Source organism: Perca flavescens, chromosome 16 (genome assembly GCF_004354835.1).
Source record: "Perca flavescens isolate YP-PL-M2 chromosome 16, PFLA_1.0, whole genome shotgun sequence".
Taxonomy (NCBI): domain Eukaryota; kingdom Metazoa; phylum Chordata; class Actinopteri; order Perciformes; family Percidae; genus Perca; species Perca flavescens.
In genome coordinates, this window is record NC_041346.1 from 14,625,634 (window position 1) to 14,696,465 (window position 70,832).

Genomic DNA, 70,832 nt, shown 5'->3' on the forward strand with positions numbered 1-70,832 from the left:
CTGTGTTTACCTATGTAGCCGGCGGGTGGCCATTTTTGTTATGATTCGGAAACAGGTGCAGCTTTGAAAGGATTTTTGAATCATTCAGTGGATGGAATATTTCTTTTCATCCAGACAACCCGAAAACCCAAATGTATGCTGATACATGAAAAGCACACATTGGGGCTTTGGCCAGCTAAAGCTCTATAAAGCTGAGGGGAGCTGCAGATTCAGGTGATAATTCTCTGTAGGTTCATCACTACGAGTGCCCCCTTTAAGGCCGGCTACACACCAGCTGCGTGGCGTGAGCGTGGCGTTTCTGTTGCGTGTCAGTTGCGTGGGGCTGCTGGCGTTTTCTATGTCTTTGCACACCAGAAATGTGTCTGATGCGCCGCTGCTGCTGCTAGCCTTGTCTATATGCCCTCAAGCAGTAGTATACTTCATGTTAAACATAAATATATACTGATTTGATTGCAGCAAAGACAACATTGGCAGTATTGACGGCACAATAGGCTACAGAATATTTTGTTTGAAAATCGATAATTATTTTTTTTTTAAATACATATCTGCATTTATGTCAAAATCTAGAGACTTTTAAATATCATAATGTCATTTATTAAATGTATTTGTGTCAAAATGACATATAAACATCTTTTCCTATTCTATTTTGCCTGGAAACGCTTCCAGGCAAGCGTTTTTGGCACCTGAAACGTGTGTGTCACGCAGGCAGCGTGCAAAATAAAAACGGACACACTCACGCCACGCAGCCAGTGTGTAGCCGGCCTAACATTGTCATTTAATAAATTGTCATTATAAAAAAAAATATTTTGTCTGTGTGCAAACAATGGAATTTGAGGTCATGGAATAAATTATGCCCAGGCATTCATTTGTTGTGACCACCTTGAATAAATTTAACCTATAAATCCTGACACAAGAGACATGATTTGTACAAATTAGAAAAACAGACAGCCTGTTTTATACAAGCTTTATTTAAAATGTAATTTCCAAGTTTTGCAGTGTAGGAAGCACATTTTCATCAATAGGTCCTCATCGGACAGATGCTATGATGACATGGGTCTTATTTTCTCATTCTCAAATGGCCAGACACCTCCTCTACTACGGTCACAATTAGTATGTACATAGTGTGTTTGTATACAAGCAATATAAAACTTGGCAAATGGAAGGTTATTTGCTACTTCAATATGTAAAGAAAAGTTTTCCAATGAGTAAAAAAATAGAGCAAACACTGCACGCGTAGTGATAAGATTCCTCATGTTGTTTGTGTCATCTCTCTAATACACTTTTGACAGTGCAATTTAGCAGTCAAGTAACACTAAGGAACACTGGGTACTTTAGCTGAGGCATATAAGTAATACACCAAATTATGATCAGGTTTTGAGAAGATGAATACAATCTTCATTCAGTTATTTTGTTCGCAAACACTCAACATTCAAACATGAATATCAAGGAAATATTTGGGGTTAGTACATCAAATGTCACCTTTGCTTCTTTATTAAGAAGAAATTGGCATTAGGTCTGAAAATGGCAGAAACTAGCTAGCTTCTGAAGCCAGTTTCTCTGGTATATTACTGTGATAAACTTTCCCTGGTTACTCATTATTTGCCAGAAATGTTAAGTATATACACAGACACAAGAGCAACAAAATACTGTACAGTGGCTGACTTGATGGGGGATAAAAGGGGACAACATATGCTTTCTCTTAGAGAGATATTAAATAAAAGAAAATGTTTCCCCAATATCCCTGATAAAACAGGTCAACCACAATGCGGATGTGTTCCATTATATACAGATTTCTTAGCAAACCAGTGACTCGCGGGGATGGACGGTTAAAAAGACTTGTGTGTAATATAACTTACAGCTGAATGTTAATGGCAAGTGGTTTACAAAACACAGATTTGGACAGAAACAAGTACAGAGCTGGACAAAGCATCACGTCTCTCTGCAAATTAATTCATACTGCAAATGGGATTTCCCCGCTCATTTCTAGAAACTAATTTAATTTATTTGATGCCCAAATGTAGAATCCTTGTTTATTCAAGTTATCCAAACGTCTGAGCACACTTAATTTGAATGCAATTCCATGCCCAACAGCTATATAGTGCCTTTTCCCATGAACGTGGCCGGCGTCTTTTTCGCTATCGCTAAAACACTGGAAAATATGATAATTTGCAGGGTCAAAGTAAATTCACAATACAATGAATTAAAAGTGTAAAAATGCGCTTTTTTTTGTTAATGAGAAAACGTTCCGTTTCAAACAGGACGTGTTTTCTAAGAAACTCCTCTTCCTGAAAAGACTTGAGGTAAATGGAACCTTACAGTGTTTTCTCTATTTTACACTGGTCTCAGATGACACTGGTAATAACCTTTGTGTCATTTTCATTAAATGGAGACAGACACTACACTATTTCAAACTATCTCCTCCTTTTGTTGCATAAGACAAGTATTTAACAGTATCTTAATGTTGTATGGAAACTTCACATCCATTGTAACAGTATGAGTGGTGATATTATAATACTACTGATATTTAAAAATAAAAATGTAATAACACTGCTGTACAAGCGGCAAAAGAATAAATAAGCCATTAAGATAAAAATGCACAGCATGAATTAACCCAAGGTTACACAATATAACATTTAAAAGTAAAATAGGTTAAAATACAAAGAAGAAAAGCCCTCATTAAGTCTACTTCATTTGAATAGAAGTTTTCTGTCGAGAAATGTATCATGTAGATGAGATTAAAGCTCATCTCTGGCATTGTTTTTTTTCCTCTATTTTCTCAAATAACGCAATATAATTGTCTCTAAATGTGGCATGCCTTGCTGCCTTAAGTCTTTAAAAGACTAGCCAGTCTTGTTTTATCGTATTTTAAACAAAGGCACTACATTTGAGGACTGAACAATCTCTCATTTGAAAAATGTATGCAATTATGCCTTTAATAAGCATATATCCTTAGGTCCAGGTGTTTATTTTCTTTCTCACTTGGTTTATCAACATACTTTTAAGACGCTCTGGAAATAAAATTTAAATAAGACATTTATTTTAAAAAGCGACACACAATGCACAGTATGACTTATAGCAACACCAAGTTAAGTTTCCCTATGACGGATAATATAAAATGTGTCTTGTATAACTTGTAAGCAGTCTTAACTTTTTTCCGTTAATGCCAAAAATGTTTTTCACATAACTGTTCGGTTAAGTTGCATTAACGAAAGAAATGCAGTTACTACAGTACGAACTGCCTGACATGGATTGAATAAGGGTTTCATCTGTGATTAACAGGATCCTTTTAGATTGTTACAATGGTTTCCCTGTTAAAGTTTTTTAAATAGTTAGCCTTTTCGAGCCTACAAAAAGTACTTTACATTAGCCTGCGTGAGCTGATGTACAGTTACATCCTTATTTAAAAAAATAAAAAAATAAATAGAATTCCGGCAATTATTCTATCAAGTTAGTATTCATGTTTTATGGTAAAATGTATTTAACTGTATTAAATTCCATCTAAAGAAACATTGAAAGTAGGCTTAATAGGGGCTTGTATTCAGTATAAAAGCATATCTGTAACAATGTTATTCATTTTAAAACACTTATTTTTGCCATCCTACTGCAAACTGTCCCAAAGCTTACAGGGCATCACAGTAATGCCCCATAAGCGCTCCTTGTTGTACTCACTAATACTTGAGGTAAAACCACTTCTAAGAAGCCATCTAGCAACATGTTGAGGGGAGGCTGGCACACTTTTTTTTTTGTTGTTAGTCAGACTGATTTGCAGGTCGCACCTCTCAAATATTTCTCTCACGCTAATGCAGACTCTCCTCCAACCATGTCAATAAAAACAGATATGTGGAAATATGTCACTGAGGTACCCTGAAGCAGACAGCCAACGTCAAGTTACACACTGCAGAAAAGGCCTATTGGGAGATCAACTGCTGGATTGACATACTATGCTGCGATATTCTGCCCCTGTCCTTGGTGTTTGTAACAGTTGAATTGTAACAGACTTGATGCGGTGTGGCATGTCCATAAAGAGTGGGGTGGGGGGGAGAGGATAGTATAGGAATGGAGAATGTAACAACGAGCAGGAGAATATGAAAAGCAAGGAACTGGAAAGGTGGGAAGGAGTTAAATTGCTGGCCTCCCCAGGCTTGTCTGGAGGTTACAATGCATGACACTGCAAACGGTTGTTAGTGCTCATGCTGCTGCTGGTGCGCTGGTTATTCGCAAGTCGTGTCAATGCAAAGTCATGCAAAACAGTAGGCAGGCAGGTAGTTCATGCATCGTGTGCCTCAGCCTAGCCCAGCCTGGGGCCAGCGCAGGCCAAAGACAGGCAGGGCCGAGCCACACAAGGTTTGGCCAGTTCATTGGTGTGCCAGTCATGCAGTGACATTGCTGTTGAGGGAGGAGAAAGAGAGATAACGGTCAGACGGCGGGGCCTGTTAGAATTAACATTCTGAGCATGATCTAAAACATAAACACAGCAAACGAACAGGGTTAATTCCCAGACTTCTAAAGGTCTGTCATGTTAATAACAAATCATTCAGGATGTGCCTTAAAAACAATGACAATGTAAACAGAGTGGAACCACAAATGGGTTGCAGAAAGGACAGGAACAGCTGCAACAAGCATACCTATTCAAGACTCCTATTTAAAGTGGCATGGGCAATTCTGCGTCGTGCTTATCAAAACACCTTCTCACAAACCTTGAAAAACCTTTTGACGATGATAGCAATCAATTGATTCTAAAATGATATGGAAAATAAGTCTGCTTCAATGAGCTACACTGAATAAACGCCTTCTCTTTGTTGTTATAATTGCATAAAGGGCGATCTACAAACCAAACAGTCCCAGGATCTAAAACTCAGGAACTATTTCGTGACTACGTCTTTCTGTGTAGTGTGATGCCTGCAGTGTTGCCAGTATAATATTGACCAAATACCGTGGAATCTAACACTATGACACATACGGTGTTGTCCAAGACAACCTGGTAAATGCTGGTAAAGCTAAAACCATGTGAAAGATTGCTCGACGGTGGCTCCTTTTAAGAAACATAATGAAAACCAGTCTACACAGTTATGTCGCACATTGATCTTTGCCACAATCTCCCTAGCTGGGGAATGCAGTTTCTTAAACAACTTCAACAGCTGAATCAGTTACTTTAAAAAAATTCCCAGGGGAAATTACCATTCACGATTAATGCTGCACTATTACCAGCCGACAGTTACCTATTTTTTTTTCCTTCTCCAAATCATGTCGCCCTGTTAGAGATCATACAGACCATTTAGCAAGCAAATGGAACATTTACATGTGATGACTATACATCTTCCTATGCCTCAATGTATTTGTTGCTCAATATTGCATCTAAATTCATAAATCAAAGACATAATCACACGGCAGAAGGGCAACGTATCACCACTTAAAAATATACATTTGACATGTAAATTACAATGGCTGTCGCCTGCTGAAAGCTACATCATAAGAGTTAAAACAGATAACGCAGGACAGAAAATCTGTCAACTCCACTCGAGAAACAAGATGGACCTCAATTGCTATGACAGGTAGACATGTGCATAAGTACTGCATGAACAGGCAGAGCGGCTCCCCTAAACAAAAACTGACAGTAACTTGTCAAGAAGATGCCTTTCTTCTCTGCCTTGGGGACCAAATGTACCTGCCTGACAAACGTTTGCCACAGAGTACAGGTTGAGGAAGGAAGAGAAGGTGTTTGGGGTGATTAGTCAGGCCCTATCAAATATGCTGGCGGTGTTAAAAGGGTAGGAGCCTGGCATCACAGCGGTCAGGGTAAAATATGCTTAGTCTTAGATTTTGGACAGCCTTGCCTGGCATCTCTACCTCATGGATCTGATCAAGAAGGGGAAAAAAACAACAGAAAATCAATAGGTAGAATGCAGGAAAAGAAGAACGTCCATTAGAAATGAATGGAAATGGTGTGCCTCAAAAAAAGGCACATCTACTGTATGTAAGTTCAGGGGATTTGTTAAGGTAGGTTGTCGCAGTATTTTTCTGCCCTGCTGCCATCTACCTTGCGGTAGCTGGCTGGACGTGGCCCGGATGTGAGCGGCGTGTGCTGGTGGCTTGTCTTTGCCGGGCCAGGAAGGACTGACCAGAACCGGTGTTGGCAAGTCTGTCTTCAGCCGCCTTCTTCTGCAGAGACATGCCCTGCGTGAGAGTACCAGAGGAACTAAGTAAGTCACCAGAGACGCTACCATTAGTGCACTAATCTTGATGCATGAGAAAGCCAATTAGCTCAAACACAATATTAGCACCAATTTAAAAACCCATGAACATTAACGCAAGCTACTGATGAAATGTGTAACAGAGCAAACATTGCTAAGCTTTTAGAAAAGCATGTGCTGCCCTCTAGTGGTCAAAATGCCTTCCTGCATGATTTCAAATTGACTTCTTCCATGCAGTACTGGGTGTGACATTTTTTTTTGCAGGATGGTAGGGGAAGGGAACTCATCCCTGAATAGCTAATACTCGTTGCTGGCTCTGGTTGGGTTGGTTAGGTTTAGGCAAGAGGAGTGGGATTGGTTATGGTTAGGGTAAGAATGACAGGGCGAGTCTTCCCCTACCATCCTGCAAAAGAAAAATGTGCGTACTGAGCCTACACTTAAAACGGTATTACAAAAACATCAAAAGTATTCAAATTGACACATAAAAACATGGAATGTCATGTGTAACAAAAAAGTGTAATGTTATGTCTATCAAAGGACGAACTGACCCCAATTAATGTTTAGGTAAGTATGTTTACCAGTGTCTTAGGTTATCGTTTAATGTTTTACCGCTGGCGACGGCTCAAAACTATTTTTTGGGTCAGCTATGTATTAATTTAGGGCTGCAACTGAATGATTATATACATTATCATGTAATCGTTGGGTGAATTAAACAGCAGAGAACAGTGAGAAATGCACATTACAGCATCCTAGAGCACGTCTTTGTCCGACAAAGAGTTCAAAACCCTCAAGATACTCAATGTAATTGATTAAAGGACTAATCGTTGCAGTTCTATGTTTACAAGTAACAAGAAGTCGTTAGCGTGTTCCGCAATTAAAAAAAAAAAGTGGTCAAAAACGGTAACAGTTTTAGGCTGTAAAGGTCCTTCTTACCATATTGTACCAGGCTGACACAATCAGTTTCTCCTCGTAATCTCTCTGGCTTTTTGTCTTGTCCATCTCTTTCTGTTTGGAGGAAACATAGACGCAAAAAGAAATGAAGCAATGCGAGTGATTTCTAAGATGCAACACACTGTTGTACAAGTACTGCCATTGTGTTTTCACACACTTAAAACAGGCTTCCTTTTTCAGTCGCTGGTTATCTATCTATCCATCCATCCATCCATCCATCCATCCATCCATCCATCTATCTAAGGTAGTCTTGCATTGTCAGACCTTCCTCCGCAGCGTTGCGGAGGAGGGTCTGGCTAGTCCACACAGCATTCAGGGGTGGGAGAAAAATGAGCTGCGGTTAATTGGCATTTCTTTAAACCAATCACAATCGTCTTGGGAGGTGCTAAGCGCCGGATACAATGACGGTGCCGCTGCAAAATAGCTTCGGGAAGGAACTTGTTTTTGTGTATGTTCAAAAGTCGTTTTAGTCATGCAACAGAAAACTCAGAGGAGTTCACAAAGAAAGCGGAAAATGTGAAAATGAGGGACCGGAACAATCCCGGAAATGAAACGTCGTCAATATGGACTATCTAATGGGTGACTGTTTAACCCAATTGATCTAGAAGCTCCTGAGTCGACACCTTTCCTTACCAGACCATCCAACTCTTTTTTTTAAAAGATTCATTTTTGGGCATTTCCAGCCTTTATTTTGATAGGACAGCAGAAGACATGAAAGGGGAGGGGGGGGGGGGGAGAGAGAGAGAGAGAGAGAGAGAGAGAGAGAGAGAGAGAGAGAGAGAGAGAGAGGAATGACATGCAGCAAAGGGGGCACCTAACCATCCAACTCTTGTAATATTTGATTACCTCCAATGAGTGCAACATCCTGTCCTTCTCCTGCAGCTGGTTCTTCAGGGCCTGGACCTCTGGACCTGAACCCTGGTTCTGTTTGGGGTCCAGGGTCCGGATCACCTGGAGAGGACACATTCAACCACATCACATACATTTTCTTGTTGACCCACACCTACAACAATGCACTGTGCAAACGAGAATTCACATGTTAGTTAGTAACAAGAATATACTCACACTCTTGGCTTTTTCCAGGTATTTCTTATATCTCTCCTCCATCTGTTTCATGTCTTCATCTTTCTTCTTCAAGGCCTCTTCCAGCTCTTCCACTCGTTGGGCTGAGAGGCAACAACATACATGTTATGTGGCGTTTTGTTTTTGGCATAGTTTATTTCTCCTTGGCAACGTGTTGAAAAATACAGTTGTATGTCTCAGTGTTGAATCTGTGCCACACCATCTCATAAGAAATCATTTCAAATTTGAAAAATGAAAAGAACATATGGTAAGAAAGGATGGAGGACAAGAGGCTGCAATGGCACTTCACACATTCAGAATTCAAACTCACAGCTGCTGTTGTATTTTGGCTCCATTTCATCGATGAAGGCATTCTTCTTCAGTAACTCATTGTTCAACTCTCGTAGTTTCTCCCTGATGAAGAGTACAAAGTCAAATCTGTTTGTAAGGCCTAGTTTTGTTTAATATTTCATAAAACAAACATCCCAGAACTGAATGAAGAGGACATTTTAAATCTATTTAAATCAAGTTTTGTCATCCTTCCGTTTGTAAGATGGTAACTTACATGTGCTCCTCATATTTCTTCTTCAGAATGGAAGACTGAAAAAAAAAGACAAATAAAGGATGAGTTTTATGACATTATATGCCGATAATGATTGAAAAATGTTATTAAAGTGGTATTCTACTACAGTAAGAGATCTGGAATTACTGTAAATGAGGCAACCAATTAGAGAAGTGATGCAGACCTCAAACCAAACCTTATAACATGTAAACAGGAGTCCCCAGGTTGGATAATCACAAATAATATTTATAATTAGACTAGTGCTCTGGTGCATTTTTTTTAATGATTTTTTATTCTGTATCCATTGCCACTATCCATGTGGTGTGCAGCAAAATCATGTGAGAGCAGAAATCTGCAGAGTAGCTCTAAACTAGAAATCAAACAGCATCTAGGAAAGAGGAACGCTGGGTTTCTACAGAGAGGAAAAATCTACATGTACAGGATGCCAAAGGACTGATTAAAGAAGGTCTCTATTTCTAACAGGAAAAGGAGATCTGCAGAAATTCGACAACTAGCTAGGAAAGAAGTAACTGTTACTATGTGCAACAACTCAGTGTAACAAATGCATGTTTTAATTTGTTGTAATTCTTTTCCCAAAGAAACTAGATTGTATTTTGGAGTTCTTGTTGCATTGCTCTAATATGTATGTATATAACACATGAGCACATGTATTACATTCTGAGTTGTTACACATTTGTTTCAGTAAGTAAAAAAAAAACACCTTGAAAGAACAAAGTCTAAAAGAAGGAACTTGTCAGGAATCGCAAAGTTATACTTACTATAGTCTGACAGTGGGAGCATTATTTGAAAAGAAAATGCACAAGTATTTCACTGATTGGCAAGAATCACAGACCTGCCAAATGTGGATGGTCTTACATCCAATGTGACAATCTGTCAAAGTGTCTTTCCCATCTTTGCACCTGACATTTGGCACACCAGCTCCTTACCTGAGTGAAATTGTACTGATCATTTTACTTAAATAAAAGGCCTTCCTAAGCAATTCCCTTCACAACTGGGATAATGAATTAAGGATATTTGTTTTCCATTCTCTGCTTATTAGATGCTTGTTCTGCATCTATAAAACAGTAAGTGTTGTGTTCATTTTTAGTGAAAAGACAGATGATTAAAGCAATACTGACAACACTGCTAATAGGATGCAAAATCTACACATGCAGGAATAGAACCGGAAAACCCATGAAATGATTAGTTTTTAGTATTTAAATCTGGGTTAATTATGCAGTAAAGGAAGCTGGCGTTTGACATGCATGCAAGATCTCTCTCACACATAAAACTTCTTGGGAGGTGCTCCAAACCATCCTAAATACCAGTTGTCCCCTAAAAGTAACTGGTTTGAAGGAGACAGGGAACAGAGAAGAAAGCAATGAAAATGTCCGTCTTTTTTCCTCGCCGCATCACAGATGAAACACAAGTTAATAAATATGTTAATATGAACTAGAACAGATTTATGTTGCTGATTTTATGAACCAACATTTAATTAATTTACTGCTGCTATCAGGGCTAACTATGGCTACAACATACAAACTCTGTAAAAGCGCGCACACACAGAAAAATAAGATCATGGATGCTGGTGTTAGAAATGGTTATTGTTATGAAGAGTTTGTTACAACAACAGGAAATCAAAAGTGATTTCAGCTGTTTCCTATCCACTGAGACACACACAAAAACAAATGTGACTGTGAATAAAACTGTTAACTCATTTTGCCTTTCATTTTCACAAATTACTTTTTAATAGGGCTGGGCAATATATCAATATTATATCGATATCGTGATATGAGACTAGATATTGTCTTAGATTTTGGATATGGTAATATTGTGATATGACATAAGTGTTGTCTTTTACTGGTTTTAAATAGCCTGGGTAAACCCTGACGGACTTCTGGCAAATTTGAGATTTGCTCTTCAAGTCAGTCTGCCGAAGAGCCCATTCAAACCCATTTCCAATGTCCCCAAAATCGAGGCACCAATCACAACCGTTGAGGTGGGCTTTACACCAATCACAACCGTTGAGGCGGGCTTTACGCGACGACGATAGCGCAGCGACGGAGAGCAGCTTTTTGTTTACATTCAACATGACGGCTACCGAAGTGCAGCGTCACCTGAATCGTTGCTCTGATTGGTTGAAGGACTATCCAATGCGCCCAGCGGCATTTGAGCGGCGTCCATTGGTGACGCCCCTTTGGAAATGAACGGTCAGTGAACCTTTCCCAGACCTACTCTCAGTTACAACTGAGAAGGGTCTGGTGTCAACCAGGCTAGGTTTTAAAGGCTGCATTACAGTAAAGTGATGTACTTTTCTGAACATACCAGACTGTTCTAGCTGTTCTATTATTTACCTTTTCCCCACTTAGACATTATGTCCACATTACTGATGATTATTTATCTAAAATCTAAGTGTGAAGATATTTTGTTAAAGCACAACCCTAGAATATCGCCGCAATATCGATATCGAGGTATTTGGTCAAAAATATCGTGATATCTGATTTTCTCCCTATTGCCCAGCCCTAGTTTTTAAAGTAAAATACCAAGACCTTGAGCCTTCAGGAGGAGCGGTGTACTGCTGTTTAAGTGTGCTATGGTGGGAATTTGACTCTGTGGTTGTTGCCAACTTTTCAACTGCTATCGGAGTTATTCACCAAGAACGCAAAACAACCATGTCATTACTTACATCGTCCGCTTTGGAACCCTGTTCTTGAAGATTTTTCTGTAGCTCCTCTACCTGACTCTGTTCCTCCATCAGGCGCTGATTGATTAACCTAGATAAACAGCACAAAAGACCAGTTTGACAAGATAGTTTTAACACATCAATGAACAAACATCAGAGAGGCAGGCTTTGGGCTATAAGGTCATTGACTGAAATTCCAGTTAAGACAAAGAAAATCTTTGTGGGGGAATGGGAGATTGATCCACGTTCCAACACAGGGAAACACAATCAGCCCACAGTGAAAGTGTGGCTCTCAAAACTACATTAACAGACCAAAAGATTTTCTCTTTGCTCTATTTTCATTTAATTTGAATAAGATATTGAGCATGAAGGAGAAAAGTGTAATAGTGTTTTTCTTAGTGAAATGCGATAAAGAACTCAACCTGCTAATCCTGCTAGGCTGCATGTTTCTGTGCTCTTTGCTGACCTGTTCTCTGTCTCCAGTTCATTCTTTCTTCGGCTGGCATCCTCCAGTAGACTCTGCAACAGTGCAATCTTCTCATTGTCTGATCCCTCCTGGGCCAGCTTCAACATCTTGTTCTCATGCTGAAGACGAATCAAATGTTCTCTGCAACAAACACAAATGGGACAAAAGCAGGTGTGAATACCAACACACAACACTATGAACTGATCACAAATAGTTGAAACAACCAATAGTGGCCCTGTACTCAAAACAAATCTATAAAAATATTTACCTCAATGTTGTCATTCTAAAATTAAATCGGATATCATCATGGCTAAAGACAAACAGAGACCACCAGTGAGAATACATTATTGCATGTGTTGTTCTCTGTGTTTTTATTATATCTGTCCCAGGTAACTATTTGGCACAAACTGCGCTGAATCAGTCAATATAACGTGAGACATTGCAATTTTGTTAGCACAGGGGACACACACACGCACCTTGTACGAACATATGCAACACATCTGCTGGCTGAGTCTAGTAAATACTAAATCATTTGCTGCAACAAGACTATTGTAATGCTGCTGTAATAATGCAAGTGTTGGACCGTCAAAGTGATCGACACGGTCTTCTCCAGAGCTAAACATATGTTTGAGACTCCCACTGAGAAGCCACTATCTTGCACTGTTCCCCCGATAGACTGCTTCCTGATGATGAACTTTGTACTCAGGACAGAGAAATGTCAGGTGCAAAGACAAGGCAGAGATACTTGAGATCCTTTCCCCCTTCAATTCATCAACCGTACTAAACAGATAAGATTGGCTCAGTTTTTTGATAGCGTTGAACTCAGCCTTGTCTCTTCTGTCAAGTTTTTTAGGGTGTGGCTGCCGACTCCTTTCCAACTAAAGAGCTGACTAAATGTTTCAAGATGAACTTACAGCTGCTGACTGGCAACGGTTAGCCCAGGGAAGGCAAAGGAAGACTTGAAAAGAGGTTCCAATACAGCTTAATGGGAAAATATTACAGCAATATGACCAGATTTCTTCTGGTGGAGTTATGATTCCTACTCTGCAGTATATTAAGTGAATAACTACATTTCCAGCTCCTGTTTAGCTGTTTTATAGTTTAAAGGGAAAATTCAATCAATCCCAGATGCTGCTTATAAAAGCAACAAGTTGAATCTGTCAAAACGGCACAGTCTAATGTTCCACACTCACTGAACTAACAACCGACAGACATAAAGGAGCATGAATCATTATCAATTCTGTATTTCACACACAATTCTTCTTTTCAGATATCTCACATAAAACATCGCTATTGCAACATTTTACACATTTGAAAGCTTGCAGGATAGGACATTCTCTCAGGGCACAATAGCTTTTCGTTACTCTTCCTCTAGGTGGTAATGATTAGCCTGGACTGGGTTAACCTAAGTACTTTTTCCCCCCATTAGTTGCTTTTAGAGAATTTCAATGTAAACCCATATTTATTTTGGTTCACAAGTTCAGAAGAAATTCAGGCACAGTATGATGCCAGCAGAAAACCCAGCCCTCTTGAAAAGCAGCAGTCTGGCTGATGTAACTCACACACAGCTATTACATAACTCGCTACAGAGACGGCTCTTTCTAGGCCAAACTCATATGCCTGAAAACAGCAGAGAGAGCAAGAGGAACACGCTGTAAACCATCAGGCTACCAAGTGAACAACAGCACTACAGACAATACTGTACTGTACTGTACTGTACTGTACTGTACGCACAGACAGACAGACAGACAGACACACACATTAATTTACCTTACTAACCTAGTGCTGGATATATAAACACATTAGATGTTTTGATATTTGTACAGCTCTAAATGACTACCTTCTTTTTTTTTGTGTAAAGATTATTACTTTTCCGTCTTTAATTGCTAGGACAGCTAGGTGAGAAAGGGGGGAGAGAGAGGGGGAAGACATGCAGGAAATCGTCACAGGTCGGATTCGAACCCTGGAGCTCTGTGTCGAGGCATAAGCCTAAAAGTATATGTGCACCCGCTCTGCCCACTGAGCCATCCCCAGCCCACACCTTCTCTTTATTTTTTTTTAAACACCAAAAGTGAAACGAAAGCACAGGGATCAAAATTCATACCGAATCTCTGGGGTGGTGATCTCAGCAGCTAGCGAATCAGAGCCATCGTTGCTGACCATCGGGAACAAACCTGAAACACACCGATAACACAGGTTAAACCCAACTATTTAGGCTCGACCAAGTAGATTATACTTTGCTTTAAAAAAGGCCATTAGGTCAGTTCAGCCACTCTTGACCGTTACTAATTTCACCTGATGTAAGCTGTCCCTCCTGGGCTTGGACACAGTGTAGCTCCTCAATAGTTTCCTTCAGAGAGTCTCTCTCCGTTCGCATACGCTACAGAGGGAGAGAAAGAGAGAGAGTGTCAACGAGTTATACAGTAAAAAGTCTGACAGAGAGAAATAGTGCAGGGTCTGCAATGAAGATTCCCAATGTGCCAACAGAATTCATCTGTCAAACAAGTAGGGGCAGCTCCCACTCCAGTAACTGGAGTGGGCCTTAATTTACAAAGTTAGGCCCACTCCTCTGTATGTATGGTGTTATATTTGTATTAAACGTGTATTTATCTTCTTGCAGAGTAAAACAAATACTGTTGGGTAATAATTTTATTAATAATTTTTTGTACCACACAAATTGTACATACATCTTTTTCTTTTTGTAGAGAGTCCACTTTCTCTTTGACGCGTTTGTACTCAAACTCCATCTTGTCGGCCTTTTTCGACTCCTCTGACAGTCTGTTCTGAAGTTCGACCACCTGTGCAGAGAAAGGGCAGTTATTGGGAACACATTATCTCTCAAAATATTTATGCAGGGGCCATATAAATAGTGATAACTGCATGCTTCCGTCAACATGGCCTTGGGTTGGGTACCTGTCTCTTGTATGTCTCCAGCTGGCCCTTGGTAGCATTCGCCTTTCGTAACTCTTCTTCCAAACTGACGGTACTCTGCATTAACACTGTGTTCTTCTCCTCCATAAGCTTATTCTGCAAAATAGTGACAGAAATGTAAATTTAATTTGTGCCATCTAACTACAAATTAACAAACACACACACACACAGGGAAGTCGGTAAAAGCTATCTATACATACTAAATGTTTCTCGCTAACCAATGCACACTGTGTAATGTATTGTAAGGGACATTTAGTAGAACTTATCACAGTAAATGCATTAAGTTATTGCTGCCGACGGTTGTCTGTGTACCTGTCTCCTGAGAAGTCCCATGTCCTCTAGTTTCTTCTTGTAGTGCTCCACTGTGCCCTCCAGCTTTGACACTTTGTCTGATGAATGCCTGGGGAGGGAAACAACAAGCACTTTGTGATGTTACATTTGGAAAGGAAAGGAGATGGGGGAATCTTTACCAAGGCTCTGTTTGTGTAGCAACACACCTGTAACAACAGAAGTCTGAAATAACAGGATGGTGGTTCAAGCAATACATTATTTGTCTTGTATCATCTCCTGTTTTTTTTCTGACTCATTGAATTCCCATCAGGCCTTGTCATGTTAAGTGTTAAGCTGAGTTTGCTTTAATCAGGTAATCTCAGTGTGTTGCGAGCAAACAGTTTGCATCCTCGTCTTACCGGAGGACATCCATCTCGTCCTTGAGAGACTGGGCTTCATCAGCCAGCGATGCAAGCTCTTCATTCTGCGACTTCACGTCTAAGAGTTCTTTTTCAAGCTCTTCGCAACGGATCCGATAATCATCTTTTGATGCCTCCAACCTAAAAAGAATAATTAGTATTAACAGCATCAGTCAATCCAACGCTCACATTTTTTTATATGACATGAACATTTGTCTGCTTCTAGCATCTCCACACCTAAAAGTTTCTTCTTGCAGTTGCTCCAGTTGTGTCTGCAGCTGGAGGTGTCTGCGTCCAGCAGGGCTGTTTATGTCCTCTATGGAGTCAGACTGGTTAAGTCTCTCCATCAGGATCTGGTTTTCTGCCAGCAAACTGCTCTTCTCCTCTTGCAGGGCTGCCACCTGTGGGAGGGAAGGGAGGGAAAAGGAGGGCAAAGAACGGAAATGCAAAAGGAAAAAAAAAGGAGGAGCAGAAAGGAATGGTTCAGCAGTGAGATACCCGGAATTGGATGAGTAGAGAGAAGACAAGGATTTGGATAACAAGAAAGGTGAAAAATAGAGGAAAGAGGAAAAAAAAGAATGGCATGGAGGATGGAAGGATAAAAGGGAGCACGAGAGGTGTAGAGAATAGAGGGAAAGAATGTTCAAGATGGAGAGAAGAGATGCAGAAAAGGCAAATTAGTTTTCAAATTGTGTCGCTCAAGCTACTTTCATGTATACTTTCCATTTTGTTTTTTACAGCATTTAATCCATTAGGTTATGATTATATCACTGCAGCATTGATTCTGGTAATAAAGCAAGCACACACCAAACACAACCAAACCAACAAACTCCAACATAGCAAAGAGAGCTACATATGGTTTGATGTTGCCTTCTCAACGTGATAGACAGGGTATCAAACTCCACACAAAGCAAAGCAGGAGCAGATTTGTTTGTTTTTTAATGGGCCAATATTGATTTTAATTAATTACCAAGTCTGCTGCACCTCAGGAAACATAAGAACTGATCTTAATACAGTGGGGGAAATAAGTATTTGACCCCTTGCTGATTTTGCAGGTTTGCCCACTTACAAAGAATGCAAAAATCTACAATTTTAATCATATGTACATTCTAACAGTGAAAGACAGAATCCCAAAGAAAATTCCAGAAAATCACATCATATGAATTTATTAAAATTGATAACCATCTGATGAGGAAAAACAAGTATTTGACCCCCTGGACAAACAGCATGTTCATATTTTGTAGAAAAGCCATTATTGGCCAGCACAGATGTCAAACGGTTTTTATAGTTGGTGACAAGGTTTGTGCACATTTCGGCAGGGATGTTGGCCCCTCCTCCCTGCAGACAGCCTCCAAATCATTCAGGTTCGAGGTTGTCGCCTGGCAACTCGAATTTTAAGCTCCCTCCAAAGATTTTCAATCGGATTCAGGTCTGGAGACTGGCTAGGCCACTCCAGAACCTTGATGTGCTTCTTCTTCAGCCACTCTTTTGTTGCTTTGGCGGTGTGCTTAGGGTCGTTGTCGTGCTGAAACACCCATCCTCGACCCATCTTCAGCTCTCTCACTGAGGGAAGGAGATGTCGGTCCAGAATTCCAAGATACATGGCCCCGTCCATCCTCCCCTCAATACGATGGAGTTGTCCCGTCCCCCTTGGCTGAAAAGCACCCCCAAAGCATGATGTTGCCACCACCATGCTTGACGGTGGGGATGGTGTTCTTTGGGTTGTACTCGGTGTTCTTTGCCCTCCAAACACGACGAGTTGAGTTGAGGCCAAAAAGTTCTATTTTGGTCTCATCTGACCACATCACCTTCTTCCAGGCCTCTTCTGAGTCGTCCAGGTGGTGAATGGCGAACTTCATGCGGGCCTGTACATGTTTCTTCTTGAGCAGGGGGACCTTGCGTGCGCTGCAGGATTTCAATCCATGACGGCGTAGTGTGTTACCAACCGTTTCTTTTGTAACTGTGGTCCCAGCTGCCTTCAGTTGATTCATCAGTTCCCCCTTGTGGTTTTGGGATGATTCCTCACCGTTCGCATGATCAGGGACACCCCACGAGGCAAGATCTTGTATGGAGGCCCAGACCGAGGGAGGTTGGCGGTTGTGTGGTGCTTCTTCCATTTCCTGATAACTGCACCGACAGTTGATCTTTTCTCTCCAAGTTGCTTTCCGATTCTCTTGTAGCCCATCCCAGCCTTGTGCAGATCAACAATCTTGTCCCTGATGTCCGTGAGAAAGCTCTTTGGTCTTGCCCATGGTGGTGATGTTGGATGCTGGTTGTTTGGGTGTTCACAGGTGTCTTTTATACAGGTAACGAGGTGAGGCAGGTATATTTGATGTAGATAATTGGTTCGGATTGGGGCTGTGTCTTAAAGAAAGACTAACTGGCTTGTAGGAGCCAGAATACTTGCCGTTTGTCCAGGGGGTCAAATACTTGTTTTTCCTCATCAGATGGTTATCAATTTTAATAAATTCATATGATGTGATTTTCTGGAATTTTCGTTGGGATTCTGTCTTTCACTGTTAGAATGTACATATGATTAAAATTGTAGATTTTTGCATTCTTTGTAAGTGGGCAAACCTGCAAAATCAGCAAGGGGTCAAATACTTATTTCCCCCACTGTATATGTTTTAAGAGAAAATAGAGACAAATCTGTAAAAATCAATAAGCAGGCTTATTTTCAAATTTCTAATTACCTGGCATGTAAAGCCATTACCACATTCCATCATTTCTCAACCCTGACTGTTTTTAAATTTAAAATTAAAGCTATAGTGCGTAGTTTCTGTCGCCCCCATGAGAAATTTGAAGTAATGACAACAACATCGTCGGCGCGTCCACACTATATGAGCCTTATGTGATCGCACACGCCCTCCCGCCCACCCATTCCCCCACTCAGTTGTTAGTAGCCAAGGAGGAGACGGAGGATTCAAAATAGAAGATGAATTCTTCAGAAGAGGTCATTATCTTCACTCGAGTTTCTGCGCGGGAAAGTCACCGGACGACCCAATCTTCTGAACATATATACATACATACTGAGAAATACAGAGAGAGTTGTGTGGAGCGGATAGTCTTAATTAGCTTTGTAGCAACTCATTTAGCAATGGCTTGAATGTAACGGACGTTCATTAATATCAAAAAGGTACGCACTAAAGCTTTAAGTCAATGACCCTACAGCAAAATACTGTGACTTTAAAATAAATGCCAATAGGTATTTCAGACTTTTCTTCTAGCTATGTCTGCTTTTTTTTTTATAAATTTAAGACTTCTATTTGTAAAATGTATGCCATTTAAATGTCAATAACACTGTAATGTGGAAGCATTCTGGGAGAACTTGCACTGGTGTGAAAATTTCCTCATTGCAACAAGCACATGTCTCATCACAGCTGTGACCAGAACAGAACGGAAATAGAAAGGTAGTCAGGAAAGGGTTCCCTAAAAACATACTTTAATCACAAATCTCACATATGAGTAATATACAGTATGTGTAAATTTTTTGTTGTTGTTGTTGCATATATTCAACAGTTTTGCCAAGAAATTACTTATTCCTGGTTTCCCCTTACTGTCTACTATTGCTGTGGGGAAGCAATGAAACATACCAAGGTAAAAAGACATAGGATAATTAGTGAAGGGGTGACAACTGACACACCCACACAAAACTGCAGTTGTGGCTGGTGTGCCCCAAGAGAGGACCACGTTTATACGTGTGCACAAACGTGTACACACACATGCACACATAATTAGGAGAAGGGGGATCTGGATTCCGAAGGCGGGGATGCTGGTGCAAGCAGACTAAAAAAAATCCAGGACTATTAGACACGCCACACACCATGAATGGGAAAAAAGAGACGGAAAGAAAAGAAAGTTTGGATTTACCCTCTCTTCTAGCTCATTAAAGTCTAACCTCAGTCTATCACGCTCCTCTTGGACATGGAGGGCCTTTAAAGCAAGGCACACAGTGTGGAAATAGTCAGGAAATAAGAGGAAACCCATTTAACACAACAGGAGAGAAGGTCACCCTTTAAATTACAGCTCCATTTTTCTGCAATAACTGTGTCATCATTAGCAGAAAGAAAATGTAAATAAAATATGTCCATTATGATAGATTTTACAAAAGCTTTTCAGTGTTAAGGTAAAAAAGAAATCCACAATCTGGGATATAAACATAGGAAAAGTCCATCCGTAACAACAGAATCAGCTTTAATTGATACTATGTAATTATAGTGTAATTATGCAAAAAAAATGGGAGCTGGTTTTAAAATGTAACCAAAAATAGCAATAAGAAGTATGACACAATCAGTAAGATAGTAAAAGAGTTACACAATACAGCAGCAAAGGTAAGATTAAAATCTAATTAGTTGGACATAAGTGTTCTTGTATCTTTCTAGTTATTACACACATATAATTGTTAAAGGCTAATGAGTAATGCCTGACAATCAACAGTTTAAATTATACATTTGTGTCCTAAAAAATACTGATAATTGATGAATATGTTAAGCACTTGGGAAATTTTATGATGAAAATATTTCAGCACCATGAATACAAAGACCAAATGGTCCGGTCATAATAACTGGCCGCAAATAATAAAGTTATCCACTTTAATGTCAGTTATTCACATCCTGACCTTTTTTAATAATGTGCCACTGTGATAACTAACTGAACTCTAAAACCTCGCCAGGCCCACTGCTGGTGTTGTCTTTCAGACTAGTCATTCAGACACAAGACAGGAGTTCCTGCACACTGTGCCGTGATGTACAAAACCAGCGGTCAAACAGCCTTAAACATGGCGGATAACAACGGCATAAAACCAACCTGCATGTCAAGCTCGCGGCACCTTTGGGCGATCTCTTCCTTGGTAGACAAAGCATCATTCAGCTCCTCTGCTGTCTTCTTCAGCTGAGAAGAGAAAGCCACAAATAAAAACCCTGCAGATTTACTTTGATTTCCACGAAATGTACTGTCCACTTGGATGAGACTAAAGAAACACACTTTTAAATCTCACGGACACGTTGGATCAAGGGCTAAACAAATACATCCACCCCAAAAAAAAACAGTGGGAGATGGTTTTGAGGCAGTTTATACACAGTAATGATTGCACAATAGCACAGCGCTTCTGCTGAAGCTAGCTTTTCCACACATCCAGCTGTTTTACAGGCCTGTGGCCAGAACAAGGAGGAGGGTGAAACACTGGTTGAAGGTGAGATCTGGGTCGAGTTTTATAGGGAGTACTGTGTGTGTAATGACAATGGTGTTGAGGTGTCAGTGGACAGTCCAGATACCGGAGGGTGTCTGTGTGTGATATCAAAGAGTTTGAGTTTCGTGTGAATGTTCAATTTTCTATCTTACATGTAAAGTCTATTACAGGACAGTTACATTTAAACTTGTTCATACTTCCTGACAGTATGAGTATGTGTCTTCTGAAATTTGAGACCCTACCGATGACACTGGTCGTTCTATAAAGTCTCCATACCTGTCTGTCTAGATCCACATACGAGTCATTTCCTCCCATCACCGGAGTCTCTTTACTCATCAGCTGCAGAAACACACAAAAACAAGTTAATGGTTCATGTGAAGTGTACACAGCGCCGACACTTGTTACACCTTGGTTCAGTGATGATGCCAACCGAACAAGCGGGACAGTCGTGTCAATCCTGCACCTGCCCGAACTCACAGGATTACCAGCTGATCCTGCGGATGTGCCATCCCAATCCCACCCACAACCCTGTTTCTGTTAACACTCTATCTGACCAATCCCATCCAATTCTCATAGTTTATCAACAATTACCTGTAATCAATTTGATAACCGGTCAAAATAGCATGATAGTTCACCTCTTGGATGGCTGTCATGACAACATGCTGCACTGACTCCTCCATCATCATTATGGTCTGGATGTATTCTAGAGAGCACAGAGAAATAGACAAAATGATGTGGGAAATTCGAGCCTCTGAGTCAGCTGTAAATGCAATGCGATAACACAGACCATTGTTTTCCAATGTAAAATTGCATATGCATGCACACGCACACGCACACACACGCAATAATATGTACCTTGTTTCTGTTCACAGTTGACAGCACAGCCCAGTATAAGTTGAAGCATCCTCCCAAGTTCTGCTGCGTCAGAGTGCTCTCCAATAAGGTTAACATCTGGTAGTGTGAAGTCGTTAATGTGCTGGCCTAGGATCTAGACAGGCACAAAAGATGCTTTAATAATCACAGTATATCGTTATATGAAAAGTGGATTATCATAACCTGTGCTGTGCTACAGCGGTTGAGGGTCACAACTTGTCCCTGTTAGCAACACATATTTTTATGTAAAGTGGATGCTAGGTACTGATCAAATCAAAATGAATACAGTAGATTTTTCTTACCTCCTGGTTATAGTCTAGGATGCCTTTTAGAACTTTCTTTAGATTGCTGATCTGAAACAAGAGAGAATTTTGTGTCCCTAGAATATTAGAAATACCAATACAACTGAAACAGGCAGAGTTTAAGTACTACAGGTGAAAGGCAACAAAGGTTAAGACTCAGATATATCTATATTTTGAAATGTGACAAAGATGTAGTGGGATAACCTAAGTCATCAGGACCATACAGTACCAACAGATAATCACCATTTCTAGATATATTACTCATTTACAATTGGAAAGGTCTGCTATGTCACCTGCTAATAAAACAAAGACTAATTGATGCTTACCTTTAACCTCCAGTTGTCTCCAACCTCTGGCTTGACTCTACTAATCCAAGAGTCATTGAAATACACTATATCTCTAGAAAATTTGCACAGACACAAGAATGGGGATTAAAAGAGTAACATTTCTTTTACGTGGGAGCATCAAGAAGGGGCATCTTCAGAATCTACAGGTGTAGGAAACTGAATGAGAAAAAGGCAGACAGTGATGGAGTCCTATTGACGGTTTTAATATGTTTACTTATTAGTGAGAGTTATGTTTACAGTACGACCTGACATATTCCTTTACAACCAACAATGTAAAATAACATAGAAAGAAAAAGTTTTTTTTATAAAAATGTAACTAATACAACAAATAATGCATTTTCTGACACGCCACGCTTCAGGATGAAAACTCACATTTTCTGTAGAGCTTGGGCCATGACGATGCCACTTGTCAAGTCTTCTACTGTCTTGCATGGAGCCTCCACTCCAAATGTCTGGATCTAAACAACAGACAGACACACACGTTGAGTGCTGGGGGCATGATAAAACTAGTGCAATTACATCAAGTTGCAAGTCTATTAACATTTATGAGAGTTTATTCATTCATTCATAACATGCATGAATCGAAAAAAAAAAAAAAAAAAAAAAAAAAAAAAAGGAACAGGAAGAAGTCATTTCACATGACAAGCTACAAAAATGGCATGTTATCTTTCCCTAGGTGCTCCCTGAAGGCCAGGGTAAATACAGTCACAAGTATGCAGCTCACACGCTTGTAATCATTGCTCAGTTTCACTTTTGTTCAGATCTTATTTTCTTTCCCCCACATTGTTCTTTTTCCATCCTTCATATTCTTCCTATAGTTCTTCCTCCAGGCTGAATGTTTGTTGCCGAGACTGAACTGAATATTTTAGTCTACATGCCAACAGTCCACATGCCAAAGAAGGGGAAATTGAGAGCAGGAACGTTGGAATTCTGACAGGAAGAAAATGACGAGGTTTAAATTCTGCCTGCACGTGATTCCGTCGGTCTCACTTTTCATTACGTGGAGCCCTCAAGCCCTTAGTCACAGATTTACAAAGAGCAGAAGGCAACAAAGAAGAGATTCAGCACCTTGGCCAAATACTTTAGACCACCTATCACCCAGGGACACCGGTTAGATCCCTGATGAAGCGTTTGTCCTGGATCCATTTGAAGTAGCTGAGTTAAATGAACTGAGCAGAGTGCTAAAAGTCAGACTCAAGCTGGACTTTAATATATTCACATACAGTATATATCAGCGTGTCATTGTTTTTAACACAAAACTCATTCAAAGTTCTCATGACTGGAAATATTTTACTGTGAAAAGCAGCGAGCTGCCTGCTGGGTAGGCAATAATATGCCATTTTGCTTGGTGTCGTCTCCACTGCTATGAAACTAATAGCTGTAGAACAAATCTTAAAATAAACATTATGCAAGAACAACACTAGTTCCGATTACTGTCGACATAATGTGAATATCCGTTTTAAAAAGATTTAAGGAGAGGTGAATTCATGTTCATTTTTTTATTCTTTACAACCGTTTCCATAGATCTGGGACATGAGTAACACCGAAAACTATCTAAGAGCCCTATATTTTCATTGATGAGCAGAGACAGAGGTCAGTAAACAAGAAAACATTCTACACTGTACAAAGTAGAGGACACACTAAACTTGGCATGAGGGCAACATGACTCAAAATAGCATCCACACACTGCTGTTTTACTTAAGATTCACATTGGACATGTGTACAAGGGACAAGTGAAGCATGTACTACACAATCAAGATTACACCTATTCCTGTGATGCTACATTATCTTGTAGAGTGGGTAACAGGTTGACTTCCTGTGTTTAGATACTATAGGAACACAAACCTGTCAAGTGATATGGTACTGTATTTTAATACATGGATGGAGGAGTGATCAAACTGTTGCGTCAAAAATGTTTATTCAGCATTATATTGGCGTTTCAGACATGTTAGCCGCGCTCTGGACCCTCTGGACACAGAATTATGCATTACAAAGTGTGTGGGGGGGGGGGGACACTTCAACAAGACAAATAACTTTTCTCTGGAGTGGCACAGGGCTAAAATTAGTTGAAATGAGACAAGCCTCATGGTACAGATGGTTGCATAAAGGCCTACACACATATTGTTCTAACACTATGTATTGGCTCTCCACCACTGCAACATTTGGTCTGCATCATTTCCCTTTGCATGAAAGAAATTGAAGAAAATAAAATAAAGCCCTTCACAAGACAAACACAAACAGATTTCAGCAAACATGGCAGCACGACAACAGGTCCAGAGCTATCTACAGACTTAGAAAGCCTATCTGAGAACGAAATGAATCGATGGCCCTTGAGTCATGTAATAGGTCAGGTTGGAATATTATTGACAAACACCAGTTGAGGTATTAGATCAATCACCTTCAATCTACCGGCTACTTGAGGTCCGGCAAATCCAAATCCGTTGCATTTTGTAGACTGACTGACCAAGAGTATTGCATCCCCTTTTAGCAGGGCTCTGTATCTTTTTTTAACACCCTAAACGATTGTTACCAAGCAGCAATAGGTTCTCGTGGCCACATGAACTCCACATGCTCGACTGCATGTTAAGTCAACAAACCTGTGGTATACATACCACTGGATTACAAAGCCTTTAAACAGAATGTATGTCCATGTGATGTCTCTTGAAAAGCCACAGAAGAGCAGTGCTGGTGAGTGGCTTTATGCTGTCTATGACATTGTGCTGGCACCGGCTATCTGTGAAAGAAGCCCCCTTTAATTACTGATGCCACATACATTTAATACACTCACTGCCTTGAATGTTGATCAGTAATCAGATATTTAAAAAGACAACAGATTGTCCAAACACCCAACTAGGGAAGATTTTGCAGAAGTCAACATTGTTATAGAAATAAGAATCTGTACAGTGTATAAGAATCAATAGCCTAAATACCCTAAATGTTCAAACGCCATGGCTAGTAAGGGTTAGGGTTGCTGGCTGAAACAAGCTGCCTAATGCTTATGAGGATTTCGTACAGTGCTTAGACTGAAACTCAATGTCTTCTGGAAAAGGTTTAGTCCTTGTGCTAAACCTCTGAGCTGTTGTTCCTGGGCTAAATGTCATTGGCCTGTGTCCCACAGTGTAAAAGGATTAATAGGACCTATTCAAACGTTGTTGATTTTGGTTGTAACATCAGATCTCTTTACACAGTGCGTTACATACAGTTAAAAAAAAAAACGATTATATTCGGGTTAAGGCAATACCCCGATTTCTCAAACGCCATGTAAACATCTTATCCCGGTTAAAATTGGAGTTCTAATAACCCGGTAAACAGAGGTAGAGAACTCCTTCAGTAACCGGGGTATCCCTCCATGAAGCTATAGCTACACCTTAACCTATGATCGGTTTAAGTGTCTGTGTCTGTGCATGCTTCAACTGCAAAAAGGAGGCCAACAATCACTTCTGCATCTATTGGACTAATATTGTCTGTATTCTCATTATTCTTGCACAAAGCAGCTTTTACAGCTACCCCGTTTTGTGTCTCGTAGCTAGTCGGCTTCAACGTCTGCATTAAAGAACCAGTAGCTGTGCATTTTGGTAACTGACACAGCACTGGTTAGTGGTTAAACAGCATATATCCTTTCCCAGTACTGGATATCTACCACAGCATATCGTGATCTTAGAATTATAAGGTTCTATCTCCACTTTTGGCCGAAATTGAGTTTTTGACATAATCTGATCCCTTAGGTGTTTATTAATGACTGTGTGGTGTTATTTTTGTAAAAAAATATTTTCTTAGTTAGTTATTAATAAAATAAAAAGGTTCCATCTCACAAAATAGCTGGGATGTAAAAACTTTGATGCTCAATATCTCAGAACTACCCTAAACGGAGATAGAACCTTATAATTCTAAGCTCACGATATATTGTGCTATTCTGCACAGTATCCTATGACCTGTGGTGCTCAATTTATGGGTGTGAGCAGCAAGTTATGATTGAAAACCAATTAATTTGGAAACAAAGAATCATGTGATCGAGGGATTTTGAGGTTCTAGTTCAGCAAGACTTGCTCATGTTCCAAGGTCTTGCCAGATTACATTAAATCTGCTTTGATCACATCATCCATAGCAATCCGCTAAAAGGGCATAGAAGAGCGCGTAATGCAGTTTAACTGAAAGAAATTCAGAATGGAATGCCGGGTTTAACAATGGGAGTTGTCCACTATGATATCTTCATTGAAAATGAGAATGTCCGAGAGTGTGTCACACCTAAAGAATTTGTTAAATGGCTCCTAGAGACAGACAAAAAATGTGCATTTCCCATGATACCCTCAGCTTTCTGAGTCACATGCACAATAACTGATGTAATGACAACATTATTGTGGCAGCACACAAAGGGCCACAAAATAGAAAATAAACACTACAAATTCAACATGAACTGAATTTATTTGCTACAAGAGCATAGGGCTGGGCGATATATCGATATTATATCGATATTGTGATATGAGACTAGATATCGTCTTAGATTTTGGATATCGTAATATTGTGATATGACATAAGTGTCTTTTCCTGGTTTTAAAGGCTACATTACAGTAAAGTGATGTCCTTTTCTGAACTTGGCCTCTTTTATTTTATAGGCTATTTTTATTTAAGATATTTTTTTTATTTAAATGTGCACCTTATGGAGCTTTGATTTAAAAAAAAGGTACTCCTGTTGTTATACAGTATTTATGTTTACATTATATTGTTATTTGAACAGCTGAGCATTTAATCATGAACAAGGTGAAGGTTTATTATTTATTCATTTGATTTTGCAACTGTACCCTGAAATAGCCGGTTTCTATGAAACTACTTGTGACATGTCATATTTGGCTTTGACTTTGACTGAACTGCTCTCACTTTGCGGAAAAAAATATCGGCATATATCGTATATCGATATTCAGCCAAAATATATCGGGATATGACTTTTGGTCCATATCGCCCAGCCCTACAAGAGCACAGACCTTAAGCAATAAAAACATAATCATATCCTTGAAAATATTGTCTTAAGTACACTGTGGACACACACAACTCAGATAGGGTAGACTGAGGTCAAAAAGGAAACCCACACCTATTAGTTTGTGGAAACAGTTGGAAAAGGAAAACATGTGCCTATGACTACCGATCAGAGTGAAGCAGATTACTTGTCCCTCCAAAATATTATGTCCATAATAGTTTGTATCAAACAGCATATCGGTCAGCTCTTTGGTTTGATTAAATGTGTTTTTCCAAAAGGAATAGCACAACCAATGCCTCACATGCCAACCTTGTACAACTTTGACAGTACCAGTGAACATTCATTTGGTGCCTAATGTAGTACTAGAAAAATAAATAGCACACAATGCAAACAATGCACCTAGTTGCTTTGGTGATGTGCAACCCAGTGCATCATTTCAGTGCAAAGCAAGAGTGAGCCATAAATGTCAGATATGATTCTTCTCAAGCGGTGATGGGATATACTTGAAGGTATTCCGTTATTTTTTTGTCAAACCTCTATACGACAGAGCTATAGAGCACATTTGTAGGACAATACAGATACAGGTGTTGAAATGTGTCATTTCACTATGTGTATGACAACTGAAATTTTAAGTATCTCATGCAGCTAGGGCCATATCAATAGCTATGCCTATATGAAATAAATAATTGTTCATGTGGTGCAAAGGGAAAAAAAGGATATTTTTGTCCAGTGACTACAATGTCACAAAAAATAATTGTATCACTTGCATCTAGTTATCTTATTAGACAAACTGGTTTATATAACAGGCAAGAGGCATCAGATGAAAAAATGGCTAACAGCACAAACAATCTAAAGTCACATTAAAGATTAACAGGCATCTGGCTGACATCTGGGTATATTTTCTACACTGTGACCATGGGATATTATTTGGGGGAGTATTACATTATGTATGTGGCAGCCATTACTTTGGCAATCTGACCAAACGGAGTACAATAAAAAAAAATGACTTAGTACTGTGGCTTCTTATATTTCTGTTATTCATTTATTTATCATTCAATATAACAAATAACCCACTACTTAGTAGGACCTTCATGTTTTTCAGTATTCCTTCATTCAAAACTAATGGACCTCTTACTGCACTGACCTAAAGCAGAAACAGTTGCCTAGATATATCCACTTCTAATTTGTAAGAGTTACAGTCTCATCATGTGCTTCAGTAACAATCTGCCACACTTAGTGCTGTGATTTCGCAGATAACAGGTATGTAAGGAATGTTTTCCAGCCACATCATTACTTGGAACATGAAAAAGGGCCATTCTGAGTCGCCATACATGAGCCAGGCTATGACAACAAGAGGAGGTGACAGTGATGCACGTAAATGTCACATTAAACACACAAGCACTGAAAGGCCTACGTCTCAATTTCACAAAAGGTAGTATGATTATGTGACATCTAAGGAAGCACATGACTATGCAGGAGTGTAGCTTGCTTGAACTAAGCCCCACTAAAACCACCATTATGTTTGTAACACTGATGTGTATCAGTAGTGTATAGTGAAAACATGGAGGTACCTATGTACAGTTTCCATCACATGGCATGTCTGTCAATACATGCACAATTCGGTTGACACATCTGAGTAACGCTTGTGATGAAAACGCATCATACATATGAAGTCAGTTACTCATATCTATGAAGTCAGTTACCTTAATTGTTGCCCTGTCTTTGTTTAAAATCTACATTGCAGTTAAGAGATTCTGGACTTTTCTGGATGTATTACTCTCCAGATGTGTGGCATCAACAGCGAATGTCTATCTGCTTGGACATCATATTCACATTAGCATTATCCCCAGACATCAATCATCTCTACTTTATGTTGTATCAAAACACTCAACAATGTAAACCTGCTACAATCGGTAGTATGTGATCCTGCAATCTGATGCCTTTCCCCCCCACTTGATAGCTTTAGATATCCGTTTTTTTTACTTTGACTAGAAAGATTTAGGGTTATGGTAACGTTATAAGCTCGCCTGTATTTGCCATTTTGGATCAAGAGGAATGGGGAGGAGCGGACATAATGATACATTGGTCAACAATGAGAGGAAACCAGCCTCGAAGCAGACACCGAGCTGTAACGTTAACGTGTTATGCTCATTCCAGAGGAAGACACCCTTCGCTAAAAAAGCGTAGAACCATAACAAGGCCACCGTCTCTGCCGTCTGATCCCCCCCTCTACAACCAATACAAACACTGTTAAAACATAAGACATAGCATTACGAAAGTTGAGCTAGCTAAATACCCCCCCGCACATATCTGGAACCAAAATTATAGTCTTGACTGGGTAGACGGTTTGCTGGTGGGTGGCTAGCTAGCAACACATCAGCAGCTAAAGCAGCAAACAGCTGGCCTGCATACGTAACCAACGTGAGCCCGTGTCATTTTCCTCTCGCCTGCTAACGTTACCCCCGCTAGCTCATCGAGCTAGCAGTAGCCTAGTCTGCTACCTAGCATCGCCGGCGCCGGAGAACTGTCTGTCAGTGAAAACAACCCCACAAACTTCACATTTGATCACCTACCCATGTCAAGAGGCTTTCACAGAGTTCCATTCGATCCAAGGAACCTGATGTAGTCATCGTTACCTAACGTAAACCGACTTTGTGAGGTAAACAGAGCCTGGAGTTAACAGTCGGCTTCATGTACTCCCGAGATCTCTTGCTCTCTGGGTGTCTCACAGTCGGGTTCGCCGCTTCGCCAGTCCGGCGTCTGCCAGAGGAGGTCTGGGTGGGCGGAGTCTGCAGTGCATATAAAGGAATACCCCCCTATTACAGAAAGAAATCATGAGACATTTTGCTGAGGGACATGAATGACACATAAAAGGTGTGGAGAACATTTTTAAACTAGGTGAGTATAACTAATTTGCTTGCAGGGCTGGATTAACCTGCTAGAAGGGCACAGAGCAAAAAATGAGCCTCCATAAAACAGAGCCTCAACTTTGGGTAAAAATGCTAAAATAACCTTGGGCCCATTTTAGTTACCATTTCAGTTGTATTGTGCTTGGCTGGTGCATACAAACAAACACATTTGTAATTTATAAAATAATTGTTGCCCTCATCAGCCCTTTAGACCTAATCCAGTTTTGTTTGCTTGTGGCACGAGCAGAGGAAGAAAAGGCATTACCATGGGCTATGTGGCCACAAATAGATATATGTTAGGAGTCATCTGTTACAGATTTCTGACTAAACTAATAATTTAGGGCAGTTGTTCCCAGGGGAGCAACATAATTGGTGGGCTCATGGATTACCAGCATAGGAAAGCAGAAAACATATCTAGGATACACAAAATGACACTCCTCTAATCTGTGCTTTTTCCTTGTTAATTACTGGATCATTTTATTTCTTCAGTTCTCTTAACAAAATTTAGTTACAGTGCTCATATTATGCTCATGTTCAGGTTCATAATTGTATTTAGAGGTTATATCAGAATAGGTGACATGGTTTAATTTTCAAAAAACACCATATATTTGTTGTACTGCACATTGCTGCAGCTCCTCTTTTCACCCTGTGTGTTGAGCTCTGCGTTTTAGCTACCGAGTGAGGCATCTCACTTCTATTCCATCTTTGTTGGGAGTCGCGAAAGCTGATTCGCTTCTGAAGAAAGATGGGGAGTTGTGCTCAGAAATAAGTCAGCACCAAACTTGGACAGATTAGTCTGGAGGATCACGACTTACCAAACTTAATAAATGGTGGATGTCTTATAAGTAATCTGACTCACATTTTGTTACGGAATCTATCAAAGAAGACCATGTTATTGTTTCAAAGCCTCAGTCACTTTAGAGCAGTTTCAGTGGAAAACCCTTGAGAAAGGCAGCGAGAGTATGTGACATAGAAATGATTGTGTAGGTGTTAGTTCATACAGTACGAGCAGAGAGAGGTATAATCCTGGCATTATATTACACATTTATGAAATCTATGTTGATTTGTACCTGGAGTTTGCCATAATTCAATTGTACTTTTTAAATTGTAATTGTTTGGGAATTATGATACAGACTGCACCAAAGAAACAACTCTTCAAGCAGTCACAGTATTTTTCCACCAGAGTAGACTTTCACCTAACCGGTTCTCAGCTGAAGCATTTACAACACGTGCTTTCAATGGCAAAAACAAAAGGCTGGAGGTTGCTCAAACACCCCAGACACTAACTAGAGGAGACACTAATCAGTAAGGACAGCGAAAAGGTATGACATATGTGCCACACCTTAAAACATGACATTCCAAGAGGGAACTGATGGTCTTTTTATTATCTGAAGCGGTTGAACAAAAATGAATTTGACAGGTGACTGTCAATCAGCCACATGAGCCTGCACCCCCATCTTCTTCTTCTACTGTGCATGACTACGAAGGCCAGTGCTTGCACAGCAAATCCAGACCTAAGAAAGCAAATGGCCTGGATACAGTTTCAGTTCCCACTCTGAAGCCAACATTTTCAGCCTGATGGTCAGGGCCCTCATGGACTCACAGTAACCTTAGGGTGCTTAGCAAAACTTAACAGGGACAAAACATTATATTTATACAAATTTAAAGGTGCACTGCCACACAAAACCATTTTTACTTTCATTTTTTAAAATATGTTAGGTCCATATGTGTTTGTGTTATGTGGTGAATGTGAAAATGAACTGCTTCCTCCTCTGTCAGCTCTAGCCACTGAAAAGAAATAAGCGGAGAAATCAGGCCAGTTACAAAATGTGGTCAGTCTGACGTGGTGTTGCCTGAGCTCATTACTAGTCATGAGCTCGCCCAGTTGCGCTGGGTAAAAGATGCTGATAAGCCAGGCTCTCATTGGCTAGCTGTTAGCCAATCAGAGTCAAGCAGCTTAGCTCGTTGAACATTAACGAGAACTGACAGAAACCAAGCGGAGTTTTCCTGCAGGCTTTCTATACCACGCTAGAATGGCTTGAAACAAGGTAACAAAGTAGGGCCGAACGATTAATTTATATGAATGTTTACACCAAGCTTGGTCAGTGCTCAATATGCTACCGTTATTGAAGTAGTTAAATAAACAAAGTCATTCATATAAATTCATGCATCACCTAATTTCATCATCACATACAGGCCTGGCCTCCAGGAAAGAACAGTTTGTTTAATCTATCTAATCTTGTGTTGTTCATACTATACAATGATTTACTGTTTGTCTTTGTTGAATAATACAGAAGACAAAGAGCTTAAAAAAATAAATTGCAATTAGATTATTTTCAAAAATCGTTCAAAAATTAATTGAAGGATCTGAAACACTTTGTGCTGTGCATAGAGTTGTTCACCCAGACTCTGAGCCTTAGGACTGTTAAGTTCTGTACAGAGGACAAACATCCAAACTCATGGTTATCTTTACAACGTTCAGAACATAACATTTTTTTTTTATCTCTTGAATAAAAATCTGCGAATTGAGAAGTTACTAAGCAACGGTCAGGTTGTCCTGTGCAGCGAGGTTCAGATTTAATCAGATCTGATTAATAGATGTAAAACGTTGGAAGTAAGATGATTCACTGGTTTTCACACAAGCTGTGTTTGTCCAGTCATTAAGAATATGCATAGTCACAGGTTTCTTAAATAAGTGCATCATCATTTTTATTGACAGAACAGGCTGTAATAGAAGACGGGTTAGAAACACAAATCTGTCCGACAGTCGATAATCTGGATGCAGACAGCCAACTTTAAATGCACGTAATCAAGACACTGCCATTGATACAGTACATTCAAGATCACATTATGTTACACAATTGTCTCCTTTTGGCAATGCTGTCATAAAATTGCCTGCTAGTTATGCTAGTCATTCAGTTAGGGGTGTTCCTCAAGTACTTGAATGGACCAAAACTATTTCCCTGTCTTACTGCAAAGTCTGATAGGGCAGATATTAACAACATCACATCCCTACACAGCCATCCTCTTGCTCTATTGTTTGCCTTGATGTCACTCAATCTATGAATCATTAATGGCGATACAGAGTCAACATTCAGAGATCATACTTTTGCTAACCCCTCTGATGAACTAACATCCCAGGCTTTAAAGTAAACCTCTCTGAGAGAACCAGCATAACTGATGGACTGTCCTTTTTTTTTTTTTTTTTTTTTTTTTTTTATTCAGTCTTTACCTGCCCACCTCAGGTGCTGCGTTCACTCGTCTTGAGCCAGGTACGAGCGAGCCAAGGCCTCTTTCAGGAGCGAACACTTAGCCATTCAGTCTCTGCGTAACCACCTCTCTGTACATGATAGAGATGTACACAAAGAGAAGTAGGATCACAAAGAAATCGTCCATGAATCCCAGCAGACCGAAAAGTGCCTCAGGGAGGATGTCAAGCGGCGAGGCCAGGTAGGTGAGTGCTCCCACTAGGCAGAGAAGAATGCGAATCCTGAACATCCAGAAGAGGCCTCCCACAGAGAACATCTCCCTAAAGGCATGACGGAGCAAGGTGGGCACATCTCGCAGCCTGTCCATGTACTGAGAAGACACAGGAGAGAAAATATTATGAGAAGCTCTAAAAAAAAATAAAAAATACTACCATAATTATAATGTACTGCACAACATGCCAGCATCTCATTTGCATACTTGTATCTTTTACTAGCAGAGCCTCAGCATAATTCTCTTTACATTTGAATACTCACAAAGCATCATAACTGATATTGCTTTTAACATGTTTAAATAACATTCATAACAGGACAATGAAAATGTTTCTAGTAGCATCTTTAACTACATTTGAAGAATTGTTGCTATTTTAGATATAAAAGTAAGCCCAGCTAACCTGTAACTACTGCAGCCCAAATATGAATCTGTCTGTAGAATGGATAGATTGGAATAGATTCCTTTACTGTAGTATACTCACTAGGGGTGCACGATTCAGAAAATGTCACGATTCGATTCAATATTGATTTTTAGGCTCAACATTCGATTCAAAAACGATTCTTGATTAAAAAAAAACGATTCTTGATTAAAAAAAACGATTCACAGTATGTAAATGTAGTTACTTTTCCCATGTGATTGCAGTAGACATACAATAGAAGAAATACGAATGTGAATCGATGTTTTTGCACACCCCTAATACTCACAGATCTTGGCTGGCCTGAGAACCTGCGGTTGTAATCGTTAATGTCTGTTAATATCAGCTGAGGTTCTCCCTCGCCATCCTGGACCCTCTGAGGAGCGGTGTGTTCATGAAATAGTGGGAAGAGCAGCGTTACCTGGGGGGAAAAAAATTAAAAATTAATTTAACACGTGGCAACATACTGATGCGAAAAAAAGGAATTGTGTGGCGCACACACCTACATGAATACAAATTAGGAGAGAGTAACAGTGTGTACTCATGATTTTCACAATAACTAACAGAAAACAATTAGAATGACAATTAAAAAAGGTATTAGAGTCAAACATGAGCACAATTCGGTGTGTCAGAACCTTTAATAAATGAGAATTTAACATTTATATCTATGGGTAAATTTGGAACCCGCCCTCTCCGCTCTGCATCAGCCAACCTGCTTGCTGCCCCCTCACAGCGAGGGACAACTAATCACTCAACGAAATCCTGACTGTTTGCTGTCCTGGCTCCTAAATGGTGGAATGAGCTCCCTATTGACATCAGGACGGCCAAAAGCCCACACATCTTCCGACGAAGGCTAAAAAGAAATCTATTATGGATAAACATAAAAAAAAAATTTATATATATTTATTTCTTGAAGCTGCACTTTCATATGGCTCTTTCTTTTTCTTATTTAAAGCTAGCGTACTTGCACTTACTACTTGTTGTCTGGAGTTTGCAGATTCAGGGTTGAAAGCACATAATTGGAAGTCACTTTGGATAAAAGTGTCAGCTAAATGACATGTAATGTAATGGAAGCAAGAAATTCTAACAAATACCTGTAAGTCTGGTATCTAAAAAATGGTAATAGAAAAACTTAGGTTAACCATTCTACATCCAACATTTATTACAAGTCTCACCATTTGTCGGCAAATGGGGCAGTGAATTGCACCCAGCCATGTGCCATACCTCCAGTAGGCTATAATGCAGGAGCCTATGCAGAGAAAAAAACATGAACACAGCATAAGCTAAAATCAAAGAACAAATAACTATTTTAACACATATACTCCCCAATTATGCTTGGATTCATTTTCGCAACTGAATTATATGTGTATGTATATATATATATATATTTTTTTTTTTTTTTTTTTTTTTTTTTTTTCTGACTTCTGCATATGGTCTAAAGCTGGTTTTGCTTAGTGCACATTACTAAAATCTGTCTTACCACAGAAAAGGTGTCCACAATTGGTTTCCACTGGCAGAACAGCCTGCTGTAAACACACAGGACAAGACATGTCTGTGTAATACTGCTGTCTGGCCTCCGCCTGAGGATTTTCGTCCTGACAGAAATCAAATAAATAAAAATAGAAAACACATATGAAGTTTAATATGACAGTAATCATTGAACAGATGATTTCTAAATGTATCTCCTCATTGAAAAATAAACATTACATTATAACATGTAGAATTTGTTAATGGTTAATTTAAAATATACACATACATACATACATACACACACACACACATATATATATATATATATATATATATATATATATATATATATATATATATATATATATATATATATATATATACATACACACACATACATACACACACACATATATATATATATATATATACACACATATATATATATATACACATATATATATATATATACATATATATATACATATATATATATATATATATATATATATATATATATATATATATATATATATATATATATATATATATATATATATATACATACATACATATACATATATATATATATATATATATATATATATATATATATATATATATATATATATATACATATATATATATATATATATATATATATACATACATACATACATATACATACATATATATATATATATATATATATATATATATATATATATATATATATACATACATACATATATATACATACATACACATATATATACATACATACACATATATATACATACACACACATATATATACATACACATATATATATACATACATACATACATACATATATTTTACATATTGTTGTTGTTTTTATTTTTGTCAATTAGTTATATTAGGGAGGAAAGGCTAGAGTTGTATTTGCCTCCGTACCTGCTCTGTTTGGAGCTGTTGTCGGACGGCTCGAACATGCTCCTGATTCTCCGGATGAATGTTCTGCTGCTCTTGTCTGCAAGAAGGTCAAAAGGACAGACATTTGAAACCATAATATCCATTAGCTGAAACTAATGAATGTAACAGCACATTAAGCTATGCAAACTGACATTTTTCATTCAGCAAATTATTTGCTAATGCAAAACACCAAAGTTTTGATAACAGTATCAACTGTTGTGTCAGCTTAACAGCTCTGTTTCACTGCGTTATACAGATAGCCTTGAAAAAAAAGAAATGGCAATGCACAGCATAGAAGCAAAACTAAGCTTCCAGTACAGGCCACTTTGATTTGAATTATAAATAATTAATACAAAAAATATATAGATTTATAATACATTGGGTAAATTACTGTAAGTGCAAAGCACTGCCAATAGGCAAACTAACTGTAGAGACAAGTTATCCTATGTGAGACTGAGCTACAAGTAAAACGTTGGGGTTTAGTGGAATGTATTATATATTTTATATATATTATATAGTATATATACTTGACAAACTGTACCAGATTAGGTAAACAGAAGTTAGAGCAATTTTGAATATTCCAGTTTGTGATGCTACTTCACATGAATAGCATCCTGAAATGTGGATTTGAATTTACCTGCAGAGCAGAGTGAGAAGGCCCGCAAGGAAGGTGATGCTGAGCACCACAACAAATAAGACCTGGTTGCTGACACCTTCGATGATGGTGTCCTCATCTTGGACCAGGTAGTCCAAGTCCCCACATTGACTGTCCTCCATCACCCACACTCATAGCACTAGAAAACAAAGAGGCAAAAAAATGAGGTTGTTACACTGGACAGTATTCTGTTTCTGATCTGTATCAATCTATTTAATAATAAAAAAGAAGTTCTGTGATTTCTAATATCAATTTGTTTCAGCATATTTAGCTAGCTAAGGTATGAAAACAAGTGTCATTTTTACATCACTATGAGCCTTGAAGCCTTCTTATCGTTACTCGCGTTAGCTAGCGTTGCTGGACTGATAACGTTGGTCAATATACTTGTCGTCCCATCTGATACCAATATCTAGGAATCCGTTGTTATTTACTTTCCTGACATTATCAGCTCTGTCATTAACTTAACAGTAGCCTATTAACATTAACTTAATAGGCTACCCCACAGTGACAGCTAGCTAAGTTTGGCGTTAGCGTAGAGTAGCCTTCACTGTGCTAATGATACGATACCATAGACTGTAAATTAGTATTAACAGTTATATGTACGATACATTTACAATGTATGAATTCTGCTGACGTTGGAAGCCGACGATGTGTCGTTTCGCTTTTGGAAGCAAGTACGCTACGTGACATCCGCCCCGGCGGCAAGTAGCAAGAGTTATCAACGTCACACAGCGATACAAGACAGTGGCTGCTCTTCTAATCCGAGCTCAACCTGGCCAATTATCGCTCGTAGCTAAACCATAAACATATAGCTAACGTTACCCCTTTGCCCGGTTAACCAAGAACGTCTTGGGTCTGAGCACTACTGGCTTAAGACAGCTAATTTAAGAGTCCACGTATGACACAAGAGCACACTTCAGCAACGTAACAACCTGCATTGCAATATGACATCACCTACCAATAGGAAGTCCGCTGTCTCTCTAGGCTTGACTTGCCAACTTCTTTCACTTTGATCCTCGAGACATTTTCTTTCCATCGATGGCAGATTATAGGCTAGTGACTCGCGTCAGATCGGGAGCGAGAACCAGGATCGCTGTCGTACCATGAACTGCGTTTGCATCAGTTTTGCATGTGTTGGTTGTTTCCGATTATTTCAGTTGGTTTCGTCTTGTTTTCTTCTTCTTCTTCTTTGGGTTTTAACGGCAGCTTGCATCCTACATGATGTACTACTGCCATCTTCTGGAGTTAGTTAACTATAGTGTCCAGTATGTCACATTTTCCTCCTCAGTCCTACTCTTATTGAAGCTGACCAAGTATCTTCTGCCTTGTCCACTTTCACCACACTCCACTATATTCACACACCTGCTCCTGTTATCCCAAATCGTTTCATTTATTCCATCATGTCATTTTTTCTAATAGATAGATAGATTTTTATTGATCCCAAAAAAATGGGAAATAACGGTGTTGCAGCAGCAAAATACCACACAGCTCACATACAGAGTATACATTAAATAATAGGAAACAATATACATTAAATAATTGAATACTACACGAGCAATATTTACATTTGTTAATAAAATGTACAACTGTTTCAATAAGTTGGGGAGTAAAAATGTACAACTGTTTCCCTAGTAAAGATAGGATGTAGATAAACCTATTGTGCAAGGTTGTGCAAGGTGCATTCAGTGCAGTTTTGATGTATATGAGTCTTATCTCACACTCAGTGATGAAGTGTTAAAAAGTTGTATTGCCTGTGGTAGGAATGATGTCCTGTAGCGGTTGCGTTGGACCAGTGTGGAATGGAGAGGGTGGTCGGGGTTATCCATGATAGATAACAGTTCGTTCAGTGACCTCCTCTCCACCACAGCTTCAAATGTGTCCTGTTTGCAGCCAATCACAGAGCCAGCCTTCCTGATCAGTTTGTTCAGTCTGTTTGTATCGCTGGCTCCGATGCTGCTGCCCCAGCAGATGGAGGAGGAGAACAGAGCGCTGGCCACAACAGACTGGTACAACATCTCCAACATTCTGCTGCACACGTTGAAGGATCTCAGCTTCCTCAGGAAATATAGTCTGCTCATCCCTTTCTTGTAAACAGCAGTGCTGTTGATTTTCCAGTTCATCCTGTTGTCGATGTTGACACCCAGGTATCTGTACTCCTCAATCATGTCCACATCTCCACCCAGAATCCAAAGGGGCTGCGGAGCCGTTCCCTTCCTGCTGAAGTCAATAACCATCTCTCTGGTCTTATCCTTATATATATGTCAATGGTCTTATCCACATTCAGCAGCAGGTGATTCTTACCAGACCACTCCACAAAGTTGTCCACCAGCGCTCTAGGCTACTCTCTACAGAGCTGTACTCTGTACTCTAATAGCCTTCACATTTTCTGCAACTAACAAGCACGTGCTCTGCAGTTTCTGGTACAATGATCACAAAAACCAAGTGGATCTATCTATCTATCTATCTATCTATCTATCTATCTATCTATCTATCTATCTATCTATCTATCTATCTATCTATCTATCTATCTATCTTAGTTTAATTTTATTTCACACTCTGATCAGTAGGTGGCAGTAGTGGGCCTTACAACGGGTGAGAATGCCCTAAAAACCCAGAAGAAGAAGTACTAAGGCATTCTGTACCATGGTCAGTATATTAACTATCTAGCTACAGTGAGCGAATAAAAGGATTTCACTTTACCAAAGCACCTTTTCATTGAGGCAAAATGCCTCGTTATGCACAGCTAGTGATTGGCCCGGCGGGTAGCGGTAAGGTAAGTTATCAGTCATTCAGTTGCACGTGCTGAAATGCCTTGTTATGCTATTCGGCTAAAGCGCCATGCTAAGACATGGGGTTGCCTAGTCATCTACATTGACCAAGTTTAAGTTATATCTGCTTTTGATTTGTTTATTTTCGGAGTTTTATTTCCCATTTCAGAGTACCTACTGCTCCACCATGGTCCAGCATTTACAGACCCTTAACCGCTCAGCTCAGGTGGTCAACCTGGACCCAGCAGCTGAGCACTTTGACTACCCTGTCATGGCAGGTGAATAATATACAGCATGTTTTTAGTTTACAAAATGATTACATTTAATTACAAAGATTGCATCTTAGCCGTATATTATACAGAACTATTATGTTATTACATGCGTATATTGGGTGTATAGTGTTTTAGGTCTAATTTTAAAACACTGACTTGTGTTTGGCTAATAATAGATAGCCTACGTAGATGGATATATAAATACTGGTTCACATACTGTACAACAACAGACTAAACTAGGACACAGTTTAGTGTGACCAAACACTTGGTCACAATAATTAACAATACAAAAAACAGTAACAAATAAATAAAATACACAAACTGGGAAGTGTACTATTTAATAGTTTAGAAATAAAGTGATTTATCCTGCACTGTCAGAGATAAATGTTGTGAATCATATGCTTGTCACATGTTTTTTTTTGCTGTTACATTTAGAATACTTGCAGTAAGAGTTATTTTGTTCGACACAACAACCGGATTGTTTCTGTGTCCGCAGACATCCGGGAGCTCATCCAGGTGGACGACGTGATGGAGGACGCTTCTCTCAGATTTGGCCCTAACGGAGGTCTGGTCTTCTGCATGGAATACTTAGCCAACAACTTTGACTGGCTGGGGGAAAGCCTGGGGCATGTTGAGGATGACTACATACTGTTCGACTGCCCAGGTAAACATCTTGGCAGAGGCATGCTGAAAGCTGGTGCAGGGTGAATTTACCCACTGGTTTGTGCTGGGTATGGCCCAGTATGTTAAGAGTTGAAAGGAAGGGGCTTAATGTGATGACATGTGTTCACTAAAGACATTGTAATTACTATAGAAACAGTTAAATACATTTAAAAAAATGTAGGCTTCTTACTCTCTACGAGCAAGACAGCTTGAGTAACAAGCATTACAACTGAAGTTTGAACATTGATTCATTCAAGAAAGTGAACGGGACATACTAAAATGAGATTTGACATGGTTTTCATCACAGTATTGGGATTACATTGTCCCAGTTTTGGTGCTATGTTTTCTTTTCACAGCTCAAGCACAGTTTTGACAAGTGGCTTCTTTTTGCAGGTCAGATTGAACTTTATACACACCTCCCTGTAATGAAGCAGCTGGTGGAGCAGCTCCAACAGTGGGAGTTCCGGGTGTGTGGGGTCTTTCTGGTAGACTCCCAGTTCATGGTGGAGTCTTTTAAGGTGACAGACGATGTCTTCATCTGTTTGTTTCGTTCCCCTTTGTGTGTGAACCCCCTAATACTGTATCTGAAGTCTCTTTTATATAGACCTTAGTGGTCCCCTAATACTGTATCTGAAGTCTCTTTTATATAGACCTTAGTGGTCCTCTAATACTGTATCTGAAGTCTCTTTTATATAGACCTTAGTGGTCCCCTAATACTGTATCTGAAGTCTCTTTTATATAGACCTTAGTGGTACCCAATTTTTGCAATAATGTGCACTTAATGTAGTAATGAAAGCAAACGTGAAGTCTGACATCTTCCATTTTCTCTAACTACAGTTCATCTCAGGAGTCATGGTTGCCCTGAGTGCCATGGTGTCATTAGAGATCCCTCAAATAAACATCATGACAAAAATGGACCTGCTTAGTCCCAAAGCCAAGAAAGAGATTGAGAAGTAAGTTTCATATGAGTAAAGTACAACCGTGTTATGTGTCCTAAGTTAACATGAAACTAGCCTTTTAATGTTTGTAGTAAGACTCAAATAAAGGAAGGGTTAAATGTCACTTTTACCTAATATACTGAACCTCAGTTATGTTTTTCAAAAAACCTAAACCTAGTAAAAAAGGAAAGTCATCAATTTTCCTAATTATTGAAAAGGTTTTTCAGCTGGACGCAGCATTATGTTTTTCTTTCTTTTTTACTAGGTACCTGGACCCAGACATGTACTCAATGATGGAAGATAACTCCGATAACATCAGAAGCAAAAAGTTCAAGAATCTGACTAAAGCCATCTGTGGTCTGGTGATTGAAGCCCTTAATTTAATACTGCATTTATTTTAATTTGTTTTTAATGAGACAGTTTCTAAAGTCTTAGTCTGTGTGTCCAGATTGATGACTACAGTATGGTAAGATTCCTGCCCTTTGACCGCACAGATGAGGAAGGTATTAACATAGTACTGCAAAACATTGACTTCTCTATACAGTATGGAGAGGACCTGGAGTTCAAGGAGCCGAAGGTGAAGAAACATAACACAATAAAATAACATTTAACAATATGGTGTTAAGTTATTACAATGCATTTGTCATTGTTATAATATTGTGAATTATTATTTTGTTATTCCTATTCTTTCCTTTTCTACAGGAGGTTGATGAAGAGCCTGCTAACCTCAATTATGATGCGTTTTTTCAAGACAAAGTTGACAGCTGAGGACCGGAGTAGTGTGACTCCAGGACTTCTGCAACAACAACAAAAAAGAGACTAGAGTTAAAAACAACATTTGAGGCTGATGAAGAACCAGGATACACTATATCAAGTCCAGATGGAGAATGGCATGACAATAACAAAGGGACATGTGTGGTTAAAAAAAAAAGACTGACCAAAGATCATGAATATCTTGTGTCATGTACAGTGTGTTTTTGTTCTTGGGTTAAGCCTACCTTTTTGATGACTCAAGAAATGTGTGATTTCAACCCATTCATGTTTTTTTATTATGTCAGGACAGTGTTTAATTTTAAGTTCAAGAGTTGTTAATAAATAAATGTATTAATGCTATATTTTTTAAATAAAATATGACACAAAATATGCAACTTGACTCCTTTGTGAAGAAAACCGGTGTGGTAGCGCCCATAGACATAATATATAATTATAATAATATATATTGTGTCTATGGTAGCGCCTCCATGTGGACGGTACGCCACATAACATGTGGCCACTTCCTGTAAAGCTGAAGGGTGGGACAAGCGGAAGCTGGGTCCTGTAGTGTTAGTATTTTTCTGGACTGATATTTATCACTCAACATGCCGGTGAGTAAATTCTACGCGATTATTAACCAACAAAAGCTTCTATCGTGCGGCTTAGAACAACATACAACTGCATAGAAACTCCACTGTAACACACAGGGGCCTCCGAGTAAACGCTAGCTGTGATTCTCAATAGCATAGTTGGCTATAGCTATGTTAGCATTCGCTCGCAACGTTTGGGCTGTTTTACAGTCAAAAGTGATACATTCACTGTAACGTTTCTGCAAACCCTCCTTAGTTTAGTAGCTATCTGTTACAATAAAGGGTTCGCTATCGTGGTAGAGTAGCCTTTACAGCGGAGCGGACTGTAGCAGAGGTGTCACTGATGCTATCTGCCAGAAAGGTAACGTTACCTTAAAAATATACGTGACAGCAACTTTATTCTCTCTTCTGAAGGCGTATCACTCAAGCCTGATGGTCCCCGACACCAGGATGGTGGGGAATATGGCTTTGCTTCCACTCAAAACCCAGTTCAAGGGACCAGCCAGAGGAGACGGTAAGGTTTGAATTAACACAAAGTGGAGCCAATCCCTCTTAATCACAGAAATGCATACGCGGTGGTTTAGGTTATACTCTAAAATGTTCACTTGCTTAGTTTTGTTATCTTGTTGCGACACGTTGCTCAGTTCCTGAAACATGTATCGGCTTCACTTCCATATATGGCCTCAAGAGCGCATCCTAAAGTTCAACTTCTTCATTGTCTTGACGCTCCGTTTCCAGCATTTGAGTGTCTGTAAAGCTTGAAGTGAGTATAGAGCAGAGGATTTGATTTGGTGAAGTCATGATTTGATGAGATTTTCACCATTTAAAAACTGTATATTGTTTGTATTGTTTGGTCACTTGGGAGTTGTTTCTTAGCAGCCTGTATATCACGACTCAAAAATAGGGACTTGCCTTACAACAACAAAAAAGATGTGGTGACTAAAACAGGAAATGACTGCATTAATACATACTTTGACACTTATTGTCAACACTTATTAACTCTGTATTATGTGTAGCCTTTTATTGAAATTTTTTTTTCTTTTTCATTTCAGGCATAGAGTCAGACATCATTGATGAGGCCATCTACTACTTTAAGGCCAATGTTTTCTTTAAGAATTATGAAATCAAGGTAAGAAATGTACTCTCACTTGTATTGGCAGCTAGCATTTATCCCTCATTTAAGGTGTCAAAAGAGAATTGAAATTTGTGTGCATCAAGCTTCACAACTTTGCTTGCCTGTAGATATTAGACAGAGAAACCTCTACAACAAAGAAGTGTTGTATTTTATTTTGATAGTTAAGATGTTTAGTTGAGGAACAAGTATGTATCTCACTAGTGTGCGAGTGTTCTTGCATGTTGTCTCTTCCCCATCTCTCTGTCTTGAAGCAGCTGTGCATTTTGTTCTTTGACATGCCCCAACTTGCTTCTTCCCGTTCCCCTCAGCAATGCATATTTGCTCAGGATTTAAACTACTGTACTAATTACAATAACATTCATGCTTTAGATACATTTCTTTTGGTCTAATTCCAGGTATTTCAGCTAGTAATGTGTGCTTTCTTCCAGAATGAGGCAGACAGGACGTTGATCTACGTCACACTGTACATTTCGGAATGCCTAAAGAGGCTACAGAAGGTAAATTCCATATTTGTTACATATCTCTGCACTTTATACAATGGCTTTTATATGCATAGCATCAATTAAAAGGCTTGTGCTACAGGGTTCTCAACCAAAGGCTGAGGACCCACAAGGGCTTACTGGATGGCTTTTAGGGAGCCATTAAGTAGAATGTTAATTGTTTTTCTGTTTTACACACACGGGGAGGAGGAATTAGCGGCTTGAATGCCTATTCAAATGGGTGCTACTATAACGGGTGATCTGACCCTTTGCATCGGTGTGTGTGTGTGTGGTTGCTTTTTGCAGTGCAGCTCCAGGAGCCAGGGGGAGAAGGAGATGTACACTCTGGGCATCACTAACTTCCCCATTCCTGGAGAACCTGGCTTCCCTCTCAATGCTATGTATGTCAAACCTGCAAACAAGCAAGAGGACGGTAAGAACCAGCGGCATCCACTAACTCAGTGGTTCCCAACCTGGGGTCCGGGCACCCCCAGGGGGGGCGGCAAAGATCACAGGGGGGGCGCAAGTCTTTGCACATGTTAAACAAATTATAATAATACACTAGAATATATAATGTATACAAAAGTCTGTCTGAAAACTATATATTTTGTTGTATGCTTGTTTTTCCTGCCGCCACGGCATCACTATTTTATGAATAAACATGGCGGAGAAATGTAACGCTCTGTATCAAAAACGAAAGTAAGGCTCTATCTCGAGAGCTACCTCAACTTCGGTTTCGGGGGGGGGGGCTCAGCTTTTCTTAGACATGAGTAGGGGGGGCGCCAAGGAAAAAAGGTTGGGAACCACTGCACTAACTACAATGCTGTTTCACTTGCCAGTGTCCTTGTACTCTTCTCATATTGCGTTTTAATTCCCAGCCTGAAGTAATATCGAGCCCAAAATAGCAATGCTGACCAAAGCCTTGTCAGCTTTAAGGACCTGACGTTGGAATTGCTTTTTCTTGCTTGTGTTGTGTCCCTCAACCTTGTTCTTATACAGCGGGCCTGGACATTGACTCATCCCCTCGTGATATGTAGTGGCTGAGACTGTAATTTTACTGAATCAACACATCTATGCTGAATTTGGAATTGTCACTACTGTGTTTTCCCTTTTTACTCCTGAATATTTACACTGGCTCTTTCTGTTAAAAAAAAAAAAAAAAAAAAAAAAAAGTATATTAAAAGGTGGGACGTCAACAATTCAGTTAGTGCCTACGGTCCTTATTCTGAGTTTTCATGTAGCTGTAATAAATGAAATGTCATGCTATGATGTGACTTTTCTCCATAGTAATAGTGTCTGTTAAAATCCTGGTTGTGTAACCTTTTCCAGAGACTATGAGGGCGTACCTCCAGCAGATCCGCCAGGAGACCGGCTTGAGGCTATGTGATCGCGTGTTTGACCCCCAGACCGACAAACCCAGCAAGGTGAGCCCAACACCTCAAAAATTTCACTACAGCTTTATATCGAATGTTGGAGTTCTAGATGTATTTCAGCATTAAAACAATCAATCCTGTTATTTTGTGACAAATGGGTTATTATTTTTAGATCTTGCCTCAGGTACTTGCAGAACCTTCGGCCACTTTTCTTAACAGAATTGTTTATTTTTTTTCCCCCAGTGGTGGGTGTGCTTTGTCAAGAGGCAGTTCATGAACAAAAGTCTGTCAGCTCCTGGACAGTGAACGACTCACGACTCAGTTTCTATTCTACACCTGCAAGATGGTAGGGGAGGGGGGGAGGGTCTGCTTCTGTGTTGCTAAGATGATTTTATACTCTTTGAGTTTAAGGATATGTCTAGATGTTAACCATATTGAGCTGGTGCTTAATTCAATAAAGAAATCACGGGGATTGGAAAATAACGTGGTACTGTGTTTAGTTCTTATTGCACTTCACACTAAAAACAAGGCACATTCAGCAGGGAGTCGTGATTAACAGTAGCTCTGAATGGACTTAAATCTAAAGTTAGATTTCAATGACCTGTAGACACATCTGTTAAAGGTCCCATGACATGGTGCTCTTTGGATGCTTTTATATAGATATTGGTGGTCCCCTAATACTGTATCTGAAGTCTTTTTCCCGAAATTCAACAGTGAGGTCTCCCTCTCATGGGTGGGCCAAATTCTCTGGGTGGGCAAAGCAGAGAAAGGGGAGGTAACCCAGATCTGCCCATCTTTTCCTTGTGTGACATGCCAAAATGGCCTCTCGAAGAAGAAGAAAAATGAGCACTACTGTACAAAATCAATACACTGACTCTCCCATAGCAAGGTGAATGCATTTTCTCTACACACGTGCATGTGTATTGTATTGTATTAATGTTCAGACAGTTCTTCCAAGCATAAATAACATAAGTAAACAATGTAGCAAGTTCATTAAAAATATATTTATTGGTGCATTCTCTTTGGTTTGTCCACAATAGTTTTTCTGGATTGAAAACAAGCCTTCAGATGCAGTCCTTATTGAAGATAAGTTTCCTTCGCTGGCAGTCAAAGTTAAGGCAGCGCTGGGTGATAAGTTTGCCCCCTTGTGTAGAGAGGGACCACTTTCTCTGCAGAACACTTTGGCTGTGCAGGGAAATTAGAGCCAACCTCTATATTTCCATCTCTTTAAAGAGTACAAATACTGCATAATTGATGAAATAACTGTAGACTGGATGGCTCAGCGTGGCAGGTTGAAAATAAAAATAAAACCCTCCATTACAGATGATATGCATCTTAAAACACACTAAATAGTCGCACTCTAAATAAATAGGTAAATATAAAGTAAACTAAATAAGGCCGCGATCAGACAGAGCGCATTCGTTTGTTTATTTTGCTGTGACGTTAAATGACGTGGGGCGTTTTTTCAGCACCGAGTTGAAGTTCTGTTCAACTCAAAGTTCAGGGCGCTCCTGCAAAAAAAATTCAATGCAAACCGCTTCACTTTCATTTAAAAACAATTAGCCTACAACAATCCGCCCCAGGCTGCTTAAACACGCTGTCTGATCAGGGTCCAATGGTGCATTTATCAAAGGGGATGACTCCTAAAATCTGATGAGTATGTACATAACAAAGAAAGTATTAGGCTGTATAATGCATCTTCCTGCGGGGAAAAATGCTGATGCCATGTGTCTTGTGCAACTGATGGTGGAAAATGGAAAAGTAAAATGGAACTTTTGGCAGCATGAATGCCACTGCCATTCAGCAAGATTCATAAATATCAACACTCAAACTGCAAGACACAAATTAATAGAGATATATGGGTTTAGAAACTTTTTTCCTGCGAGTCTTTCTTGTTTGGGTGACTAGTTGATGTTGACAAAGTTGTGCCCCGTGGTCATCTGGTCGACTTAAGTGTAACCAGTTGTCAAATCCCCTGTGCAGTTCCAATCTGAAACAAAATCAACATCTTGGTTTGGTTAATGCTGTGTAAACCTACAGCACTATGATTATATCGTTTTACAAGTAATTATCACATCCGCCAAATGAGCAACAGTAACTAACGGTGTGTGATTCCCGATAGGTGGTTGTACTCACTGTGTTGAGGGCTGGAGTGAGGCCTTAGTCATACGCCATCTCTTGACTCCTGCGCACACAGCGTGCCACCTTTTTCTTAAAAACTCCTTTAGGATCCTCTCGCCACTCTTTCTGCAGGACATAACATTAAAAAAAAAAATATCTATCAACAATCTCATTGGCTTACTAACACTGTTAAGCTGATAGATGTTTACTTCATTTCACAATAGTGTGTTTTTCTGTCTCCTGGCAGCCCGTCTAAAAAAACGAGATAGGCCCATATAAACCAACAAAGGCTCAACTTGGCCTTGACTGGCTGTGATTTGCCCTCACAGGGACCTACGTCACTCAGCCCACTTGTTTGGATTTCCATTAGAAAAGCAAGACAGTCATTTCAAGTTGTTGTATGTACACACACACACACACACACACACACACACACACACACACACACTTATTAGTAACACCTGTTCAATTTTATCTATAAAAATTATCTAATCAACCAATCACATGGCAGCTGCTTCAATGCATTTAAGGGTGTGGTCCAGGTGTAGACAGACAATCTCCTGAGGCCCGTTCCAGAAAGCAGGTTTAGTGAAAACTCTGAGTTTGTTAAGCCTGAGATGAGGGAAACTCTGGGTTTTCCGTTTCCAAAAGAGAGGTAACTTAACCTCAGAGTCAGTTACTATGGTAACTGAGCCTGTGAACCTAACCTAGAGGGAGGAGACTGAGAGAAACTGAGAAAAAAAAACCTTGAGTTTCTCATTCATTCAGTCTGTATCAGGCGCATGTTAATGCAGTTTGTTATCTGCATGAATAAAAAATACGTATTGGTCTATGTTAGGCAGATTAAAACGTTTTTTTCTCAAACATGTCATGTACTTTTGTCGACGATCCCGTTGATGAAAAAGCTGTATTAATTCACAGAGAGTTTACGTCGGGAGATGATGCGGAGTCCCGACTATAGATGTATTTTCATTTCCACATAAATGATTTGAGAGGTATTTTTTAATCACAGTCCATTAGATACCTTATCCATCCTCATATCACTAACATCAACAATCGTCGACAGGCTTTAACATCCAAGCAGATTCTTCATTCAGAAAGAGCCGTCAGAAAAGTGACTCGCTCTGAAACGTTTTTTAAATGATTTTGTAGTGTTCCCTGGACACAAACAAGTGAGAGCCATTAAAAAGAAATAAATGATAATACATTATAGTTCTGTTAATGATCATGGTGCTGCAGCCTCAGAATGGGTTTAGTATAGTTTTTTGCCCGCAGGATTGCACCTAAATGAAATTATAGGTGTAATACAATTCCCGTTTTCACCAGTAATATTATAAGTTAACTGTGATTAAATATGAAATTAATACACTGTTAATGCTTACGCACTGACTCGAGCAGCAATTTTCTCCCACACCAATTCTCTCTCTTTTGCAGCAGCGACAGCTGTCTTGCTTTTTTAATGAAATACACATTCAAACTTGCTGTTTGTGCGCATGAGTATTTCCGCCGACCCATTTGTTTGTGGTTGTTACCATGGTGAATCGTAGAATCATGGCTCCATTCATATACGGCCTTTTATACGAACCTACTCCGCGTTGATTGAACCAACTCAAATCAGCTGTTCTGGAACTAGGGCTGGGCGATATATCGATATTATATCGTGATATGAGACTATATATCGTCTTAGATTTTGGATATCGTAATATCGTGATATGACATAAGTGTCTTTTCCTGGTTTTAAAGGCTACATTACAGTAAAGTGATGTCCTTTTCGGAACTTGGCCTCTTTTATTTTATAGGCTATTTTTATTTAAGATATTTTTTTTATTTAAATGTGCACCTTATGGAGCTTTGATTTAAAAAAAAGGTACTCCTGTTGTTATACAGTATTTATGTTTACATTATATTGTTATTTGAACAGCTGAGCATTTAATCATGAACAAGGTGAAGAAACCTGTTTATTATTTATTCATTTGATTTTGCAACTGTACCCTGAAATAGCCGGTTTCTATGAAACTACTTGTGACATGTCATATTTGGCTTTGACTTTGACTGAACTGCTCTCACTTTGCGGAAAAAAATATCGGGATATATATCGTATATCGATATTCAGCCAAAATATATCGGGATATGACTTTTGGTCCATATCGCCCAGCCCTATCTGGAACCGAAAACTCAGAGTTTCCCATCTCAGGGTTAATCAACTCAGACATCAGGGTTAGACTCAGAGTTTGTTAAACCTCCTTCCTGAAACGGACCCCTGAACTCCAAACTGAATGTCAGAATGGGAAAGAAAGGTGATTTAAGCAACTTTGAGTGTTCTGAGTATTTCACAGTCTGCTCAGTTACTGGGATTTTCACGCACAACCATTTCTATGGTTTACAAAGAATGGTCTAAAAAAGGAAAAACATCCAGTATGCGGCAGTCCTGGGGGGCGAAAATGCCTAGTTGATGCTAGAGGTCAGAGGAGAATGGGCCGAGTGATTCAAGCTGATAGAGGATCAACTTTGGGTCAAATAACCACTATCCAAAATTGGATAGTTGAAGACTGGAAAAATGTTGTCTGGTCTGATGAGTCTCGATTTCTGTTGAGACATTCAGATGGTAGAGTAAGAATTTGGCGTTAACAGAATGAGAACATGGATCCGTCATGCCTTGTTACCACTAGGCAGGTTGGTGGTGGTGTAATGGTGTGGGGGATCCCTTTCGCCTTCAGAACTGCCTTAAGTCATTGATTCAACAAGGTGCTGGAAGCATTCTTTAGAAATGTTGGCCCATATTGATAGGATAGGGTCAAACACGGTATTAGTATGGTGTTCCTAATAATCCTTTAGGTGAGTGTGTGTGTGTGTGTATATATATATATATATATATATAAATAAAACTAATCCACAAATTAACCCTAGCTTAAGATTGTTCTTATATGAGACAGTGGGCACTTACAGCTGCATCTACGTTGGCAGGAGAGTCTCCATTGGGGTCTGCCAACATGGAGATAACACTGATCATGATGGTCTCCACTGTGTGGATTGGCAGCCAGCGCTCTTCAGGCTTCTCATAGCCATACTTGTCCTCACCAGGTTCATGCAGGATGGAGATGCAGACATCGCCATTTTTTGCCACTGGCAGAAAGAAATTAACAGATATTACTGACACGTTTGTACTAAAGCAATAGATGAGATACTTCACTGCAGCTCTGCACTCAGCAAAACTCAAGCCTAATACATTGAATTATGAAGCCAGTTACAGTAAGAGACTTTTGTCAAGGGACCTTTACCAGAGAACTATTATCTGCAAACTAATATACTCACAGCCACCCCAGTGGCCACTGTTTAAGGGCGTTTTCTCACCTGCGCTTTAAGTCTGGTTAAATCAGACTTAAAGCGCCCCCCCTTGTGCGATTTGTTTAGGCAGGTGCGAAGACAGTAATTGCACTCAGGTGCGGACCCAAACGAACTCTGGAGCGGTTTGTTTGTGGTGGGATACGTGATCCGACCCAGCTGTACTCCAAGCTCTGCAAGTTTGAGCTAAACGGCTCCTTAGGCCAGGTGTGCTTTGCGTTCTGGGATGCAGCAGAGCACGCAAACTGTAGCAGCTAGCCGGAGAATTGAATAGGAATGTTACAGAAATACGCACTAGCTCAGAACACAGGACCTTCCTCATCTACTTACTTTCTTGCTCCCGCCCCTGACACATCTGACCAATAAGCTGAGTAAATGTTCTCACGTGGTTTGTAGGGATGCATTTTGGATCGCTTGGATTTTAACAAGGGGAAAACGCTCCAAGTTAACAAACTCATCAACTGATTCAGACAAGAGTAAACAAACTATAGGCGTGAAAATAACCCTAAGTATTAAAATGCCATTACAGAAAATTGAGTCCATTTCCCCGAAAAGAGACCAAAAATTGATTTACATGATTGAAGATATTAATTAATGTTGTTGTTTTTTTCAATGGAATATAAACATCTAAGGGATTGTAATGCACAGTTAAGCATGTAACAACAGTATTTACATAGGCTACTTTAATATTTGTTTACACACCAACTGCAGCCAAAAAATTTTTTTCTTTACTACAGATTAATTAGAGATACAGTGGCTTGGTATGTAAGTCCTTACCATTTGGATGCCAGATTTCTGTGATGAACTTCATCTTGGGAGGCCTCAAAGGGTAGTTACGGGGGAAGGTTAAGGTGGCTTTGAAGAAACCTCCTTCACTGCAAATAACAAAGAGGATGGTGTTAATATGTACACTGGGTATTACGAGTGAACAGCTCAGCTACAAATCAAATGAAGTTCACGGGCAAATGATTTCTCTCACAACAACGTGTCTTGAGGTCCAATGACGACCACTTCCCACTGATAGATGTCATCATCATCTACAAGACCGGCAGAAAAGCCTTCCACTGGGTTCTTGTTGAGCTCTGAAATTTAAGTTGCAGTTAGTCTCGCATTGCCAGACCCATCTTCACAGCGCTGTGGAGTAAATCGGTTTTTGTTACACAACGTACAGTATATCAACCTGGGGGGTGGAAGTGAGTCAAATTTGTTGATGTGCGAGTAACGTAATGACAAGTAGACTGACGAAAAGACACCTGGCAATGCTTAGCTGGCAGCTGAATATCCAAACGTACGCATTGGCTTGCGTGTGGTGATTTTGAAACGCCTTCAGTAGTTATTGAGCAACAGTCAGCTAGCCTTAGTCATAGTCGGGCTATCCGTGACGTTACACGTGCATTTCAACTTTGTTGTCACTAGCCGCATATATAACTGTTACGTAAAAACGTCAGTTAACGAAATAAAACTGTCAAATGCAACGCAGCGGCTGCTCTGATGTGATAACTTAATATAACGTTACAGTAAAAAAAGCTCTAGCTAGTAGCAACAATTATCGTTAACGTTAGCCAACTTACCTGCTAATTGTTTACGTAGTAACAACGAGGACTGTCCCGTCATGTTATAGCCAACGTTATAAATGTTTAACCCCGTTATTCGTATTTATTAACGCCAACTAACTGTCAACACGGTTGAATTAAACATTGGGCAGATACTATAGCTAAAACAAACCGTCCACGTTTCTCCTCTGTCTCTCTGCTCTCTGACAAGACCAATAACATAAGTGAAAAAAGAAGAAAAAAACGGTGAGAGGTGATTTGCCCTAAGTACAACCTGTCAGGCAAGCCTTTCTTTCAGGCGTTATACTGTCCCCAGTAAGGTCCAATTAAATGAAAGTTAGTTTCAAACATAGGGCCTTCGCTAGGATATAGGGCTGTTGATTTTAGCAAAAGAGCGTGGGATGTATTACTCATAAAGCTCAGGAAGTACTGCCCTTCAGGCCTAATCCTGGGCTAATTCTAACACTGTCCTTTCTTCTTCGTGTAGCACCGCAGCTGGCTATTCCCCCATTGGTGCATTACTGCCACAAACAGTTTGTAATGAATACTACATGTTCTGTATTTGCATCTCGAGGTGTAGACTTGTGTACAAAATGCAGCAATATAAAGCCAACATTTAAAACTATAATAACATAAATCTGTATTTTCCCACCACAGTTATATTCCTGGTAATGCGAAGAAGGCATTAACAGCATTTAGATCATCATGTCGGTAGATTAACTTTACAGAAAATATATTGAACAGTAAATAAACTAAACATGAAAAATCCTATTTGTTAGAAAATTGTGACTATGGCCCTGTCCCCTGCCTGCACATAACTCTGACCTCCAGTGACTCAAACATCTTTGGTATGAAACGCAGACTAAAACCCATGTGTTATTGCCTGCTTGTCCTCAAATGGGAGCAAATCCCTTAGCTAAACTCCATGTAGCCTATAAAACAGTGTCTCAGTCTTAATTATCTTTATTGCCTCATTGCTTACCTACAAAGCGTCCCCTGCTGAAATAATGGCATACCCTACTCTCCTGTCCTTCCCCCACTCCCTCTGCCATCTCATTGTTGTTTTATCCTCTCATTTATCACTTTCAGATCCCTCTAAGGCAGCTTTCAAATCCACCTCATCTCACTGTATTCTTCCCGTGCTACATCCACAACCTCATGGCTTCCCACGCCTACATGTGCTTCAATCTCTAAAAATACAAAAGCACTTCCTGCATCCACTCAATTCAGTGCCACTAAAATCTCCAAACGACCTCAGGCTTGACCAGAGATCATCCCACTAGCAGTGCTTGTCAGTGCATCGGCTGAAGAAAATACCTGTTTGTTACTTGTCTTACTCTGGTGAAAACTGACAATCCCTCTGGCAGCAGCCTTTTCTAAACAAATTGTACTACAAATCTTGTAAAAAAAAAAAAAATACTCCTGTAGGCTTTTCAAAACCTAATCATCATTTGGCTTTTGACAATCTCCCCTCCTTATCTTCTCCAGTACTGATAGATATGGATAAGGATTTGATAACGCAACCCCCCCAATAATCTAAACTGACCAGTGCAACCCACCCCCACCCAAATATCTTATCATAATGATGAATGAAAAATATTATAACGGTTTAAAAACATCCCAAAAAACGTGGGTTGAATATGCAGAATACAGGAGATTAATTAATTAATAATAATAATTAAAAATTAAGACATTTTCACCATAACATGATGCAAAAAGGCACAAATTGTTGCAGGAGAATTCACCAGTATGCAGGAAATTAAGTGTTTGATGCTCAAAATTTCCTGGGGGGGGGGGGGGGGGGGGACCCCAATGATGAAACAAACGGCCTTGCAAGATAGGTGGAGATCTTGAACCCAAAGTAACGCCCCTGCCCTCTTATCTATCTCCCTTTAGCCCTTTGTACGTCTCCTGCATGTTTTAACACTTACTGGTAGAGAAATTAAACCACAAATAATTTCTGTGAACCAAGCTTGCTTCTGGAGCTTGTAAACATTTACTACCCACTCCATGATCTTAAACATAACAGCTGCCAACTCAATTTGCCCGTATAAACCTGGGTATGTGACATGCGTTTCTGGTTTTAAAATGAAAACACTGCATGTTTTCCCCTTGACATTTTAACACTACATCATCTCAAACATCCCATTGTTGAGGTGATTCATTACTTAAAAGACTCAGCTTTGTATTGACCCGTGCAGTTTGTCCAGCAAAAACTACAAGTTTGGATCAGAGCTTTTCTAATTTATCACACATTGGGTTTCCTTAACATTTTACTCCTTGTCCTCCTCTTCACCCCTTAATAAGACTTCAGATGTTACATGTGGTATTGCCCCTTTCTTATAACACTTGTTTGTATTCTAATACACTTATTTGACCAACCGTGCTTTCACCACTCATGTTTCACAACCTCCAACGCTTTGGTAGACTTAATTATATTTTTCCGTCCACTGCTCTTAACCTCTTATGCTCTAACATTATTTATTCTACTGGATATTTTCTCACAGCTCCCCATGGCTTTATTCCTTTTACCATCTACATTATCACAAATTTCATTCCTCCAAACAGGGTTCAACAAACTGTAAAAGAACCACTTCATACTAAAAAATATCAACAAATCGTTTAATTTGTTGCCCATTAGCAGCAAAATATACAACAAACCAATGATATGTCATTGCCCTGAACTCATTTGCACCCTGACTGACATCCTCACGTTTGTCTTCTTATCTCCCACGAAAAAGCCCACTGTGTATAGTTGCTTCAACCAGCACTTTACCCTTGCAGGGTTACTAAATGGGTCACTCTAGTTGTCTCATCTAGTCTACATGTGGATTGCTCCACCTTGGGAGAGAGTTGGTGCCCAGAGCAAAGGAATAAGTATCTTAGGATCTTGTTCACGATTGAGGGTAAAATGGAGCATGAGATTGACAGGCGGAATGGTGCAGCGTAAGCAATAACCTGAGCACTGTTCTGGGTCGGTGTAGTAAACTAAACTAGAAGGCAAAGCTTTCAATTGATCTATGTTCTAACCCATATGGTCATAAGCTTTGGGTTGTGACCGAAAGAATGAGATTGCGGATACAAGGAGCTAAAATGAGTTTCCTCTGTAGGATGGCTGGGAAATGGACTTGACCAACTGCCACTTTGCTTGTTTGCAAGCCATGATGTCTCTCTCTCATGGGTGGGCCAAATTCTCTGGGCGGGCAAAGCAGAGAAAGGGGAGGTAACCTTGCTCCTTATGACCTCATAAGGAGCAGATTCCAGATCGGCCAATCTGAGCTTTCATTTTCTCAAAGGCAGAGCAGGATACCCAGGGCTCGGTTTACACCTATCGCCATTTCTAGCCACTGTGGGACCATAGGCAGGCTGGGGGAACTCATATTAATGTTAAAAAAAAACTCATAAAGTGAAATTTTCATGCCATGGGACCTTTTAAATAAAGCTGCATGCATTTGCCTCTGTGCACATTTTCAAAGATTGCACTGAAACCTAAGGGGGAAAAGATACAGAGCCCTGGTTAGTGGCTAATAGTAGGTAATTTGTTTCATTGATTAGAGCTGTCTCATTGCCGTTCTGAGGTTGAAACCACATTGGAGTATGCTATTGATATTCTTTAAACTAAGAAAGAGAACAAGTTGCTGACCTACCTCTTTCCTTGAGAATTTACAATGAAATGTAAGATTAGAAGTGGCTTGAAAAGTGCACACTACCTGTGATTGAATTGTACCTGTAGAAGCCTGAAACCTGAAAATCAGATATATAATCCCTGTATTTTTACGAAAATGTCATAAAGATCTGACAAGAAAAAAAAGATCAAGTGGGAGATTATGACCAGCTCTGAGAAATGAATTGAATTATTTAATTTTGTTTCAGCCTGGTTGAAGATAGATTGTGTCAGAACTAGGGATGACTTACAGTGAAGGCCATTCATTACTAGCTTAGAACACAGCCAATTTTCAAAATTTTTTGTCAGGCATGTGTAACCTGAATACCAAGCAGCTAAATGTCACATTGTCCCCTATACTTTAGGATTGGACATATCACACAAACTACTCAATGCCTTTATGGTCCCAGAGATTTACTGTCTGAATAGTCTTTTCACTTTCCTTGTCTAAACATAAAAGTTTGTGTGATGCTCATAAAGAGCTTGGCTCTCTGAACTCAGTGGGCAACACTGTATCATTGAATGTCATAAGGCAGTGGTTCCCAAACCTTTTCACGCCAAGTACCGCTAAAATGACACACTTTCTTTAATAAAACATCTAAAAGCAAATATCCTATTAGATGGGAGACCCTGGGACAAAATTGTATTAAATAGGGGTCCGTGGAGTTATATTTGATGGTAATCTCAGTTTTAACAGGCACATAAATCCGTTGTCAAGTCCAGTTTCTTCCAACTCAGAACCATCTCCAAAATTACACATTTCATATCACCCTCTGATCTAGAAAGAATCATTCCTGCACTAACATCATCCAGCCTGGACTATTGTAATTCCCTCTACCTCGGCATTTCCCAGGCTACCATTGCTCGATTACAACTAGTCCAAAATACAGGCGCCCGGTTAATAACATTGACAAAGAAACAAGACCACATTACCCCTTTCCTTGCCTCCTGACACTGGCTCCACGTTCACTTCAGGTTAAACTTCAAAACCCTCTTAATTGTCTACAAATCACTCTATGGTCTCGTCCCTGCCTATCTATCAGAACTTCTTAACCCCTACAGCACCACCAGAACCCTCAGATCAGCCCATTGTGGCATGTGGACTGCCCCAGTCATGAAAATAAGGCCTTTTCTGCAGTGGCTCCTCTGCTCTGAAATAGCCTGCCAGAAGCCATTAGACAGGCGGAGTCTGTGGATGTTTTTAAGACTCACCTTTAAGACACACTTTTATTTTCTTTCCTTTAATTTATACATATAAAATAAAAGAAACAAACCGGTATATGTATATATGTGTGTTTTATGCTTGTATACATATGTGTTCGTCTTTATGAAGCACTTTGGTGCAAACTTGTTTGCTTTTAAAGTGCTATATAAATGAAGTAAATGAAAATGAAATAATGTGTGTCATTTTAGGGGTCCTTGACGTGAAAAGGTTTGGGAACCACTGTTATAAGGGATTTAAAGCTATATTGCGTAGTTTCTGTCGCCCCCCTGAGGAATTCTAAGTAATGACAACAACACTGTTGGCGCATCCGATATAATTCCTAATCCTAATATGTTACAAAACCCATTACTAACCTGTTAGAGAGCAGTAAGGCGACATCTGTGTCTGACCTCAGTCTCTTTTCTGTTTTCAGCGGTCCAACTAGGAAAAGCTGCAACAATTTATCCGTGTTTGTCTTTGCCGTCAGTCACTTTGTTTTGGGGATTTTAGTCCTTCTGATAAACGTGTAGGTCTTTTCTTAGCAGTACAGTCACAGACTGAAACATTTTGTGGGCACTTCTTCAGGTATTCAGCCATGCCTTCACCTGTTGCAACAGTCCTTTTCGTCTACAAAGCTGAACACTGCTGTTGTCCTTTCTCAGCGGTGACGTAAAACGCATCACTCGAGCTGCTGCGAGAGGAATTCGCCGTACTACACCATTTTGTAAACATAGCCATACTGAGAAATAAAGAGACAGTTTTGTGGAGCTGATAGGCTTAATTAGCTTTGAATCAACTCATTTGTCAATGGCTTGAATGTAACAGACATTCAATAATATGGAATAGTCGCGCACTATCGCTTTAAGGCAGAAACAAGTTTAAGGCACTGCTGTTTATAAGAAAGAGTCCAGGTGGACCAGCATTTTCCTATTCAAGTGTTACTCAACATGAAATTATGATCAAAGTTAATTCCTAACGTTATGCACAAACTATGGTCTCACCTGTGAATTTGACTCGCTGTTTTTCATTTCTTGTAGAGTCAACTGCGGAAATCTTAGTTGACTTTGTGAATTAACCCTGTCCACATGCGCCTGATGGCTTGTTTCTCTAAGTTTGTTTATGTCGGCAGTAATCAAAACAGGTATTGTTAGCAAAATGTTCTGCCCATATGTGCTGACAATGCCACTGTAGTCTTTTATACTTACCCATTGCAAACTGTCTTGTTTAATGCAGTCTGTTGCTGATATTGTTGTTTTGATGTAAAGGTGTTAAAAAGATGCAATTTTTTCACAGTTGATGCTATAATGTTTGTAGACATAACATTTTACAACAGACGGCATCTCTGTAAATAGTAGGCCTAAGTGTACCTTTTCTTAATTCATTGATTATTTAAATTAGTGGAAATGGGATACTCATGAAACTGCAAAATAGCATGGTCAGAGAAAGTCATAGTCTTGGTGCTAAAGCAATTAACGAAAAGGTTGTTACACCAAGAGCTGGTGGGATTACTCGCTCTCCTGGGAATATGATAGTTGTAAAAGGGGTCACAGCTATTTGCAGGTTGAAACCAACAGTGCTTGTTTTTTTTTTCTCCAGTCCACTGGGAACTTCACACACCTTATTATTTAGGAAGCCAAGTGAAGTAATTAATAGATTATAACCTCAGAGGTGCAGAGACAGTGGGCTTATCTCCATTTGTTTGTTTTTATAAAACGTGACACACATATATCAAAACTGTTGCCATGAAATTCGCAGCACACATTCGAGCACCAGCAGGAACAAAATTATTGATTTAAGTAACCCCCTGACCTTCCCTCTTGCAGTGTTTGTGAAGTACATCTACAAGTACGGCAGTTTCTATGCTCAGGAGTCCCAATTACTGGCTCAACTGTTTCTGGCCAGCTAATGAGAACACAATTAAAGTATGTTTCAGCAGACATCCATAAAACTACATTTCTAGACTGAATAAAGTGATAGATGTGCACTAATTTCTCAACCATTATTCATTAAATGTAGCTGCATTTATCAGAATGTATTGAACCAGTGGCCTCTGTTTGGAATTGAAATGTTTTAAATTGAAACTTTATGAAGGTTATGATAGACATTTTCACATGAAATTTAGTCATTTTAGCACTTGGTTGGTTGTAAAGAGACCATTTGAATTTAACTTCAGTTCATCCCTTGCTTTTCTTTACTTAGCTGAGGATGTTTGAACCATAGAGTAGCACTTTTAATTTCGTTGTATGTACTTACAATGACAATAAAGTCAATTCTGATTCTGACCTGAATGGGCTCACTTCTTTTATGTAACGAATTGTATCACTAAATGAGGCTCACTGAAGGAAAGGGATGGGTTGTATGCTGTCAAACTGTTTGAATGTTTTCAGCACCATGGAGAGAGACATTGAAGCTTTAAAGTGCTCATATTATGCTTGTTGGCTTTTTCCCTTTCCTTTTGGTGCACATTATAGGTTTACAAAGTGAAAAAGCCCAAAGTCCACCCCAAAGGGACTTACCATCTCCAACAGAAAACACTGTTCACAAACTGCTCCCAACAGCTCTATTGTAGTCCAGCCTTTACTTCCGTGACAAACGTGCGTCACTTTGTAACACACGTTATAATGCTCGTCTAGCTGCTAGCGTGGCACGCCCTCATACTCTGCTTCTGACTAGCTAGCAGTGCTTTCCTAGCTACTGTGCATGTGCGACTCCCAACAAAAATGGAATAGAAGTGTGATGCCTCACTCGGGAGCTAAAACAGAGAGCTCAACACACAGGGTGAAAAGAGGAGCCACAGCAATGTGCAGTACTACAAAAATAATAAAAATAGTGTATTTGGAAAAATGAAACCACATGTTTCTGGTACAACCTCTAAATACAATTATGAACCTGAAAATGAGCATAATATAAGCACTACCAACTACCAGGAATAATCATCATTTTGCCCCATGACAGGAGTAGTATTGCACAACAGTCTATCCAAGGCAAAATATTGTATTGTGATTTTAGGAAAAAGTGTACATGGTATCGACAAAAAGTCAGTATTTCCTCTCTATTTGCATTGTTATGCCACACCTTTCAAATAAGACGGATTATGATATAAACTCTATATAGACTTTATCACAGCTACAAATATAAAGACGCAGTAGCCATCAGTCAACCTGAGCTGCTTTGTATTGGCTTATGTAAACACCATTATCTTTATAAAATACTAACACACACACATACAATACTGTCTCCAAGAAGAACATCAAAATGACTCATTTGCTGTTTTGTACATTTGTAGTTTCTAAAGGTGTTTATAATTGAATTCTCTTTGTGTTGGAAACATTTGTATTTATTCTGTAAATGTGAAATTCATTATTGTGTTTATTATAGAAGATTGCATGTTGCCCATCTCACCACTCAACCGCTAGCAAAGAAGATAAACATCTCTGGGAATAGGCAACAGTCATGTTTTCATAATTGTATCTGTAGTTGCCACAGAATTGACTTCAAAAGAAAAGGGGGATTCATATAAATAATACTTAGAAATCTGTTGTGATGTGAAATAAAAGCACACAGGGATGTATAATTGCCATAATATATAGATGAATAAAAAGAACAAGAGAATGAGGACTAGAAAGACAAATAGATTAACTTTCACTTCAAAGTGCAGCATATATACGGTTGATGTTACCTTTCAATAGATGGCAGCGTGACCCACATTTTAAATGAAAAACTAATGTGTCTTAAAATATGGATGGGTTTAAGACTATAACTTGTAACTTCTGTGATTTGAATTGTTTGACAGTTTACCTATATATCTATGTTTTCTATCCAGAGAAGGTCGCTGAGCGTGCAATTTTCTGTACAATATAGCATGACAAACACACCAAAGAGCAGCCTATACTGCAGCAATGAGTCATTCTTGTAAAGTAAATGTGTGAAAAAGGACCTCACTTTTCCTGTTCAACATCCTTCCTGATTATCTGGGGAACAGCACCAGCTATCTTGCAGTTGCACAATAGCTTTTCCCCACGTTCCATGACACATACTCTCCTGTTATTCTGAAAATGTATACAGAATGATTCCCCATAGGTCAGGGCTAACAGGCTCATTATCTTCTGATAGACAGTAATTATTCATTATATGACAATTTTATTGGACAGTTTTTGGCCGGATTTATATCGGCAAAAATCCTGTAATCACAGTTTCAGAGAATTCATCTATAACAAGAATCCCTAAGAAGAAACTGCCTTTTGAGAGAAAAGACAATATAAATTTGGAAGTACAATCATTTTCATGACAAAATTATTGAATTCCAAATGCATTTACAGGCCAACTTCCAATACAAAGTAACAAAGGGACATTGAAGCAATTAAAAAGTCTAATAATAATAATAATAACTAATCTAATCCTTGGTGAAATCACAAATTTTAGTCTGACGTTTTGACAGCTCTATGTAACTCTTGCCAGTGTGTGTTTTATTTTTCACATTGATATGTCCTGCTTTAAATAATGAAGTATTTAATCCCCTAGCGACAGCTGAACACCCTGCATGGCTGATTACATCATGCTTTGATCTAAATGCACTCATCTCTCACTAACATCATTGGATTCCCCGGTTCTGCCCGGAAATTAGTGTGCCAGTCCAAATGATTAATAAATGGCTGGTAAATAAATCTGGTTATGTCACTGTACAGCCGAAGCATCACACCCAAAGGTCCTGTAACACTCTGCTTGTTCGTACTAGGGCAGAATTATGAAAGGTGTGTGCATGTATAATGGTTTCCCCAATGTTCACAGAAATCTTCAAAGAAAAGCATCTTTCAGAGACAAGACCTTTTTTTTTGGGGTGGGGGGGGGAACTTCTCTTACATGAAATTGTTCATTTTGTTCTGTAATTCTTGCTTTTACCCACAGTAAAGCCATAACCTGTGATAAATAGACACAAGCAGACTTTGCTACAAGCCAAAAATGTTGGGAAGCAGTGCAGGATCTACTTAATGTTTAGCAACAGTCTAACGTTAGATTTTAATGGAACGAAGCAGCACTTTCTACCGTCAAAAATACCAGATAAAGGCTTCTGAACCAAACACTACCCAGGCCAGTTGGACATGTTTCAGCAGTAATGTAACCCAAAATTGGGGAGAATTTAAAGGGGCGCTAGTTTTGGCAATTTCTTTGCTGTTTTCTTGCTTTTTGCTCACAGGTTGTTGTAAAAACCCATTGGCGACTCTCCCCCCTCCTATCTTCGTCTAGTCATGTGAATTTTTTTTCATAGAAGCCGGTGAACGCACGGAGACAAGACAACAGACAGTGATCATAATAAAAACCTTCACAGACAAAAGCAAAGTTTATCCCAAAGATATTATCAAGTGCAACAGCAAGAACGCTTCTGTTTGTCTCAGGTCTCCCCATTCTAAAACCGCAGCTCCTATCTTTACTCCTGTCTGACTCCTCGCTCGGTCAGTCTGCAGTTTCCTCTTTCTCTGTTCCTCCGACAATGCTTTTGGAGATTTCTTCTTCTTTTTGCCAGCTCAGCCATGACGATAGTGTGAAAAACTCCATCTCTACTTTGTTCTTATAGATAGCCGGTTCCTGTATGTGTACAGTGCCGTGAAGCAATTAGTTACATCGTGAGACCTGATATATCACGCGATACTTTCAGCTCGCCGGCCGAAAGTTGCAAGGGTGGTTTTTCCGCTCACAGGTGCTAGGGGGGAGCGAGACGACCACCATTCAACCCGAGAAAAGTCATATAACCATTCCAATTACTCCAAAGCTGTTCAGTTAAGGTAAATTAAGCTAAAAAAACTGCATAGTTCCCCTTTAACAAATTGGCGTCCAAGATGACATATTTTACTGCCGTTACCATGTAGTTACTATAGTTAGCAGTGGATAATAATAGAAAATAGCAGCACTTTCTACAGTCAAAATCCCAGATAAAGGCTTTTTAACCAAATACTACATAACAGGAAATGTTTCAGGAGTAATGTGACCCGGAATTGGAGAGAATTTTACAACACTGGCAGCCAAGATGACATATTTTACTGCCATTAGCATGTAGCTACATGCGACAATGTTCACACTGCAGTAGCTTAAAAAAACAACAACACTCCAGTCCTGAATGCCTGGAGCAGATGACCAATCATATAAGGCTGGCTTAGAGTTGCGTAACAGTTAGCCGAGAGTCTGTTTCAACTGTTGAAACTGGAGCGTTCAGAAAATCTGAACGTTTTAGCTCACAGGGATTTGTCTAAAATAGGTTTACCTCATTATTTCAACGTTTAACATGAGAATCCAACGTTATAACATTGTAGATATGACAGAAAATATGGAAAAGCATAATATATCCACTTTAAAACCGCCACTGTAAGTACATAGTGAGGAAAACTGGGACAATACTTGCTGCTTTGTGCTTATAAAAAACCAATTGCCTTATCACTGAACATTGTCTAGTAAAGTAATAGGCACAGGGCCCCCTCAGGCTCATGACCAGGAATAGCTGTTCTGATTGTCCTCTCAGTTGGTGGTCGTGAATGAGAGGCTTCATGTGTTCAATGTTCACATTCTTTCCTATTAATTAACATGATACGGAAAACACAACAAGCCATGACCCAGAGGAAAACAGAATTGATTAACAAGATTGCAGGATAAAAAACAGATTGGCCTGGATAACGCAACATCCAGCAGAGATCACTCATGCACGCAAACAGGTAGAAAGAGAAGCTGAGTGTGTAAAATTAGTTTAATATCCCCCCATTACACTTTAATCTACTTTTGGGGAAAAGATGACTATGTGGTTTTGAGGAGAAAGCTCTTGATCTTGGGTGATTTTAAATTGAAGACTTCTCTTTTTACATTTTCTTCCAGCTTCAAATGTTTTAAATCAAATCCCTGTTAACGGAAAAGATAATGTAAGATATTCCTCCAATTGCTGCAGTTTTCAGTAGACTCTTGTTTCAGTGGGTAATGATTGTTCCAAAGCACTTCAATGTATTTATTTTTCTTCTGTGAAAAGCCATTCTCTGTATGTCCTAAAGAGTTATTTGCATCCAAAATAGGCTCAATGACCAATTCCTAAAATTCATTTACCATTAACGTTTTAGAGTGCACACAAGGGAAATTCTCAAGTATGAGAAACAGAGGCAGAAACAAGGTTACTGATAATCTCTGTCTGAGAAGCTGAATTTTGATTTATTGCTCCACAACATAACTGCAGTGAACACAGGTGGTGCAATCAGAACAATGGTTGGTATAATTGCATTTTGCCTCTTGCAACAATATGTCTGCATTCAATGTATTCTCAAGGTTTATACAAATCCGATGAAAAACACGCATTTTTATATCATATTTTAGAAAAGCATACTACGGATTTAAATGTTAATTTAACACTTGTCCTGACCTGTTTTTGACTCTTCTCACCTGCGTATCTCTGTAGCCTTTTCTCCATGACTTTATTCTAAGATGTGTGGTTGTTCACACACAGTCGTCATATTATATGTTTTTGTGTGGAGACTCCCAAATCATGTACATGCAAAGCAGTGATTCATAAGGGGGTACTTCTGCAGTTGGCAGAAGATGAAGAAGATGTTAAAAAGCTACAAGTAGCCAATGGATACATGATTCAAATAGATGAATGAAACGGTTAGAAGTAGTGTAGCTAAAATTATACGGATAAACAGTTTAAATAGATTGCTATAGGCTATTTATTGAATAAACCCAATATTTAGCCTAAAGTAATGGATTCGTGGTTGAAATGAGAAAAGGGAATGGGTAAACAGTTGAAATAGTAAGCTTAAAGTAGGCTAATGGATAAACGGCTAAAAACGATTGTTAAAAATTAATGGATAGGCAGTTTAAATAGCTTAAAGTAAATGGTTGAAATTAAGTAAAGTTAGTGGATAAACAAAATAGTTAGCTTAAAGTAGGCTAATCATGGATAAACATTTAAATTATTAGTAAGTAAGTAAGCACCTGAAATAGTTAGAAAGTACTTAATAAACAGTTGAAGTAGTCTGCCAGTAGATGTAATCAATTGGACATATTCTGTTGGTTCTCAGGGTGCTGGTTCCCGCAGAGTGAAAACAGTCCTGGTCAGACAGATAAAAAAAAACAACATGATAACAGAACACACCGGCCTTGAGGCAGAGAGAAAATCCCAGACTTACTGAGACAGTTTGTTCAGATAAATCTCTCTCTCTCTCTCTCTCTCTCTCTCTCTCTCTCTCTCTCTCTCTCACACACACACTCACTCACTGCTGTAGTGCACTTTAGCAAGGCAGAAGATGACGGAAGTTATACTGGGCAGCTCTTGCTATGAAATGGAAGTTTAATCAGCAAACTAAAACCAAATTGCTCTCTTCTCTGATGAAAGCTGATTTAAGCAATACATACACTTTTATGCCACAAGCTTATTTGTTTAAAATATTTCCATGTTTAATAATATATTGGCCTATAATTCACACTACAGGCCCTATTTTAACGATCTAAGCGCACGGCATGAAACGCATGGGGTGTCCAAATCCACTTTTGCTAGTTTGATGGCGGAAAAAAAGGGTCCGTGCGCCGGGCGCATGTTTTAAAAGGGTTGTACTTAGTGTCTTCATTAATTCATAGGTGTGTTTTGGGCGTAACATGCAATAAACCAATCAGAGTTTCATCTCCCATTCCCTTTAAAAGCCAGGCGCGTTTGGACCTTGTCGCATTTCTATTACGATGGCGGATTTGCACCGTAATATTTAAATGTTTAATCTTTTGCACGTTTGTGTGCTGCTGCGCTTCCTTGTGTGTGTAACAGGCATAGTGTGCGCACGCTGTGAACAAGCCTATGCGCATTTTACTAATTTGCTGTCAAAATAACAATGAAATGCTGCGCTATTGACTTTAGACCAGGTTTTTGTTGGTCAATAGCGCGATCACTTCCCGCTACCTCAAGATAGCAATATGCCAAGAATTCACCTGAAAACACCTCCCTGTAAGACCGGCACGCCCATGGGCGCACAGATGGGCACAGGTGCATTTGCTATTTAAACGACGTGGGCACTGGACGGGAAATTGACAACTGCGTCAGTCTTAAACTAGCAAAGACACTTGCGTCGGGCTTTGCTTTGCTTTGCTTTGCTTTGCGCTGCGCTGTGCCGGGTGCAAGATAGGGCCCCAAGTGTGTTTATTATGCTTTATATGAAAGAAAAGAAAAAAGAACAAATACTAGGCCTTCCTGAACCAAACAGATCTGGTAGTGATTGTTTTGTCTCATAGATAAAGTTTAACTGGACCTGAAAATGTACAACCAAAAAGATGTTACTGGAACTGGGTGGAAACAAAATTCACGCACTGCAGTACAGTGGAAGAATGCAAACACTGACAGTTAATTTGTATGTTTTTATTGAAGAAAATAGTGTAGCATCCACTATTATGTTATATCATTAAATTAGTGCTGAACAATTAATTACATTTGCAATAATATCGCGATATGTTAAAACGCGATTTCCTAATCGCAAAGGCTGCGATTTGGTCACGTTTTTATATTTCTGCAATTTGCGCTTTAGTTTTGTGATTTGTTTCTGACTTTTATATGAATGTTTACACCAGGCTTGGTCAGTGCTCAATATACTACTGTGATGGAATTAGTTAAATAAAAGATGTCATTCAAATAAATTCATGTATCACCTAATTTTATCATCACAAAGAGGCCTGGCCTCCAGGAAAGAACTGTTTGTTTAATCTATCTAATCTTGTGTTGTTCATACTATACAGTGATTTATTGCTTGTCTTTGCTGAATAATACAGAAGACAAAGAGCTTAAAAAATAATTGCATATTAAATCGCAATCGCAATATTGGTGGAAAAAAATCGCAATTAGATTATTTTCCAAAATCGTTCAGCCCTACATTAAATGGATGTTTACAATTTCAATTTAAAGCTATAGTGCGTAGTTTCTGTCGCCCCTCCCCCCATGAGGAATTCTAAGTAATGACAACAAAACTGTCGGCGCGTCCACATGATACAAACCTTATGTGATCGCAAAATCAATTAACTAACTTTTTTGCTTCCTTCTTTTCCCACAAAACCAATCATCTTACGTGAACTGTAAAGTCTCCCTTGAGTCTAGAATACGCTTTCAACTCCTGGTGATAAACAACTTTGTGTTTCTTGTGCAGGAAGAGATTCCACACGAACCCTGTCACCCGCATCAAGTGTGTACTCTACCTCACATTTCAAAACTCTGTCAGTCTGCATTTTGGTATCCTCTAAAGCAAGATGATTGTGTGCACCGAGATATGATTTACATATTTTGATGTGGCGTAGGTGTAGTGGTAACCTCCCCTAAAAAAACTCAAAAGGTGAGGAAAAGTAACTTTAGGCATACTTGCATTAAGACTGACATTACGTTGTCCTACCAGTTTTCCTTGTCCTCAATTCTGCCAGTTAAAGCACATAGAAGACGTTCTGGGACTGAACAAAGAACAAGATTGTGCTCCCAAAGGCTTTTGGCAATTTTGGGTGCTTGACTTCTCGAAATTGAAAAGATACATACGTGGCCTCTAGACTAGATTTCTCCAGAGATTCAGCCAGTGTGCCGTTGCCTTTTGTGCAATTTGGAATCTGGGAGCTTGATCCAGGTACTTTAGCAGTAATGGCGGGTATACTCCTGCGGCGCACAATTAGAATGGCCTAGGCAACAAATGTGTAGATTTCTGATTGGCAGCCTGCGTTTGACACTTCTCCCTTCTTGTCATTAACGGTTATCCTGTGTGAGCTTCAGTCTGGGGTCGACAGGCGTCTAAAGTGGTTCTTTTTTGTGTGTGTATCGATCAGGATAGTTGATATTCCACGTTTAGTGTTAAACAGCCAGGTCTTTCCCCAAATATTTTTATTTTCTGACATTCATATGTTCAAATCGGACTGTTTCTGTTTAAAGAAACAGGATGCGTGCTCATGATCAAAGACAGGCTCAGTCTCTGCCACTAGTCAAAAGAGAAATATTCCACCCAGCTCTGTTTTTACTGTGCCTGCTTTGCATTACATGGTTCTTTTCCTCCAGCCCTGTTTGCTGTGGATTGAGGAGAGGACAAAATAAAGGCGACTGCTGCAATTTCATCCCTATTGGCCCCGTGGCAAATTGGCCCTTTATCAAACAGGGGCCTCATCTATCAAGCCAAAGACGGGTATTGAAATTGCCCTACCGGCCACAAATCAGACCAATGGATCGGCCTTTATCTCAGACAAGGCCGTCATCACTCTGTAGTGACTGGAAGGGGAGGAACCAGGCCATTTAAGAGTCTATCCTGCGTTTCTTTGCTGATGGATGTGGCCCACTTGACCTCCCTGTGACCAGGGGCTGCTGGATTAGAGCCAAACCTGTGCTTAACCTGGATCATTATCTGGCCTCATGCGTGTGTTTGATTCTCTTTCACTCTGAAAACTCTAACTTTGTCTTACTCTTTCGTTTTTCCCAATCCTGACATGCCTTTGCGGTCTGTTTTTCACCTCTATTACTGTGAGCTCTCGATTTTCTAACCTCTGTCTGCTTTTGTCTCTTCCCCATCTCTCTAACACACACACACACACACACACACACACACACACACACACACACACACACACACACACACACACACACACACACACACACACACACAGAGTCTCTTTTTCACATCTTTCTAAATCTTTCCTCTCACTGCTCACATTCATTTTCTGTAGCCAATCAATGCAAATAGAGAAAGACCATAATGAAGGACAAGACAGATGGGTGCAGTATTGTCAGCTGTGCCTCCCTAGTTTTGAACATTAGCCGGCCTGCTATGATTGATGGAAAGCTGTATTCAGGTAATACCCCACTCTTGCCATATTCCACATGAGCAGCTATCCGTAATGGTGAGATATCTAGACTGCCTGACTGGCATAATCCAACTGCGTGTTTCTATCTGTATCAATAATATAAATTTTATTGTAAATATTGCTGCCTCTATATCAAAACTAATATAAACTGATGGTTCCCCCTGCTCTGCTGATTCACATTGACAGCAAGATCCATTCACCAACAGGTCAAAAGTTATGACTAGTCAACAAGTGTTGATTTCAGAAGTGCATATGACAGCCTCACAGAGTGATCTGTCTGACCTGTGATCTATCATTCCCTTCCTTGGCAGCCGGCATCTTTGCTCATCCTCTCTGATCAATTCCATGACTTATGGGTCTAACTAAAAGCCCATCCACAATCTAATCCTCTTCTTAATTATGTTTCAACTGCTCTGCTCTTACTTGATTAGATTCAATCACTGTGCAATTAACCCAATCAGAGACAGGGATATTATCTTTACATGCAGATTTATTATTGTCATTGGGCTGATGTGAAAGCACCAGAGACATTAGGACAGCAGACAAGCTGCTTGTGTGAAATTTTGTGTGACACCCACAACTTTTGTTTTCAATATTTCAATATCCATTATTTGATAAAGGTTATAATAATATTCTATTTGTCAAAAAGATCTGGGAAGATAGCTAAATCAACAGTCTGATGGGGCAAGAAACAGAAATCAGACAGACAGGTTATAACAGGCTACCAGTACAGTACAACAATGGCATGGACGGATGGTTACGAAGGAGATTTTGGAGCTAACACTTTACAATAAGGTACACAACATTTTGAGTATAGTTATCTATTAGTAATGACCTACTTTATAGTCTTCCATTAGGAATGAATAGGGAAGTACCTATTAATGATTCATCAATTATCAAGTCCTAATTTGTTCTTTACTCATTTCTCATTACTCACTAACTAATCCATAAATTGGATTAACTCATGGTTCGCGCTTAGTTCCTCATTCATGCCTCATTTGTTCCCTGCTAACTATTTAAAATCTTGCCTACCTTATTGTAAGTGTTA

The 70,832-nt window shown here is 39.4% G+C and overlaps 5 protein-coding genes and 1 long non-coding RNA gene across 9 annotated transcripts; 2 read left to right on the top strand and 4 right to left on the bottom strand.

The window, feature by feature from the left end:
• Positions 1-949: 949 nt before the first annotated feature.
• Positions 950-29,990, bottom strand: hook3 (hook microtubule-tethering protein 3). Of its 3 annotated transcripts, none has more exons than XM_028601308.1 (24): positions 29,791-29,990; positions 22,618-22,703; positions 22,225-22,297; positions 21,899-21,949; positions 21,579-21,711; positions 21,359-21,426; positions 21,000-21,062; positions 20,342-20,425; positions 15,773-15,936; positions 15,536-15,676; positions 15,159-15,246; positions 14,829-14,942; positions 14,603-14,713; positions 14,211-14,295; positions 14,020-14,089; positions 11,916-12,056; positions 11,453-11,540; positions 8,770-8,804; positions 8,536-8,618; positions 8,208-8,308; positions 7,989-8,093; positions 7,125-7,196; positions 6,038-6,174; positions 950-4,386 (listed from the first exon to the last, which is right to left on the bottom strand). In XM_028601308.1, the coding sequence occupies exons 1-24, from the start codon at positions 29,845-29,847 to the stop codon at positions 4,371-4,373; spliced, it is 2,166 nt and encodes a 721-aa protein (XP_028457109.1). In that variant the 5' UTR covers positions 29,848-29,990; the 3' UTR covers positions 950-4,370. The 3 variants fall into 3 exon arrangements, with proteins under 3 accessions (XP_028457109.1, XP_028457110.1, XP_028457111.1); XM_028601309.1 differs by having other exon boundaries at positions 950-5,856; XM_028601310.1 differs by having other exon boundaries at positions 950-6,174.
• A 2,819-nt stretch (positions 29,991-32,809) lies between these two features.
• Positions 32,810-38,331, bottom strand: rnf170 (ring finger protein 170). Of its 2 annotated transcripts, none has more exons than XM_028601693.1 (7): positions 38,059-38,331; positions 37,083-37,239; positions 36,428-36,503; positions 35,502-35,616; positions 35,197-35,270; positions 34,311-34,442; positions 32,810-33,705 (listed from the first exon to the last, which is right to left on the bottom strand). In XM_028601693.1, the coding sequence occupies exons 2-7, from the start codon at positions 37,220-37,222 to the stop codon at positions 33,436-33,438; spliced, it is 807 nt and encodes a 268-aa protein (XP_028457494.1). In that variant the 5' UTR covers positions 37,223-37,239; positions 38,059-38,331; the 3' UTR covers positions 32,810-33,435. The 2 variants fall into 2 exon arrangements, with proteins under 2 accessions (XP_028457494.1, XP_028457496.1); XM_028601695.1 differs by lacking the exon at positions 38,059-38,331 and adding an exon at positions 37,923-38,043.
• A 1,333-nt stretch (positions 38,332-39,664) lies between these two features.
• On the top strand, positions 39,665-42,637 carry gpn3 (GPN-loop GTPase 3). Its single transcript, XM_028601825.1, has 8 exons — positions 39,665-39,873; positions 40,038-40,146; positions 40,637-40,804; positions 41,197-41,321; positions 41,641-41,756; positions 42,007-42,103; positions 42,190-42,318; positions 42,444-42,637. The coding sequence occupies exons 1-8, from the start codon at positions 39,826-39,828 to the stop codon at positions 42,507-42,509; spliced, it is 858 nt and encodes a 285-aa protein (XP_028457626.1). The 5' UTR covers positions 39,665-39,825; the 3' UTR covers positions 42,510-42,637.
• Positions 41,992-43,741, bottom strand: LOC114571052 (uncharacterized). Its single transcript, XR_003694609.1, has 2 exons — positions 43,456-43,741; positions 41,992-42,537 (listed from the first exon to the last, which is right to left on the bottom strand). It is a non-coding gene; the product is annotated as an uncharacterized LOC114571052 (long non-coding RNA).
• arpc3 (actin related protein 2/3 complex, subunit 3) lies at positions 42,992-46,551 on the top strand. Its single transcript, XM_028601826.1, has 7 exons — positions 42,992-43,105; positions 43,499-43,598; positions 44,137-44,213; positions 44,648-44,716; positions 45,005-45,131; positions 46,028-46,122; positions 46,315-46,551. The coding sequence occupies exons 1-7, from the start codon at positions 43,100-43,102 to the stop codon at positions 46,375-46,377; spliced, it is 537 nt and encodes a 178-aa protein (XP_028457627.1). The 5' UTR covers positions 42,992-43,099; the 3' UTR covers positions 46,378-46,551.
• Positions 46,552-47,056: 505 nt separating this feature from the next.
• Positions 47,057-53,547, bottom strand: ube2g1b (ubiquitin-conjugating enzyme E2G 1b (UBC7 homolog, yeast)). The gene is made up of 6 exons (XM_028602017.1): positions 53,106-53,547; positions 52,514-52,616; positions 52,312-52,409; positions 51,137-51,315; positions 48,208-48,318; positions 47,057-48,061 (listed from the first exon to the last, which is right to left on the bottom strand). Exons 1-5 carry the CDS (start codon positions 53,146-53,148, stop codon positions 48,232-48,234), a joined length of 510 nt encoding a protein of 169 aa, XP_028457818.1. The 5' UTR covers positions 53,149-53,547; the 3' UTR covers positions 47,057-48,061; positions 48,208-48,231.
• Positions 53,548-70,832: the final 17,285 nt, after the last annotated feature.

What these genes read in the sequence shown, in the direction of transcription:
- rnf170 (XM_028601693.1), bottom strand. Translation starts at nt 37,222, where the DNA reads ATGGAGGACAGTCAATGTGGGGACTTGGACTACCTGGTCCAAGATGAG. An exon ending in CTTCTCACTCTGCTCTGCAG is followed by an intron (nt 36,504 to 37,082) that starts GTAAATTCAAAT and finishes ACCTTCTTGCAG; the next exon opens with ACAAGAGCAGCAGAACATTC. An exon ending in AACAGCTCCAAACAGAGCAG is followed by an intron (nt 35,617 to 36,427) that starts GTACGGAGGCAA and finishes GATTTCTGTCAG; the next exon opens with GACGAAAATCCTCAGGCGGA.
- hook3 (XM_028601308.1), bottom strand. Translation starts at nt 29,847, where the DNA reads ATGACTACATCAGGTTCCTTGGATCGAATGGAACTCTGTGAAAGCCTC. An exon ending in GCCCAAGCTCTACAGAAAAT is followed by an intron (nt 22,298 to 22,617) that starts GTGAGTTTTCAT and finishes CAAATTTTCTAG; the next exon opens with AGATATAGTGTATTTCAATG. An exon ending in ATGTGGATCTAGACAGACAG is followed by an intron (nt 20,426 to 20,999) that starts GTATGGAGACTT and finishes TTCTCTTCTCAG; the next exon opens with CTGAAGAAGACAGCAGAGGA.
- arpc3 (XM_028601826.1), top strand. An exon ending in GGGACCAGCCAGAGGAGACG is followed by an intron (nt 43,599 to 44,136) that starts GTAAGGTTTGAA and finishes TTTTCATTTCAG; the next exon opens with GCATAGAGTCAGACATCATT. An exon ending in TGCAAACAAGCAAGAGGACG is followed by an intron (nt 45,132 to 46,027) that starts GTAAGAACCAGC and finishes AACCTTTTCCAG; the next exon opens with AGACTATGAGGGCGTACCTC.
- gpn3 (XM_028601825.1), top strand. Translation starts at nt 39,826, where the DNA reads ATGCCTCGTTATGCACAGCTAGTGATTGGCCCGGCGGGTAGCGGTAAG. An exon ending in GCCAAGAAAGAGATTGAGAA is followed by an intron (nt 41,757 to 42,006) that starts GTAAGTTTCATA and finishes CTTTTTTACTAG; the next exon opens with GTACCTGGACCCAGACATGT. An exon ending in CTAAAGCCATCTGTGGTCTG is followed by an intron (nt 42,104 to 42,189) that starts GTGATTGAAGCC and finishes CTGTGTGTCCAG; the next exon opens with ATTGATGACTACAGTATGGT.
- ube2g1b (XM_028602017.1), bottom strand. Translation starts at nt 53,148, where the DNA reads ATGACGGGACAGTCCTCGTTGTTACTACGTAAACAATTAGCAG. An exon ending in AGAAATCTGGCATCCAAATG is followed by an intron (nt 51,316 to 52,311) that starts GTAAGGACTTAC and finishes TCTTTCTGCCAG; the next exon opens with TGGCAAAAAATGGCGATGTC. An exon ending in CTGCCAACGTAGATGCAGCT is followed by an intron (nt 48,319 to 51,136) that starts GTAAGTGCCCAC and finishes TATGTCCTGCAG; the next exon opens with AAAGAGTGGCGAGAGGATCC.